This window comes from Diabrotica virgifera, chromosome 6 (assembly GCF_917563875.1).
Source record: "Diabrotica virgifera virgifera chromosome 6, PGI_DIABVI_V3a".
Lineage (NCBI taxonomy): Eukaryota > Metazoa > Arthropoda > Insecta > Coleoptera > Chrysomelidae > Diabrotica > Diabrotica virgifera.
The window spans coordinates 141,425,616-141,488,048 of record NC_065448.1 but is presented as its reverse complement, the minus strand read 5'-3'; the positions used below and the strand labels follow the sequence as shown (position 1 = coordinate 141,488,048).

The 62,433-nt window shown below is 34.7% G+C and overlaps 1 protein-coding gene across 4 annotated transcripts; it reads right to left on the bottom strand.

Annotated features, from left to right (window-relative positions):
- Positions 1 to 3,207: 3,207 nt before the first annotated feature.
- LOC114325314 (gastrula zinc finger protein xLCGF3.1) lies at positions 3,208 to 47,144 on the bottom strand. Of its 4 annotated transcripts, XR_007698567.1 has the most exons (3): positions 46,344 to 47,126; positions 11,747 to 13,071; positions 7,311 to 7,393 (listed from the first exon to the last, which is right to left on the bottom strand). XR_007698567.1 is itself a non-coding variant. In XM_050653227.1 (2 exons), exons 1-2 carry the CDS (start codon positions 46,549 to 46,551, stop codon positions 3,481 to 3,483), a joined length of 1,080 nt encoding a protein of 359 aa, XP_050509184.1. In that variant the 5' UTR covers positions 46,552 to 47,144; the 3' UTR covers positions 3,208 to 3,480. The 4 variants fall into 4 exon arrangements, 3 of the variants coding, with proteins under 3 accessions (XP_050509184.1, XP_028129152.2, XP_050509183.1); XM_050653227.1 differs by lacking the exons at positions 7,311 to 7,393; positions 11,747 to 13,071 and adding an exon at positions 3,208 to 4,352 and having other exon boundaries at positions 46,344 to 47,144; XM_028273351.2 differs by lacking the exon at positions 11,747 to 13,071 and having other exon boundaries at positions 7,317 to 8,388; positions 46,344 to 47,094.
- Positions 47,145 to 62,433: the final 15,289 nt, after the last annotated feature.

Here is a 62,433-nt window from a genome sequence, read left to right as displayed (position 1 = left end):
AAGAAACATAAAGACATGCTTGTTAGAGTACAGAGAAAACCTCTTATCAGGGTGTGCAGCGCGTACAAAACCGTATCAACTATTGCCTTACACGTGGTGGTTGGTTCTGTGCCGGTGCACATCTTGGAGAGAGAAAGAGACCGAATGTATTAGAGGAGCAACGGGGCAATTGGTTCAGGACCGCAAGAACGAAACAGAAGTTTAGAGATATGGCAGAGGGAATGGAAAGCCGATATATTAAGGTGGTATGAGTGCCGACACAGGCGCGTTAATTACTACTTTACACAGTTCTTGACGGGACATGGATCGTTCAGATCATATACCTATCGTATCAAGAAGACCGCGGACGATCTATTCCCCGAGTGGAATGGTGGATGACGCGCAACATTTTTTTTTTTTTTTTATTTAATGTTGTAATATTTACAATCTGTCCTCAACTGAGAACAATAGGTAAATTATTTGACAAAAATTGAAAATTTTGACCTGTAGAGGGAGATCCAGTGATCACCCTCTTTACATAAATTAAATTAAAACAAATTAAAATAAGTTTAGTTATCACAGATTATTCAAATCTTCTTGCTAGATCCACTACTTTGAATCTCTTCAGGCGTCGTACATCATTGTGGTCATCAGTAAGGTTGCTGGCTAACTCATTTGGATGAGATTCTAGTCTCTTGGAATATTTTTTGTAATATTCCGTTATTACTGTTTTTATGGATGGCACATTGAGGTCTTGCTCTATCACATAGTTTGGCACGTACCAAGGGGCATTCAGCATTGTTCTAAGGACTTTGTTCTGGAATCTCTGCAATATTTCTAGGTTAGTTTGACTGGCTGTCCCCCAAAGTTGGATACCATAGGTCCACACTGGTTTTAATATAGTTTTATATATCAGCAGTTTGTTTTCAAGTGATAGTTGAGATTTACGACCGATGATCCAGTACATTTCTCGAAATTTTATTCCTAGTTGTTTTCTTTTTGTAAAAATGTGTTTTTGCCAAGTTAATCTCCTATCAAGATGGATTCCTAGGTACTTGACAGTATCGGTTTGTGGGAGTTGAGTTTCATTTAGTGTTACAGATGGACATGTTTGTCTTCTCATGGTGAAGGTTACATGGATGGATTTACTCTCATTCGCCTTTATCTTCCATTTTTTAAGCCATATTTGTATATTATTAAGGTCTTTCTGAAGGGTTCTGGATGCTGTATTTGGATCATGGTGAGAGGCTAGTACAGCAGTGTCATCAGCAAAAGTTGCACACGTTGTTTTGTTACTTGTGGGTAGGTCAGCAGTGTAGAGCAAGTACAATATCGGTCCCAAGACACTTCCTTGTGGTACTCCGGCTTTTATTGGTCTTAGGCTTGTGTATTCATTATCCTGCTTGACTAGGAAATGTCGGTTGGAAATATAGCTTTTTAGGATTTGATAAAAAGGATGAGGAAGGTTTTTCTTTAGTTTAAAGAGCATACCAGCATGCCATACCTTGTCGAAGGCCTGACCAATGTCCAGGAATGCAGCAGAACAATACCTTTTATTTTCTAGATCACTTCTGATGTGTTTTACCAGTCTATGTACCTGTTCTATCGTTCCGTGTTGTGTTCTGAACCCAAATTGGTGTTGGGGAATTAGTTTCCTTTCTTCTATAACTGGGGATAATTGTTTAAGGAGAAGTTTTTCCAAAATTTTTGATAGAACAGGTAGCAGGCTTATTGGTCTGTGACGCGCAACATCAGCATTTTTTTATTCGTATGTCCGGCATATCATGTGGGGCGTACCGAGCTGCAGCTGGGTCTCCTCTAGGCGAGGCCCACGAGTTTATGGATAAAGCTATCAATAGCAAGAGTGACTTCGACCTGGTCATTGCCTTTGTTACCAAAACAATGAAGCACAAAGAGGAAAAAGAGAGGCGACTGCAAGCGGGACGACCCTTATTGTTTATTTTTTAACGTGTTTGTGTCGTAGAGGGCAGCCAGTGGGGAGAGAACCTTTTACATCCAACCTACACTGACTGCCTTTTTATCTTATTTTACTTTATTTAAACAAACATTTTATCGGTTTTAACTTTTAATTTTATATATTTATTATCGTAACGTGTGCATGTTGAAAGAGGCAGTCAGTAGAGGGAGGACGCTTTACATCCGATCCACGCTTACTGCCTTTGTACACATTTTAAATTATTTTGCTTTGGTTTTGTACTGTGGCAGTCAGTGAGGGAGGACCTTTACATCCAATCTACGCTGACTGCCCTTACCGTAGAGCTATTCGACGTATGTTTTAAACTTTTTATTTATATCCATATTTTATTCTTTTTTTTTTATTCAACTCATGTTAATGTCTATCGTTAATTTTATCCATACAAATTTTTTATATACGTTTTCCATTATTTCTTACCAAGAAAGTCTATTTACGTATTAATTTATGATGAATGAGCACGAGAGTGAGTGTGACTAGAGGAAAGTATGAATGCTTTGAGTTACTCGTAACTGCCGACTGATACTTTCTTGCTAGTTTCATGCTAGATGGGGGGCACCTCGGTTGACCCACCCGCACTTGGTTGACCGGTCTAGTGCGAGGTGTGTGCGGGACGGAGCAGCTATGTGGCCACTTGACCTACAGAACGCACGCGACAAGTGCCAGAGGGGAGTTGGGAGTAAGGTCGGCAGGTCAGCGTATATACTCGCTAAGAGTGCTCCCAGGCCCATCGGCTGGATAAAGAGGGGGTGAGTTTAATTGGTAGGCGATCAGGCACGGTGAAGCGTGGCGGATTGAATCCAACACACCTGGGACACCTTCCCAGACGGTCGTTGGAAGATTCTCACCTCAAAAAAAAAGACCTATACTTAAGCTGCAAAAGTTTTTTTTCGTTTCCCGAAAATTGAAAAAAGTCAGTTGAATTACGACGTGAACTTAAACTGCTGCACGTAACTTTACACAAGTCGGCATTGCAAAAAGTAGTGAGTGTTTTGTTTAGTAGTTCAGTCGGCCAGTATAAGTACCGATATTGCTAACGTTGTAATTCTTAACGTATAGTTCCGTTCGTTTACCATTTGTACCTATCAACAAAGTCAAATACCGATATCGTAAATTAAAATGCAGTTTTAACATAAGTTTAGTACCAGCATCATTTATCAACCCTTCAACTAGATTTTTCGAGACCCAGGACGTTCAGTAAATAAATACATATTATATTTATTTTCGTGTTTATTTATATATGTAATAGTTCCACCCAATTCCAAAAGATAAATATCTAAAACATAACGCGCTTAATACCTGACATGCCAACGTGACAAATACATTTTCATACGGATGTGTAAGAATGGTATCAGTTTTCACATTATATTCTGCTTGCAGTGTGTATTTTCATGTGTTCCTTAGGTTGATGCAGTTATTACATGCAAGGTTTTTTCCAGTATGTTTTGTTTGTGAACTTTGGGGTGACCATTTTATGAAAACCGTTTTGTACAACATATTTCACATTTCTATCCAGTGTGAATTCTCATATGTATTTTTAAATCAGAATTTCGAGAAAACCCTTTGGAGCAAATTTCGCATCCAAATGGTTTTTCACCAGTATGCACCATCATATTATGTACTTTTAAGTGAGCCCGTCTTGAAAACTTTTTGGTGCATATTTCACACTTAAATGGTTTTTCACCAGTATGCACCATCGTATGTCTTTTTAAGTCAGCACTTCGTGTAAACTGTTTTGTGCATATTTCACATTCAAATGTTTTTTCACCAGTATGCACTATCATATGTACTTTTAAGTCAGCCCGTCTTGAAAACTGTTTTGTGCATATTTCACATCCAAATGGTTTTTCACCAGTATGCACCACCATATGTTCTCTTAATTGAGCCCGTCTTGAAAATTGTTTTGTACATATTTTACATCCAAATAGTTTTTCTCCAGTGTGAATTCTCAAATGTATTTTTAAATCAGAACTTTGCGAAAACTCTGTGGTGCAATTTTCACATCGAAATGGTTTTTCACCAGTATGCACCACCATATGTCTTTTTAATTGAGCATTTGTTATAAACTGTTTTGTGCATACTTGACATCCAAATGGCTTTTCACCAATATGCGTTCTCATATGAACTTTTAAATTGGCAACTTGGGAAAAGTTTTTTGTGCATACTCCACATCCAAATGGTTTTTCACCAGTGTGTGTTCTCATATGAACTTTTAAGTCAAAACTTCGTGCAAACTGTTTTGTGCATATTTCACACCCAAATGGTTTTTCAACAGTATTCACTTTCCTACCGTCAGTTGTACATTGGTTAAATTGGTTATTTATAACCTGATTTTGTAATTCGTTGTTTTCATCAGTTAGTCGATCTTCACATTTGAAACCTAAAATTATAGTGATCTATTAGCAACGAAATGATTAACTCAAAAATAGTAATTTGGCAGAAGGTAAATATAGAAATTGTGATTTTTCCAGTAGTTTCCGATTTTTGGAAGAAATTAAAATTTTCCAGTTAAGATTTCGTCAAAAAAAAAGAAGTTTCTATGTCTTCCAGAACCGGAGATACTGCAAATTTTTCAACACACTCAATTTGTGGCGGATTCAATACCTCTTGTCTAGAAAGAAAACCTAAGGCTACAATTGAATTTTAATTTCAATATTTTATATATTCTAGACTACTCCACGGGGTGTTCCGAACTTTAAGAAAAAAAAACACAGTATGATTGTTACACCTGTTACCTGTCTAGCAACAATATCATTACATAGATTTTTTTTAAATAATAAGGCTATAACATACTAAAAAAATACTCAAATCGGACAACAGGTTTAGGAAATGCGAGACATCTAACATGTCCCATTTTTAAGGTGTTCCGTTAATTTTGCAGCTGTGTGTAGTATTTGAATACAAAGGCTCCGAAATAAGACCCCAGAAGACATTTAAATATCTAGGAATTACGGATACGGTGAAACATAATCCGTTAATAAAACTACTGAGAACAAAGAACATCGACACACGGGATATAAGAATAATAAAGAATAATAAACAGCAGGGAGATACTGGATTCCATCAAAATAAGAAAACTTCAATACTTGGGTCATATAACACGTGGTGACAGATATGAACTCCTAAAATTAATTATGCTGGGAAAGATTCAAGGAAGGCGCAGCATAGGTAGGAGAAAAATGTCCTGGCTGAGAAATCTCAGAGAATGGTTTATATACAGCTCAACTGAACTCTTTCGGGCTGTAGTGTCGAAAGTGAGAATAGCACTGATGATTGCCAACCTTCGTCGCGGAGATGGCACGTAAAGAAGAAGAACATTCGGACCACACGTGCAAGAGGCATGTCGGAAAGCGGAAGAAAGGTCCTCCACGCTAAGCAAGTTAATTCCAAATATAGAGTGTCCTGGATCTCATAAAAGAGCGGCGACGCTCAAGTCAATTTTATCAATCGCACTGTACGGGGCCCCAGTATGGCACGAGGTCCTGGAGAAGAAGAAACATAAAGACATGCTTCTAAGAGTACAGAGAAAACCTCTTATCAGGGTGTGTATCATGTAGAACCGTATCAACTATTGCCTTACACGTGGTGGTTGGTTCTGTGTCGGTGCACATCCTGGAGAGAGAAAGAGACCGAATGTATTAGAGGAGCAACGGGGCAATTGGTTCAGGACCGCAAGAACGAAACAGAAGTTTAGAGATATGGCAGAGGGAATGGACAGCCGATGTATTAAGGTGGTATGAGTGCAGACACAGGCGCGTCAATTACTACTTTACACAGTTCTTGACGGGACATGGATCGTTCAGATCATATACCTATCATATAAAATTGACCGCGGACGATCTATTCCCCGAGTGTGGAGTGGTGGATGACGCGCAACATCAGCATTTTTTATTCGTATGTCCAGCATATCATGTGGGGCGTACCGAGCTGCAGCTGGGTCTCCTCTAGGCGAGGCCCATGAGTTTATGGATAAAGCTATCAATAGCACGAGTGACTTCGACCTGGTCATTGCCTTTGTTACCAAAACAATGAAGCGAGGAAAAAGAGAGGTGACTGCAAGCGGGAGACCCTTATTGTTTATTTTTTAACGTGTTTGTGTCGTAGAGGGCAGCCAGTGGCGAGAGAACCTTTTACATCCAACCTACGCTGACTGCCTTTTTATCTTATTTTATTTAAGAAAACATGTTATCGGTTTTAACTTTTAATTTTATATATTTATTATAGTAACGTGTGTATGTTGAAAGAGGCAGTCAGTAGAGGGAGGACACTTTACATCCGATCCACGTTGACTGCCTTTGCACACATTTTAAATTATTTTGCTTTGGTTTTGTATTGGGACAGTCAGTGAGACAGGACCTTTACATCCAACCTACGCTGACTGCCCTTTTGCCCTTACCGTAGAGCTATTCGAGGTATGTTTTAAACTTTTTATTTATATCCATATTTTATTCTTTTTTTTTATTTAACTCATATTAATGTCTATCGTTAATTTTATCCATACAAATTTTTTATATACTTTACGTTTTCCATTATTTCTTATAAGAAAGTCTATTTACGTATTAATTAATGATGAATGAGCATGAGAGTGAGTGTGACTCGATGAAAGCATGAATGCTTGGAGTTACTCGTAACTGCCGACTGATATTTTCTTGCTAGTTTCATGCTAGATGGGGGGCATCTCGGTTGACCCACCCGCACTTGGTTGACCGGTCTAGTGCGAGGTGTGTGCGGGACAGAACAGCTATGTGGCCACTTGACCTACAGAACGCACGCGACAAGTGCCAGAGCGGGTTGGGAGTAAGGTCGACGGGTCAGCGTATATACTCGCTAAGAGTGGTCCCAGACCCATCAGCTGGATGAAGAGGGGGTGAGTTTAGTTGGTAGGCGATCAGGCACGATGAAGCGTGGCGGATTGAATCCAACACACCTCGGACACCTCCCAGACGGTTTTTGGAAGATTCTCACCTCAAAAAAAAAGACCTATACTTAAGCTGCAAAAGTTTTTTTCGTTTCCCGAAAGTTGAAAAAAGCGCACTTCAGTTGAATTACGAAGTGAACTTAAACTGCTGCACGTAACTTTACACAAGTCGGCATTGCAAAAAGTAGCGAGTGTTTTGTTTAGTAGTTCAGTCGGTCAGTATAAGTACCGATATTGCTAACTTTTTTATTCTTAACGTATAGTTCCGTTCGTGTACCATTTGTACCTATCAACAAAGTCAAATACCGATATTGTAAATTAAAATGCAGTTTTAACATAAGTTTAGTACCAGCATCATTTATCAACCCCTCAACCAGATTTTTCGAGAACCAGGACGTTCAGTAAATAAATACATATTATATTTATTTTCGTGTTTATTTATATATATAATAGTTCCACCCAATTCCAAAAGATAAATATCTAAAACATAACGCGCTTAATACCTGACATGCCAACGTGATAAATAAATTTTCATACGGATGTGTAAGAATGGTATCAGTTTTCACATTATATTCTGCTTGCAGTGTGTATTTTCATGTGTTCCTTAGCTTGATGCAGTTATTACATCCAAGGTTTTTTTCCAGTATGTTTTGTTTGTGAAATTTTGGGTGAACATTTTGTGAAAACCGTTTGGTACAACATATTTCACATTTCTATCCAGTGTGAATTCTCAAATGTATTTTTAAATCAGAATTTCGAGAAAACTCTTTGGAGCAAATTTCGCATCCAAATGGTTTTTCACCAGTATGCACCATCATATGTACTTTTAAGTGAGCCCGTCTTGAAAACTTTTTGGTGCATATTTCACACCCAAATGGTTTTTCACCAGTATGCACCATCGTATGTCTTTTTAAGTCAGCATTTCGTGTAAACTGTTTTGTGCATATTTCACATCCAAATGGTTTTTCACCAGTATGCACCACCATATGTTCTCTTAATTGAGCCCGTCTTGAAAATTGTTTTGTACATATTTTACATCCAAATAGTTTTTCTCCAGTGTGAATTCTCAAATGTATTTTTAAATCAGAACTTTGCGAAAACTCTGTGGTGCAATTTTCACATCGAAATGGTTTTTCACCAGTATGCACCACCATATGTCTTTTTAATTGAGCATTTGTTATAAACTGTTTTGTGCATACTTGACATCCAAATGGCTTTTCACCAATGTGCGTTCTCATATGAACTTTTAAATTAGCAACTTGGGAAAAATTTTTTGTGCACACTCCACATCCAAATGGTTTTTCAAGAGTGTGCGTTCTCATATGAACTTTTAAGTCAAAACTTCGTGCAAACTGTTTTGTGCATATTTCACACCCAAATGGTTTTTCAACAGTATTCACTTTCCTGCCGTCAGTTGTACATTGGTTCAAGTGGTTATTTATAACATGATTTTGTAATTCATTGTTTTCATCAGTTAGTCGATCTTCACATTTGAAACCTAAAATTATAGTTATCTATTAGCAACGAAATGATTAACTCAAAAATAGTAATTTGGCAGAAGGTAAATATAGAAATTGTGATTTTTCCAGTAGTTTCCGATTTTTGGAAGAAATTAAAATTTTCCAGTTAAGATTTCGTCAAAAAAAAAAGAAGTTTCTATGTCTTCCAGAACCGGAGATACTGCAAATTTTTCAACACACTCAATTTGTGGCGGATTCAATACCTCTTGTCTAGAAAGAAAACCTAAGGCTACAATTGAATTTTAATTTCAATATTTTATATATTCTAGACTACTCCACGGGGTGTTCCGAACTTTAAGGAAAAAAACACAGTATGATTGTTACACCCGATATAAAATGAAACTTACCTGTCTAGCAACAATATCATTACATATGTTTTTTTTTAAATAACAAGGCTATAACATACTAAAAAAATACTCAAATCGGACAACAGGTTTAGGAAATGCGAGACATCTAACATGTCCCATTTTTAAGGTGTTCTGTTAATTTTGCAGCTGTGTGTAGTATTTGAATACAAAGGCTCCGAAATAAGACCCCGGAAGACATTTAAATATCTAGGAATTACTTTTGACAACAAGCGGACATTCGGACCACACGTGCAAGAGGCATGTCGAAAAGCGGAAGAAAGGTCCTCCACGCTAAGCAAGTTAATTCCAAATATAGAGTGTCCTGGATCTCATAAAAGAGCGGCGACGCTTAAGTCAATTTTATCAATCGCACTGTACGGGGCCACAGTATGGCACGAGGTCCTGGAGAAGAAGAAACATAAAGACATGCTTCTAAGAGTACAGAGAAAACCTCTTATCAGGGTGTGTAGGTGCACATCCTGGAGAGAGAAAGAGACCGAATGTATTAGAGGAGCAACGGGGCAATTGGTTCAGGACCGCAAGCACGAAACAGAAGTTTAGAGATATGGCAGAGGGAATGGACAGCCGATATATTAAAGTGTTATGAGTGCAGATACAGGCGCGTCAATTACTACTTTACACAGTCCTTGACGGGACATGGATCGTTCAGATCATATACCTATCGTATAAAGAAGACCGCGGACGATCTATTCCCCGAGTGTGGAGTGGTGGATGACGCGCAACATCAGCATTTTTTATTCGTATGTCCGACATATCATGCGGGGCGCACCGAGCTGCAGCTGGGTCTCCTCTAGGCGAGGCCCACGAGTTTATGGATAAAGCTATCAATAGCAAGAGTGACTTCGACCTGGTCATTGCCTTTGTTACCAAAACAATGAAGCACAAAGAGGAAAAAGAGAGGTGACTGCAAGCGGGACGACCCTTATTGTTTATTTTTTAACGTGTTTGTGTCGTAGAGGGCAGCCAGTGGGGAGAGAACCTTTTAGATCCAACCTACGCTGACTGCCTTTTTATCTTATTTTATTTTATTTAAGAAAACATTTTATCGGTTTTACCTTTTAATTTTATATATTTATTATCGTAACGTGTGTATGTTGAAAGAGGCAGTCAGTAGAGGGAGGACACATCCAATCCACGCTGACTGCCTTTGTACACATTTTAAATTATTTTGCTTTGGTTTTGTACTGGGGCAGTCAGTGAGGGAGGACCTTTACATCCAACCTACGCTGACTGCCCTTTTGTCCTTACCGTAGAGCTATTCGAGGTATGTTTTAAACTTTTTATTTATACCCGTATTTTATTCTTTTTTTTTATTCAATAATGTCTATCGTTAATTTTATCCATAAAAATTTTATTCATTCATATCCATTCATATTAATGTCTATCGTTAATTTTATCCATACAAATTTTTTTATACACTTTACGTTTTCCATTATTTCTTATAAGGGAGTCTATTTACGCGTGACCCGTCAAAATAGCCCGGTCAAAACAGCCCCGTCAAAATAGCCCGAACACAAAATAGCCCGCAAACAAAATAGCCCCGACAAAAAAGATCGCACACAAAATAGCCCCGGTCAAAACAGCTCCGGCTAAAATAGCCCTGGCTAAAACTCCCTCTTATAAACAATTACATAATTATTTATACAAGGTGTCCAAAAACTTTTTTTTAATTTAAATTATTTGACAAAAAGGAAGAATGTATTTAATTTATTTAATTTAAAATTAATTTTACTGTTGCCCGAAAACAGAAAAAAAATGTTTATATCATAAATAAACATTGATTTTCGCTTAACTTAAATGTTCAAACTTCCAAGAGGCAGGGAAGACAAGACTCGAGTTCTCAGAAAAGACCATTTTTATTTAATGTGGTTAAGATAAACATCTGAATAGAGGATAATTACCATTTCCGAAAAAATGTATTTTGAAGGAATTATTTCATGATGAATTCTGAAGAGAGCTTTTTTGTCGGAGCTATTTTGTCGGTGGGCTATTATTCCGCGGCTATTTTGCCTGCAGGCTATTTTGTCGGAGCTATTTTGTGTGCGGGATATTATGTCGGGGCTATTTTGTCGGAGCTTTTTTGACGGGGTACCCTATTTACGTATTAACTTATGATGAATGAGCACGAGAGTGAGTGTGACTCGATGAAAGCATGAATGCTTGGAGTTACTCGTAACTGCCGACTGATATTTTCTTGCTAGTTTCATGCTAGATGGGGGGCATCCCGGTTGACCCACCCGCACTTGGTTGATCGGTCTAGTGCGAGGTGTGTGCGGGACGGAGAAGCTATGTGGCCACTTGACCTACAGAACGGACGCGACAAGTGCCAGAGGGGAGTTGGGAGTAATGTCGACGGATCAGCGTATATACTCGCTAAGAGTGGTCCCAGGCCCATCGGCTGGATGAAGAGGGGGTGAGTTTAATTGGTAGGCGATCAGGCACGGTGAAGCGTGGCGGATTAAATCCAACACACCTGGGACACCTTCCCAGACGGTCTTTGGAAGATTCTCACCTCCATAAAAAAGACCTATACTTAAGCTGCAAAAGTTTTTTTCGTTTCCCGAAAATTGAAAAAAGCGCACTTCAGTTGAATTACGACGTGAACTTAAACTGCTGCACGTAACTTTACACAAGTCGGCATTGCAAAAAGTAGCGAGTGTTTTGTTTAGTAGTTCAGTCGGTCACTATAAGTACCTATATTGCTAACGTTGTAATTCTTAACGTATAGTTCCGTTCGTTTACCATTTGTACCTATCAACAAAGTCAAATAACGATATCGTAAACTAAAATGCAGTTTTAACATAAGTTTAGTACCAGCACCATTTATCAACCCCTCAACCAGATTTTTCGAGAACCAGGACGTTCAGTAAATAAATACATATTATATTTATTTTCGTGTTTATTTATATATGTAATAGTTCCACCCAATTCCAAAAGATAAATATCTAAAACATAACGCGCTTAATACCTGACATGCCAACGTGATAAATACATTTTCATACGGATGTGTAAGAATGATATCAGTTTTCACATTATATTCTGCTTGCAGTGTGTATTTTCATGTGTTCCTTTGCCTGATGCAGTTATTACATGCAAGGTTTTTTTCCAGTATGTTTTGTTTGTGAACTTTTGGGTGAGCATTTTGTGAAAACCGTTTTGTACAACATATTTCACATTTCTATCCAGTGTGAATTCTCAAATGTATTTTTAAATCAGAATTTCGAGAAAACTCTTTGGAGCAAATTTAGCATCCAAATGGTTTTTCACCAGTATGCACCATCATATTATGTACTTTTAAGTGAGCCCGTCTTGAAAACTTTTTGGTGCATATTTCACACCCAAATGGTTTTTCACCAGTATGCACCATCGTATGCCTTTTTAAGTCAGCACTTCGTGTAAACTGTTTTGTGCATATTTCACATTCAAATGGTTTTTCACCAGTATGCACTATCATATGTACTTTTAAGTCAGCCCGTCTTGAAAACTGTTTTGTGCATATTTCACATCCAAATGGTCTTTCACCAGTATGCACCACCATATGCTCTCTTAATTGAACCCGTCTTGAAAATTGTTTTGTACATATTTCACATCCAAATAGTTTTTCTCCAGTGTGAATTCTCAAATGTATTTTTAAATCAGAACTTTGCGAAAACTCGGTGGTGCAATTTTCACATCGAAATGGTTTTTCACCAGTATGCACCACCATATGTCTTTTTAATTGAGCATTTGTTATAAACTGTTTTGTGCACACTTGACATCCAAATGGCTTTTCACCAATGTGCGTTCTCATATGAACTTTTAAATTAGCAACTTGGGAAAATTTTTTTGTGCATACTTCACATCCAAATGGTTTTTCACCAGTGTGCGTTCTCATATGAACTTTTAAGTAAGTACTTTGTGTAAATTGTCTTTTGCATATTTCACATCCAAATGGTTTTTCACCAGTATGCACTGCCATATGTTGTTTTAAATTGCGATTTGTTACGAGTTGTCTATTACAAATTTCACATATAAAATGTTTTTCAGAAGAGTGCATATTAGTGTAAACTTCGTGTTTTCTTTTTTTCGAGTAGGGTTCATATGTGAAAGATGTTTCTTTAGTGTGATGCTCCATCAAATGTCTTCTTAAACTCTGCTTTACTGCATACTTTTTAGAACAAATTTGACAAGCAAAGGATTTTTCAACAGTATTCACCTTCCTACCATCAGTTTTATATTGGTTCAATTGGTTATTTATAACATGATTTTGTAATTCGTTGTTTTCATCAGTCAGTCGATCTTCACATTTGAAACCTAAAATTATAGTTTTCTATTAATACAGCAACGAAACGATTAACGCAAAAAAAGTAATTTGGGAGAAGGTAAAGAGAGACATTTTTGATTTTTCCAGTATTTCGTGATTTTTGGGGAAAATTAACATTTTCCATTCAAGAATCCGTTGGTAAAAAAGATGAATGTTTCTACGTCTTCTAGAACCGGAGATTTTTTCAATACAGTCCAATCTCAAAATTTTGCGGACTTCATGCCTATTCTCCAAACAGTCCCCCTTGGCAGACTTCGCGTGAGTACCCTCACTTAAAGGGCTACTACTTATTTCACATATGTATGAATTGTCAATATGAGTCAGATAAAATTAATAATTATAAGAATTTTTGTATTACCTACTAAATATCAATACACGAGTTGTCTTACAAGTCTTGACAAGTCTTAGGACTTTGCACCTCCTTAAACCATCACAAGACCGCTGGGTACTCCCAACAATGATTAGGGGTGTGTAATTAATCTTTGATTGCACCCTTTTCGTGGTGGCCCTCTAATAAACAATCCTCAAGCCAAGCCGTGAGACACCGTGATGAAGGCTATGAGGCACTGGGGTGACGTTTCGCAAACGGTTCCTTTGGGCCAACAGGTCGCACCCCTAAGAGTATACAATAGCAATAGTTGCATATTGTCTAGGAAAAGGAATACAGCTCATTATAGGATGTGATGCCAATGCACACCACTTCATATCGGGCAGCACAAACATCAACGCAAGGGGTGAGTCTATTTTGAATTTCATCTTATCTGAGAGCTTGGTTACATCCAGCATACCAATAAACCAAGTTTTGTCACTAAGTGTTGGATTTAACACTGCACAAGCAAGATAAGTGATGTATTGACAAATTGGGGCGTGTCTGACGAACCCTTATGTTCGGATCACAGACAAATCCTAGAGATACAAACTGGGTAGGATATATGGATTCTCTCAGTAAAAATTTCGGGGAAATTATGACCTTGTTTAACGCGCAGAGGGTATAAATTAGGCGACAGAAACGGTAGGCGAAGCTATTGTGGCGAATTACCAGGAAAACTGTCCAGAAAAAACAAGGAAAAATAAGGGCTATTTAACAAAGTCAAAAGTAACCAAGACATGGATGCCTACAAGTATAAGCTAACGCTATACAATAAAGAAATTCGGAAAGCCAAAAGGAATTCATGGAGAGTTTTTAGGAGATTACATATTTGATATCCCGGTCTGTTCTCGAATCCATAAAGTCCTGGCAAAGGATGGTGCTACAACTAAAGAAGTAGGTGTCCTAAAGAAAGCTAAAGACAAATTTACGGACACCAACGAGGAAAGTCTTAGAAAACTGATAAACACGCTTTTTCATGGCTCAACAATTCTGAACGATGCAGTTAGGCAAACCAACATAGCCCTGACTAGGCCAAGGTCTATACATTGGGAAATAGCCACAGCAATCACAATACCAAGGCCAAGCCGTGAGACACCGTGATGAAGGCTATGAAGTACTGGGGTGACGTTTCGCAAACGGTTCCTTTGGGCCAACAGGTCGCACCCCAAAGTATTTAGACCTTACCCTCGAAAGCAGGGCCCTGCGAGGGGTTGACTGTCTCCCTAGCTACTCGTGGGACAAATATGGAAAGTGACAATCAAATAAAAGAAGTAAAAACTCAGGGCTAAAGGGTTCCCGAGGCCGAAGGGCCACTAGTTGCATATTGTCTAGGAAAAGGAATACAGCTCATTATAGGATGTGCTGCCAACGCACACCACTTCATATGGGGCAGCACAAACATCAACGCAAGGGGGTGAGTCTATTTTGAATTTCATCTTATCTGAGAGCTTGGTTACATCCAGCATACCAATAAACCAAGTTTTGTCACTAAGTGCTGGATTTAACACTGCACAAGCAAAATAAGTGATATATTAACAAATTGGGGCGTGTCTGATGAACCCTCATGTTCGGATCACAGACAAATCCTAGAGATACAAACTGGGTAGGATATATGGATTCTCTCAGTAAAAATTTCGGGGAAATTATGACCTTGTTTAATGCGCAGAGGGTACAAATTAGGCGACAGAAACGGTAAGCGAAGCTATTGTGGTAAATTATCAGGAAAACTGTCCAGAAAAAACAAGGAAAAATACGGGCTATTTAACAAAGTCAAAAGTAACCAAGACATGGATGCCTACAAGTATAAACTAACGCTATACAATACAGAAATTCGGAAAGCCAAAAGGAATTCATGGAGAGTTTTTAGGAGATTACAGATTTGATATCCCGGCCTGTTCTCGAATCCATAAAGTCCTGGCAAAGGATGGTGCTACAAACTAAAGAAGTAGGTGTCCTAAAGAAAGCTAAAGGTAAATTTACGGACACCAACGAGAAAAGTCTTAGAAAACTGATAAACACGCTTTTTTCTGGCTCAACAATTCTGAACGATGCAGTTAGGCAAACCAACATAGCCCTGACTAGGCCAAGGTCTATACATTGGGAGATAGCCACAGCAATCACAATACCAAGCAGAATTAAATGGGCTGTAAATAAATTTCGGCTATACAAGTTTCAGGGACAGATGGAACAAAACTTATGATAATAAATAAAGATGAGAAAAAAGAAAGGAATGCTAATTATGATAATAAATAAAGATGAGAAAAAAGAAAGGAATGCTAATATAATAGTAAGGGAACAAGTAATAGAAAACGTATCTACTTTTGAGTATTTGGGAAATATAATAATGGTAGGGGAGCCCAAGCGGGGATTTTTGCAGTTACTCGAGCGCGTCAGATTATTACATGGGGAGAAACCTTGTACCCTGAAAATGTACAGTTACGATCATTGAATAGTTTACAGGCTTACGTATCTAGGAGCCGATTTTTTTAAATTTTACCTCGTTTAAACGCACCTTTTACGTCAAAGTGACGTTACCAGTGGTGTACCTAGAATAGGTGGATTAAAATTAAAAAATCAAAATAATATAAATATATTTTATAAAATTAAACAAAAATGCCAAGGTCCATTAGTTGTCGAGGCATTAAGCTAAATAAAAAAAAATAACAAAAGGGAAAGCATACAAAGAAGATTTTTGGAGGAGTTTTTTTTAACACGCGAAATTTGACTTTTTGATATTTCTTTACTTTGACATTTATCAGATCCGTACGACACTGCAATTTTACAGTATTACAATATAAAAATTAAGGTGTAAACTATTCAGTGATCGTAACTGTACCTCTACCATATATTGGCTCTTAATGTCAGATTAAGATAACGTAAGTTAAGTACATACAAAACAGTGTATATTTAAAAAATCTGACGATTTGAGCTGGGCGTAAGGAAATGGGTGAGTCCCAAAGTTTCACAAGAAAAAAGCGAATATTTCGCGAAATGAATGACAGATCGAAAAACTAAAAAATACGTGCTCAATATTTTTCAAAAATCTATCGAATGATACCAAACACGACTTCCTACAGAGAGGGGTGGGGGTAAATTTAAAATTTTAAATACGAATCCCGCGATATTTCGCGAAATGAACATCAGATCGAAAAACTGAAAAATACACTTATTCAATATTTTTGAAAAATTTATCGAATGGCACCAAACACGACCCCTTACGGAGGTGGGGTAGGGGTTACTTTAAAATCTTAAATGGGAGCCCCATTTTTTATTGCAGATTTGGATTCCTTACGTAAAAATAAGTAACCTTTATTCGAGACATTTTTTCAAATTATGGATAGATGGTGCTATAATCTAAAAAAAAGATTGTTGGAAATGGAAATTTAAATTCAAAAATGGAAATTCCCCACTTACATGGAAAACTTTACTTAACTTTTTTTGGTTTTGAGACCTACTCTTCACAACCCAATAGGACGCTAGAGTGACTGCACATTTAGCACACTTTGCTCCCCTACAATAACAGATGATGGGAAAACGGACATGACAATAAGTAATAAACTGAAGTAGGCCACTAACGTGTATTAATACTCTCTAAATAATACAATCTTTGGAAAGTCAGAAATAGACAACAAAACTAAACTAAGAGTATACAACAGCATAGTAAATCCGATAGTGACATATGGGGCGGAAGCATGGATTGTGGAAAAGAAACATGAAGAATAGCTGGAGTTAAGAAGTTTAACAGATTTAGAAATGAAGATATAAGGAGAGAGCTGGAACAAAAACCGATAATGAGAAATATCGAAAACAAACAATTGAGCTGGTTTGGCCACGTACAACGAATGGAGCAAAAAACACTAACAAAGAAGGTACATGACGCCAAAATGGGAAACAAAAGAAAAAAGGGAAGACCGAGGAAGACATGGATGGTCCAGATCCAGGATATAGGGGAAAGGCGACACATGAGTATGAGAGATATGAAGAACCTGGCCACCAATACAAGCGCATGGAAGAAATGGATTGAAGAGGCGGAACCAGACGCTCTGAGGGGCACTAAGGATTATGAAAAAATGAAGAAGAGTGACAGATGGCATATATCCGATACTGTTACATATTGGATTAGAGGTATTGATAGCACACCTATGCAAGCTTCTCAAAGCCAGTTTGGCATAGAGGGTCATACCGGAAATATGGCAAAAGGTTAAAGTTATATACTTGCCTAAGGTAGGTAAAGTATCAGACCTAACACCAAAGTCACATAGACCAATGAGTCTATCTTCTTTTCTATTAAAACGATGGAAAGACTTATTGATAGGTACAGTTACGATCATTGAATAGTTTACAGGTTTACGTATCTAGGAGCCGATTTTTTTTTTAAATTTCACCTCGTTTAAACGCACCTTTTACGTCAAAGTGACGTTAGCAGTGGTGTACCTAGAATAGGTTGATTAAAATTAAAAAATCAAAATAATATAAATATATTTTATAAAATTTAACAAAAATGATAAGGTCCGTTAGTTGTCGAGGCATTAAGCTAAATAAAAAAAAAATTAACAAAATGGAAAGCATACAAAGAAGATTTTTGGAGGAGTTTGATATAGTTTTATTTTATTTTTTAAATTTTTGACAAGTATTGACTTTTTGATATTTTTTGACTTTGACATTTATCAGATCCGTACGACACTGCAATTTTACAGTATTACAATATAAAAATTAAGGTGTAAACTATTCAGTGATCGTAACTGTACATCAGAGACGAAGTGCTAAAAGATAATCCTCTTAGCAATCATTAATATGCATACCAACCCATATGACTCTGGATTGAATGATGTAAATAGGCTTATCTTAAAGTCAATGGAAGACAAAGAGATAACAATGCCGCTTTTTTAGATATTGAAGGGGCGTATAACAATGTTACTACCAGCTCTTTGATAGGGGCTGAGTAGACGAGGCGCACCTGCGGTAATATACTGATGGATAAGCGCATCTTTGGAGAATAGGATAGTAATATCCACTATGGGTAGAGCAACCATCAAAGCAAGAGTAGGTGGAGGCTGTCCACAAGGAGGAGTTCTGTCACCTCTACTTTGGGGAACCTTGGTAGATGATCTCCTCAGAAATCTGTCCACAGAAGACTTTTACTGTCTAGGATACGTTGACGATATAGCAATAGTTCACAGGGGCAGGTTTGCCCAGGTGGTGTCTGGGAGAATGCAAGCAGCCCTAAATATAGTTGACAACTGGTGTAAACAAGAGATACTGATAGTCAATGCGCAGAAAACACAAACCGTCAACTTCACCAAAAAGACAGCACTACAAAACCACCGGTGCTTGGCGGAACAGGTATTTCATTTTTTTGCCAAAGAAATAATATACCTTGGAGTTTATTTTGATCATAGGCTTACATGGAATACTCACATCCTGGAAACCACAAAGACAGCTCCTATGTGCTTGGGCAGATGTATAAGAATGCGCGGTAAAAATTGGCGGCTTAATCTCAAAATGACTCTATGGTTATACACAAGGGTTATTAGACCAATGATAACCTATGGGTCGGTGACGTGGTGGACAAAGACGCACCAAGTGGGACCATTAAGGCGGCTAGGTAATACACAAAGGCTAGCATGCATGTGTATTACGGGGGCAATAAAAACAACTCCTACAGCAGCATTGGAAGTCGTACTGCATCTACCACCACTTCATATGTTTATACAGTGCGAAACCAGATCAGCGATGCACAGATTAATACATAGTCAGCGACATATAATAAACCAGGTGCATGGTGCTGACAATAGAAAGCTAATGGAAGAGCTAAAAGCAGATAATATTGTGATGGGGCAGCCTATTGATGCAACAGCTACGAGGTATAGCTTTGACAATAAGTTCACAGTTAATATACCAGGCAGGGAAGACTGGAAGGAAGGTGTACCCATACATGCTGCTGCTACCTGGTACACTGATGGCTCAATACATCGGAAGGTGTGGGAGCCGGCATAGTAGGGTCAAGTCAAGGAATACATTTCCCTGTAAGTCTATCTAAGGATGTCACAGTTTTCCAGGCGGAAATAACGGCAATCCGTCACTGCGTGGAAGAAATAGAAAGGCAGGAAAGAACGTTCGGTTCAGTTGCTATCTTCATAGATAGTCAGGCAGCACTTAAGGCATTCAATTCTGTAGAAGTCAATTTTAAGCTACTATGGGATTGTGTGTGCGCCCTAACTAAACTGGGAGACCGTAGCAAGGTCACGGTAGCCTGGGTACCAGAGCACGAAGGTCATAAGAGCAATGAAATGGCCAAATAGGGCTCATAAATGCCATTCGTTGGACCGGAACCCTTCTTCGACGTTACTAACAAGAACGGCTAGAAGAAAGTGGGTAGCTCACAAATCTTTGGAATGGTAGAGGAATTCACTAGGACGAAGAGAGGAGAAACAGTTCATTACAGAACATTCGCCAAAATTTACGGCAGACCTAATAAGCAAAGACAGGAAAACAGTCAAAGCCATAGTAGATCTGTTAACAGGGCACTGTAAGCTGAATAGGAACTTGAAGCTTGAAGCTGTGTGGATTCTGTCACCTGGAAGAAGAAACAGCGGAGCACATTGTGTTCGTGTGAGAGTCTGGCAAATATGCGGTTCTTTGCATTAGGAGAAGAAATCTACCGGCAAACAGCTACATGAAAGGTTCAGTGTCGAAGCTATTAGACCTTTTTAAATGGGTCAGGCTAGAGAATGTAATCTGGGACTAGAGGACCACTACAGATCTGAAAAGGTCGCAGTGGAATAGGCCAAAAGGCTACCTCTTTAAATCTATCTATCTAAGTAACAAAACACGATTTGTATAATTTGTATTTTGAGAAGGATTTCCAAAGTCTTCTTCTTCTTCTTTTAATAGGACTATGTCCTGTTTCTTGTTACAGTCGCTGCTCCAATCCGGAGCTCCAGCTCTCGTACCATCGTTTTTTGGGTCTTCCTATGGGTCGCTTGGTGTTGGGCTTCTGTGTCTCCGCCCATTTCACCATACGTTCAGGGTCCATCCGATCTACGTGGTCTCTCCACATGCGTCGCCGTGCTCTTGTCCATCTCACTACGTCTTGAACGCCTAGCTCTCTCAATGTGTCTCCGTTTCATATTCTCTTATGGATCCTAGGGTTTTCATCTGTTGTTCTCATTATTTGTTTGGTCTTTTCTTGTCTCGGCCCTTGTCTCAGCTGCGTATGTCAGCACGGGTCTAACACATGTCTTATAAATGCGGACTTTGCTTTCGGTGCTCATATATTTATTCCGCCAGATTATATCCCTCAGGAAACCAGATATTCTAGCTGCTTTCGTTGCCTGCTGTTTTGTTTCTTGTCACAGATGCCTGTCGCTAGATATTTTCACACCCAAGTATCTATAATCCATTACCTGTTCGATTATATGGTCGTCCACTACTAATTTACATCTAATTGAGTTCTTGGATATTACCATCGATTGATTACCACTCTGTGGATAGTGTTAGGTTATACTTTTCGGCGGTTATTTTAAATTTTTGTAGTAGGCGCTAAAATCATCTTCGTTTTCGGCTATTAAGATTGCATCATCTGCGTAGCAAAGTATTCTCATGGTTCAGTTACTCATTTTGTATCCCTGATTCATTTTGTTAACACTACCTATAACTTCATGCATTATTAAATTAAATAGGCATGGACTGAGGCTGTCCCTTTGTCTAATGCCGACATTGATTTTGATTTCTTCCGTGAGCCCGTGTGTGGTTTTTATTCGTGTTTTGTTGGATCTATTGAGCCCTTTGATTATGTTTCTATATTTCTGACTTACGTTTTTCTTTCCAAGGATAGTGAGCACGTGCTTCAATCGTACTCTGTCGAATGCTTGTTTCAGATCTACAAAGCATGTGAACATGGGCTTGTCGAATTCCATTGATCTCTCAACTAATTGTCGCATGATGAAAATAGCGAATGGCAAAGTGAAAATCGAAACGTCAAAATAAAGGCTGATTTATCTTACGACGGGGACATGGACGACACGGCTGTCTTACGGGGCCCGTTAGAGCCCCGATACACGAATCGTCTGATATGAAAATCCTTGTCTAGTGTATCGTACAACGGAATGGGACGACAACGGGGACGTGCGCCGTCTATTGTTCTACGCACCGTGCCGTCCACGATCCGTTGTAAGATAAATTGGGCATAAAAGTTTTAAATTAAAATGGTAGTTAATTCCCAATAAAAATAGTAAATGCCATGCCACAAAGATATAGCTTGTTTAAACAAAATTTACCTCAGCTTCAACCATCCCAACCCAATTCAAAACATTAATTATTATATATATTATATATATATTATATATTATATATATTATATATATTATATATATTATATATATTATTATATATAACGTTAATTATTATATATGCCATTTTAAACAACCGTGGTATTATAAAAAGTACTTTTTTATGCTAGTGTAATTTTTGGAATTATAATCTAGACCTCGGAGGTAAACTACACTATGTAAATTTTCATAGATGTTTGGTAACACTTCGTCTAAAATTTTCATGTAATTAGCTCTAGCAGTTTCAGATTTTAGCAGTGTTATAATCTGTGACTTTTATGCTGTGACCTTTTTTGCGTTAAATATGCGTGCTCTGAGCTTTATAAGGTAGTGGATCGGAGTTTTCTTTGATTTATATGAGTTTAAAGTCGATTACAAAATTCTTTTATGACATAGAAATTGAAACAACAAAATAATTTTATATTGGGTCCTATAAATAATAAAAAAGTTTTATTATAAAAGTGTAATTATTTACTGTTTATTTGTTTCAGGCGAGGTTTTCCGCTAGAAAAGGCCTTGAATATGGTATATGATGATGATCACGGATAAAGACGCAGGTGAAGAAGATCATGGAGGTATTGTTGACAATCTTAACGGGCAACCGCTAACAGCCCCTGTTGAAGTACGATTTCATACAGAACAAAAGGAGTTTGAAGAGAATGGAAGGTACGAAATACTAGAACGACTAGGCAGAACCAAAGTAACTTGGATAAATGGAGATTTAGTTCCTCGTGCAAAACAATTTCCAAAACAAAATGATGCACGGCTCAAAAGCTTAAGGCACGTTTTCACGGTACACTTTAGATGATCATCCCGGATGAATCATCCAAAGTGAAAAATAAATGAATCGTGTAAACTATTAATCATCTAAAATGATCATCCAAAATGAATATTGAAAGAAGTTGAACCGAGTTCTACTTTTGTTCACTTTAGAGGATGCATCGTGGATGAATCATCCAAAGTGAACCATGTAAACATGCTTTTATTGCTGTGATTCATCGGCAGTGACTAGTGAAAGGCGGCAACAGGCAACAGGTCCACATGGATGTTTATTGTCGCGTTTAAAGTGCGTAGTTGTTGTGTTTGTACGTTTTTAGATGGTTTTTTAACATGTCTTGATCTTTTGTAGACCATTCCTTTAACAAACACGTTGTCGCTCCTATTTTGTAGCCTCGATTTATCCACGGCCTTACCCACCAACGTCGTTTTTTCTAATATTCTGTTTTCAACCACATGGCTAAGTTCATTTAAAAGACATTCACTTATTATGCCAATTCCAGCACGTACAACCTCAGTCGGCGCCATTTGTAAGTGAACAGACTATTCAGTCTTGGTGATCCATGTAAACGATAATTACTTTCATCGTCGCAATCACTTTGGATGATTCATCCGGGATAATCATCCAAAGTGTACCGTGAAAACGCGTCTTCAGGCACGTTTTCACGGTACACTTTGGATGATCATCCCGGATGAATCATCCAAAGTGAAAAATAAATGAATAGTGTAAACTATTAATTATCGAAAATGATCATTCAAAATGAATATTGAACGAAGTTGAACCGAGTTCTACTTTTGTTCACTTTAGAGGATGCATCGCGGATGAATCATCCAAAGTGAACCATGTAAACATGCTTTTATTGCTGTGAGTCATCGGCAGTGACTAGTGAAAGGCGGCAACAGGTCCACGTGAATGTTTATTGTCGTGTTTAAAGTGCGTAGTTGTTGTGTTTGTACGTTTTTAGATGGGTTTTTTTAACATGTCTTGATCTTCTGTAGACCATTCCTTTAACAAACACGTTGACGCCCCATTTTGTAGCGTCGATTTATCCACGGCCTTACCCACCAACGTCGTTTTTTTCTAATCTTCTGTTTTTCAAGTGCATGTCTAAGTTCATTTAAAAGACATTCACATATTATGCCAATTCCAGCACATACAACTTCAGTCGGCGCCATTTGTAAGTGAACAGACTAATTCAGTCTTGGTGATCCATGTAAACGATAATAACTTTCATCGCCGCAATCACTTTGGATGATTCATCCGGGATGATCATCCAAAGTGTACCGTCAAAACGCACCTTTATTACCTGTTGAAATTTATGAAAAATTTTTGGATAATATAATTGAGTTCATCGTTAATAAATCAAATAAGTATGCAATGTTCTTGAATGACCCAAGTTTTTCCATCACGCTGGATGAAATGAAATGTTGCTTTGCTATCCTCTTTTTATCAGGATATGTCGAATTATCTGGTCGATACTTTTACTGGGGCTCTCACGATGGCATGCGAAATCAAATGGTCAAATAGTCGTCTTCCGAATCTTCCAAATCTTCCAAAGTAATTACGACGATGAAAGTAATTATCGTTTACATGGATCACCAAGACTGAACTAGTCTGTTCACTTACAAATGGCGCCGACTGAAGTTGTACGTGCTGGAATTGGCATAATAAGTGAATATCTTTTAAATGAACTTAGACATGTACTTGAAAAACAGAAGATTAGAAAAAACCGACGTTGGTGGGTAAGGCCGTGGATAATTCGACGCTACAAAATGGGGGCGTCAACGTGTTTGTTAAAGGAATGGTCTACAGAAGATCAAGCCATGTTAAAAAACCATCTAAGAACAAAACACAACGTACAAACACAACAACTACGCACTTTAAACGCGACAATAAACAACCACGTGGACCTATTGCCGCCGTTCACTAGTCACTGCCGATGAATCACAGCAACAAATGCATGTTTACATGGTTCACTTTGGATGATTCATCCGCGATGCATCACCCAAAGTGAACAAAAGTAGAACTGGGTTCAACTTCGTTCAATATTCATTTTGGATGATCATTTTCGATGATTAATAGTTTACACGATTCATTTATTTTTCACTTTGGATGATTCATCCGGGATGATCATCCAAAGTGTACCGTGAAAACGCGCCTTTAGATGATAATCTTTCAAGACATAGGATACGTTTCAGACGTAAAAAGTGGTGGTCGGCAATCTTCACATGATTGGTACATATTTCTATGGTAAATTCATGGAATGTTTACAGGAAGGCGGAACCTATATCGCAACTAGATTTTAGGAGACAAGTAGTACAAGCATATATTACCAACTATGGGACTCCTACAAAAGGCGCTGGAAAACCAGCAATATCACATTCCAGTGTGACACTTACTTGTGCCTAATGAAAATAAGAAAAGAAGATGTGCTGGGAAGGGTGTTCATCTAATATACATATAAAATGTTTGAAATGTGAGGTTGGGCTATGTATAGCATGTAATGAAATATTCCATACAAAATAATTTTGTATTACGTATTAGGCTAGCGTTACCATATGGTAACAGTCCCATTTTTGTAAATAAACTGTGTTTCCATCATATATTTTTTTAATTTTCCGAAAATATATAGTCTTAATACATCGTTGAACAATCTTTCTTTCGCTAAAATAAAAGAATCAAATTTCGCTGTCAAAGGGTTAAGTAAAAAAAGGGTTAATTAAGTTGATTAAAGTTAAGTTATTGAGTACTTTTAGAACATTCTATTGCCATCTGTCAAGTTTTTACAATGCAATCAAAAAGTTTCAGATTTTTAACTTAATGATGTAGCAGAATTATTAAATAATTAAGTATTAAGCATATTAATGTGAGGTTAGTATAATCAAAACAAATAAAACTTGCTGCCCTATTTTTCCTATAATTTTTTAAGTTTGGAAAGCATATGAGTATTAAAGATAATTTTGTGTGTGTTATTTAATTCAGTTGGTGCTTTTTATATTCCATAAATAATACACCGCAAAAATCCCAGGATTACTAAAATATTTGAAGATTTAAGTTTGAGGTTATCCTTTATCATGGCTAATAATTGTAGTGCTTGTTCCCAAGATCTCGGTATAGATGAAAAGAAAATAATAGCTTGCGACAGTTGCCGTTCAAAAATACACCTCGCAGAAGATTGTTCTGGCTTGTCCACATCCGAGATACGGGCAATTATCTTGCAGAAACGTCTGCTCATGTACTTTTGCACTACCTGTCGTGATGCATTTAAGAGTGTGCCTATGTTTGTGCGAAGATTTGCCAAGCTGGAGGAAGAAATCACCAATCTTAAAGAAAAGATCACATCAATGGAAAATAGCAATTCACAAACAACAGCTAATTCTGTTTTATACGAAGTCCAACAACGTATGGATAAAGTTCAAAATCTCATGATATATAATATAATTCCAATATTCTTGCTGAACGTATTAGCCATGATAAAAATAAGGTTTTGGAGGTTTTTCGTATTCATGGTTTACACTGTAAACGTTTACAGCAACAGGATTCCATCATTGAACATGTTCTTCGAGTTGGAAAATCACAAGATCGATTAACTAATACTAATCGTGCTAGACCAGTTAAAGTAATCTGTAACCACAGCACTGTTAGACTAGCTCTTAAATCAGGCAGTAAGCTTAGAGAATCCAGTTTCAGCATTTCTAGAGACCAGACAAAGATGGAACTTGAGGCATATAAGGTGGCCAAACGAGAACTTGGAAGAAAGAAAGGCTGCTGGTGAAGTTAATTTAAGTAAAAAATATCTCAATGGTGTCCCTAAAATAATAGAAACCAAATAAAAAACTAGTCTCGTGCCCATTAACAGTATATTTTCAAAACGTTGGTGGCCTTCGAACCAAAATTTTTGATGTAATAAAAAGTGTTTCCTGCTATTCCTATGACATAATCATTTTTATTGAAAGTAACCTGAACGAAAACATAACTAACATTGAGATTAAATGTAACGGTTTTAGCGTCTATAGATGTGATAGATCTATGAGGACCAGTGCCAAGAAAAGTGGTGGTGGTGCTCTAGTTTTTGTCAACAACAAACTACAATCTCATTGTATCTCTATTACTGAAGACCGAGTTGAGCAATTATTTATCCTATGCCACCACAGTAAAAATAAATTTGTGATTGGAGGAGTGTATATCCCTCCACAATCTCCTCAAGAATTATATACAAGGCATTGTGAGACAGTTGAATACATCTGTCAGCAAAGTGCGTCAGAAAACTTGTATCTTTTCGGTGATTATAATTTGCCTAATGCCTTATGGTCAAACGACGAATTTGGAGTTGTGGTCCAATGTCCAATGGGTGATTCTGCGTTAAATGTGGCACAAACATTTGGATATCTTAGACTATTTCAGATTAATACTGTACCTAATGATAGGAATGTTTTCTTAGATTTAGCTTTTAGTAATAATAGAGATATTGTAATTACAAGGGCGTCAGATAAACTTTTTGACAGTAGTCTTCATCATATTGGATATGAGTGTTCTTTACCTATTAGCTCTTCTAAGAGCGATAATCTGGTTTATAATGAATATTATTATGATTTTAGAAATGCTAACTATAGAGAACTTAATAGTTTCTTGGCTTCTTTTGACTGGCAAATAATTCTTAACACAAATGATGTAAATTTATCCACTAATACATTTTATGAAATACTTGCTATAGGTATAGCTTATTTTGTTCCTTTGAAAAAGTATAGAACATCATCATTTTCAAAATAGTTTACAGTTGATTTGAGAAAATTAACCCTTAACTAACCTAATTGTAACTATAAAAAATTCTCAGATTTGCGTGCTGAATGCAAGCGTCGGTCAGAAGTTTGTTTTTCTAACTATATTGGGTGTTTTGATTTGAAGCTGAGAGATAATCCAAAATCGTTTTGGAAGTTTATTAACGATAAAAGATCAAATTATAGTCTTCCGAATTCTCTGTCTTATGGAAATAGGACTGCTTCTAATGGGCAAGATATAGCTAATCTATTTATGGAGTTTTTTCAGACGGTGTATGAATGCTTACATTTGAGTTTTTAATTTCGGAAATTGTAGGCAATTGAGAGTGATTGTTGTTAGGTATGTACACTGTCTGAAAGAAATTCATAAACAACTTGGCTATATCTAGACCATTACAAGCTGTATGTTCCTGGTAAAATAAGGAATTAGGTAAATGATGACCTGACCTTTTGTCATTAACATAGTTCCAAAAGGATTTAGGATTATTAATTAGGTCTGACTCAATCCCTCTAATATAGTTGTTAAAACATATTTCAGATAAACGTTTACATTCAGCTCGAAGACGTGAAAACTTCATATACTCAGTGTCAGAATGATTTTTAAGATAAAGAAGGTGCGCATACCTTTTTCCCTTGTTAATTTTCTTAGGTCTGAGGAGAACCATTTAGGAAAGGTAGATGTCCTATATTTTTTCAGAGGAATAAAGAGAGAAATCCCTGTTAAAAGGATATCATAGTAGTCCAGAGAAATAAGGTTTTTCTCGTGACACATCCGCCTCCAGGCCGAAACCAAATTTTTTGAGTAGTATGGACATCTATATTATTAACCTATATGTTTCCTGCAGCCGATTTTGATGATATACATAGTTATAAACAAATGAAGATCGAAAAACGGTAAATTATCGCTTTTTTCGTCTATTACCAAAAAGTTAAGCACTTTAAACAAATTTGAGAGTAAGAAACTCATAAATCGTATAAAAAACTTCAATATGGCATTCGCTGAATATGTCCAACCTTATTGGTTGCTTAGAAAATTGCAAAATAAATCATAAATATTGAGTTTTTATAAATATTCGTAACTTAGGTAAAAATTAACTTAGAATCTTCTTATTACGCGGAATGCCGAGACTTCTTGTACTTAAATTATACAGAGTGGGCCAAATAAAAGGAGCCACCCCGATATTTGGCAGTATTTATTGGATTTTAAGAAAATAAAAAACAGGTCAATTTTTGATCTAAGGGGGACACATTTTTACGGTACAAACATCTGTCATTTGTCAACTCCCTCCCTTCCACTTTCCCCACCCCTTATTTTTAAATAGGGAATAGGGGGCGTGTGCTAGCTCATTTGAAAGGTTATTCAATTCTCTATTCAGTAATATCAACATTGACATAAAAATTTATACAGGGTGTCCAAGAAAAATTATTTTAAATTAAATTAATTGACACAAAAAGAAGAATGTATGTAATTTATTTAACTCAGAATACATTCTACTGCTGATAAAAAACAGAAAAAAAATGTTTATTTGATAAATAAACACTGTTTGTTGCTTAAATTCAATATTCAACATACCAAGAGGCAGATGGGTGGAAGCTTGAACATTAAAATTAAGCAAAAAGCAGTGTCTATTTATCAAAAAATATTTTTTTCTGCTTTCTGTCAGCAGTAGAATGTGTTCTGAGTTAAATAAATTACATACATTCTTCTTTTTGTGTCAATTAATTTAATTCAAAATAATTTTTCTTGGACACCCTGTATACATTTTTAAGTCAATGTTGATATTACTGAATAGAGAATTTAATAACCTTTCAAATGAGCTAGCACACGACCCCTATTCCCTATTTAGAAATAAGGGGTGGGGGAAGTGGAAGGGAGGGAGTTGACAAATGACAGATGTTTGTATCGTAAAAATGTGTCCCCCTTAGATCAAAAATTGACCTGTTTTTTATTTCCTTAAAATCTAATAAATACTGCCAAATATCGGGATGGCTCCTTTTATTTGGCCCACTCTGTATTTTAAATTTCAAAGCAATTCGTCAAATAGTTTAAAAGTTATTTAATTTATTTTTCCCAAATTCATTTTTTTTGCAACACTATAAGTCAGAAAATTATGAGGTTACAATAATACTAAATCATCTTGGAGGAGATTACTAACTCAGTGAGCTTTATTAGTGGACTGTTTAGCATAGGGTGAATTTAAAATAGAATAAAAAAAATAACAGTAAAAAAACCAGACCTTAAAGTAAATTGTAATAAAAATATTTCCTACCTTGTCATTTCTCGTTGCACAAGCTGGAGCAGGCCTGCTATTTTTCGTACTGCTATTGCTGAGTAGTATAAAGTATAAATCACTCGCGAGGACTATATTGAGTTTCTATACACTTTTCGGAATGATTGTAAGTGACTGTTAACCAAGAGAGTTGGTTGGCGAATTGTCTTTTTAAAAATGAGGCGAGTAGGCAGGTAATTACATACAAAAAACTTTAAGGTTTTTACTTGAAAATAATGATAAAAATTAATACATACTCACTGAATTAGGTATTGGCCTACTCGTATATACGGGGTGTCCCATAATATTGAAAAGAAAATGAATTAAAATATTCTTTACAAAAACAAGAAAATTAAAAATTGTTATTCCTACTTATGTGGACGAACCACAACCGCCCACCACAATACGCAGTATTGTTACGGCTCAAAAGGCAAAGGACATAATTTTACTATAGAGCGTTTATATATACCACTATTAGTTTTCACTGTGGCCACTCTAACTATACCATCAGATCCAGGATGAACCTCAATTATACGGCCCAAAGGCCATTGTAGCGGGGGAATATTATTTTGGCGGATTACCACTAAGGTACCTAGTTGGACGTTTGGAGACGGAGAATTCCATTTAGCCCTTTGATGAAGAGTTTGGAGGTACTCCTTAGACCACCGTTCCCAAATCTGTTGGTGCAACTTATTTAATAATTGCCAACGATTCAACCGATTGTGCGGAACATCGAGCAACGTTTCTTCGGGCGAAGCACTCAAAGGCTCCATGGTCAAAAAATGTCCTGGAGTTAACGCACTAAGATCGTTTGGGTCTGAACTTAACGGGCATATTGGCCTCGAATTCATGATGGCCTCAATTTGAGAAAAAATAGTATATAACTCTTCAAAAGTTAGTACTTGTTCTCCAATTGTGCGAATTAAATGACCCTTTACCGTCTTAATATTAGATTCCCATAAACCTCCAAAGTGTGGAGAAGAAGGGGGAATGAGATGCCATTGAATAGATTCATGAGAAGCAGCTTGTGATGCCAATCTGTTAAGTTCTGCTCTGGCTCCAACAAAGTTAGTGCCATTGTCACTATAAACATGTTGACATCGGCCTCTACGACTGACAAATCGCTTAAACGCAGCTAAAAACGCGTCAGTGGATAAATCAGATACGAGCTCTAAATGAAGAGCTTTTGTTGAGAAACAAATAAAAAGCGACAAATACGCTTTAAGAGTTTGAGACTTTCGAAGTTTGGAAGCTCTTATAGGAAAAGGGCCCGCAAAATCAACTCCAACATTACTGAAAGGTTTTAGTTGAGATATTCGAGCTAGCGGTAGATTTCCCATTAACGGAACTGGGGACAAAGGATTCACCTTAAAACATTTAACACATTTAGACAGTACTCTACGAATGGCTCGTTTGGAAGATATAATCCAAAAACGCTGAGAAATTAGGTATTGAACAGTTTGAAGCCCGGCGTGTAGATATTGCAGATGAGTAGATTCAATAATCATATCAGTTAATTTACAACTGTTAGGAAGTAATGCCGGAAATTTGCGATCATACGAAATGGGCGCATTAGCTAGGCGACTACCTACACGTAGAATTCCCTTTGCATCGATAAAAGGTGAAAGCTTTCTTAAATTTTTTGGAAGCAGCTGTTTATCTTGGATAAAATTTATTAAAGTATTAAAAAAGATCTGCTGTGTTCGTTTAACAAAAACCAGTAAGGAGTTATGTTGCTCCAATAAACTTAAACAACCTATTTCCAGATTACCATATCGGTTTTTGGTTACATAATGGAAAAAACGAATAATGTAACACAAACATCGAACACACCTATTTAAAGACGAATGACGATCCAATAAAATATCTAAAAACTTATTGGGAATTTCAGCAATCAATGCGACAGTCCGCACTTCCAAATTTACATTAGTAGACTCCTTTGAATTAAGTTCAAAGAACGTTAGCGGATCAGATTGTAAGAAGGTTGGCCCCGCCCACCATTTGGAACAGTTAATTAACTCAGAGGGTAAGCAACCCCTTGAACCAATGTCAGCAGGATTTTCTTCAGAAGGAACATAGTGCCAACATGAAGAAGTTACTCGTTCCTGCACATAAGCTACTCTATTGCTCACAAAAGTTTTCCACTGATGAGGGGAAGATTGTAACCAACGTAATGTAACAGCAGAATCAGAATAACAGTATATTTCCTTGATTTCTACTTTATCTTTAATAACAGAAGAAACAAAGGAGACTAGTCGAGCCACTAAAACCGCAGCAGACAATTCTAATCTGGGAATAGTAAGTCCCTTATTAATGGGTGCGACCTTAGATTTAGCTATAACAAAAGAAACAAAAGGTTGGCCTGAAGGTGATAAGCATCGAAAGTACAAGACAGCGCAGTAACCTTTCTCGCTAGCGTCACCAAAACAGTGAACTTCTAAGCGTAAAATATCGTCAATTAATAAACGACGAGGTAAATTTAATTTACTCAAATATGCTACATCATCAATGTATTTTTTCCACAAACGGATAATTTCTTTTGATGGGGCATCATCCCAACCAATCTTTTGAGTCCATATTCTTTGAATAAGGTGTTTAATTAGAAATGTTATTGGAGATAAAAATCCAAGAGGATCAAATATTTTTGCTAAATTGGACAAAAGATGACGTTTTGTACAAGAAGAGTCTAAAACTTGAACTTTAAAAGCAAATGTATCCGAAGAAGCGTCCCATTCCAACCCTAATACTTTAAGTGTTTTGGACGAAATATCATCATTAAATGTAAGAGGTTTTATTGCTAAATCTGATACAGCTAATCCTTTCAATAAATCGGGTACATTACTGGACCATTTTTTCAACTCAAAACCTCCTTTGGCAAGTAAGGCAATAAGTTCGTCTCTTAGTGCTAAGGCATTTTCGAAACTAGGACAGGAAGAAATGATATCATCAACGTAGGTTCCAGTTTTAAGTGCCTCGGCTGCTAGAGGAAACGAATCCCCGTCATCATTAGCCAACTGATGTAGACATCTAATAGCAAGATAAGGAGAACAAGAGAGACCATAAACAACTCTGTTGATACGAAGATCTCGAACAGGTTCAGAATTATTAGAACGCCAAAGTACTCTTTGATAATCTGTTTGAGTAGGATTAATTAAAATTTGCCTATACATTTTAGAAATATCGGCCGTAATTACATAACCATGCAATCGAAAATTAATCAAAATTGTACAGATGTCAGTCTGAAGCTTAGGACCAGTGAATAATTTGTCATTGAGTGAGGGTTGATTTGGAAGATGCCCGGAACCATTAAAAACGACCCTTAATTTACTTGTTAGACTTTCAGGTCTTAAAACACAATGATGCGATAAATAGTAAACATAAGGTGAATCGAAGTTATTCAATGGGACAGGTTCCATGTGACCGAGCTCAACAAATTCCTTCATAAAGGTGCGGTATTGGTCATAAAGTTCAGGAGATTTTTGAAGCCTTCTTTCTAATGAATAAAACCTACTAAGAGCAAGTGATCTAATATTAGGAAAGACAGGATTTTCTTCCTTAAAAGGTAGATCTACTACAAAGCGTCCTGATTGTTCACGCTTATAAGTATTCATAAACATATTTTCCACTTTAGCGTCATCAGGAGCTAAGCAAAAAACTTCAGGGACTGCTTCTAATTCCCAGAATTTCTTTATTTGCTGATCCAAAGAAACCGTATCTTCAACTTGGCAAAATAAAGAAGTAAGAGTAGGTGCCTTTGAAATATTTACTTTTCCCATAAGCACATAGCCAAATATAGTATTAATTGCATCAGGTTGATCTTGATTGCCGTAAATACGTCCATCCAAAAGAATTGTAGAGAATACATCAGCTCCTAAAAGAATGTCGATGGATCCTCTACGAAAGAAGTTATCATCTGCTAACTTTAAATTAGCAATATGGGGCCAAGTATTAACTTCTAAATTACATAAAGGCTGATCCTCACATATTTTTGTCAAGACTAACGCATCGGTTGTCAAAATAGGAGAAGATTTACGTACTGGTTTAAAAGAAATGGTAACCCCACCTAAATTAGTGGTCGACTGCATAGAACCTAATCCTTGGATGTTAGCTGAAGTTTTCATGGGACGTAAACCTAAACGCCTAAGGGTCTTTTGACAGATGAAGGACGTCATGCTTCCCGAATCTAACAGACACCTAACAGGTTGGTAGTTACCGTGACAATCAAGCACCTCAATACATGCAGTGGAAAGCAAAGTACTTTTATCAGCGGAAGAAAAACACACAGAAACGGATGATCCAGTCGTTGAATTTAAAGTGGATGCCGCCGAATCTTGAACATTCTCTTCTTTCTTAGAAGAGGAGAAGCAAAGGAGTGTATGATGTTTTTTATGGCACGAGTGACAAGTCCATGTAGATTTGCATAGGCTAGAACGATGTGATCCAAGACAGTTAATACACATCTTGTTCTTTTTTATTAATTGAAATCGATCTACAGGAGATTTTGCCAAAAAAACGGAGCATTTATAAATGGCATGGGTATCATTAGTTTTACAGATAGAACATTTTGGTTCAGGTTCTGTTTGAGCAAGCAATGATGTAGATTTGGAAGAATTAGGTTTTTTAGAAAAGTTAGATTTTGGTTTAGTGTGAAAATCAATATTATCTAAAGCGAGACAACTTTGATTTAAAAAATCAATCAGTTTTTTATAGCTTGGGATGGTTGAATTATTATGAAAAAGCTCAAAACGTGTTACTAAAGAAACAGTTAATCGTTTTAAAATCATTTGAACAAGTATAAAATCCCAATGTACTGTGGGTAGTCCTAGCTTATTTAGAGATGCCACATTTTTCGAAAATGTATCTAACAACTTGCGTAGTTCTTTTGGATCTTCTGAAGTCAGTTGTGGTGAACTTTCAAGGTTATTCCATAAATTGGCAGCGATTACCCTAACATTATTAAACCTTTCACAAAGCAGATCATAGGCAATTGGATAATTGTTTGCTGTGATGTCAATATGATCCACAGCATCGCGCGCTGCACCCTTTAAACACGATAGTAACAAATTAAATTTGTCAATTGGTTGTAAGTAAGTAAGAGTATGAACGCGAGCATCAAACTGATCTATAAAACTTCTAAATTCAGTTATTTTTCCACTGAAAGATGGCAATTCCGGTTTCGGTAAATTAAAATAATTTATAGGTAAAGGATTTTGAGACTGTGAAGTTGATGTAGTTTGCTGACTTGATGTTGAAGATTTTCTAAAGGCTTGCACGTATGTTAATTTAATTTTATAATATAATTTGTCAAAATTACTACGGCAATCATCTTCGACTTTAAATAGCGCGTCCTCATTATCTTGCTCAGAAACTAACATAATTATTTTATTATGAAGATCATAAAAATTGTCACGAATTTTTTCCAATCCTTCATACATAACTTCCAAAACCGGGTAAAAATTCTTATCGTCAGCAGCTACCTTTAAAGCAACAGCATGAATTTCAGTCATTTGTTGCACTTCAACTTGTCTTAAAGATTGATATTTTTTAATTTTATCTGCCATTTTGTAAATTTAAATGTAGAATTAATAAATTTAGAAAAATATGAAATTAGCGTTAGGAAATAAAATAGGTTCACCACACGAAAATTAATAAAATACAACCGAACTTTGTGCTAATAAAATAGAAAACTATGTCCTCTGCTATTTGAATATTTATAGACAAAAAATAATTATAAAACATAAACCCTTTAAATAAAAATTACTGTGTAAAATAAACACACAGTTTCATCTATAATAGAGTCAACCTGTATAATAATTATTATAACAAAATTTGTCTATTGGCCGACGTTGACAATTTAATAATAATTACTTTTACATTAATGTGTTCCTTTTTTACTTAAAAAACAACATTAACTGAGGTATAGGTACCACTAACGATCGGCACAAACAAAAAACCAATGTACTAATTGATACGTGATTTTAATTTTGTAAAGAATATTTTATCGCCTTATGTTAAAGAATAACAAAAAATAAAGTCAAAGGAAATGCGGTTAAATAACCTGAATTTGATTCTGATCTTTGTAAATTAGCAAAGTATGACAATAAAATCAAACAATTCAGGTTTAAAAGAAACTTTCCCCGACTATATTACCCTCTTAGAAAAATGAAAAATGCAAGAAAAAAATATAGAAAATGGATCTATCAGGCTCGTAACGGATCAATAAATCATCTTGGAGGAGATTACTAACTCAGTGAGCTTTATTAGTGGACTGTTTAGCATAGGGTGAATTTAAAATAGAATAAAAAAAATAACAGTAAAAAAACCAGACCTTAAAGTAAATTGTAATAAAAATATTTCCTACCTTGTCATTTCTCGTTGCACAAGCTGGAGCAGGCCTGCTATTTTTCGTACTGCTATTGCTGAGTAGTATAAAGTATAAATCACTCGCGAGGACTATATTGAGTTTCTATACACTTTTCGGAATGATTGTAAGTGACTGTTAACCAAGAGAGTTGGTTGGCGAATTGTCTTTTTAAAAATGAGGCGAGTAGGCAGGTAATTACATACAAAAAACTTTAAGGTTTTTACTTGAAAATAATGATAAAAATTAATACATACTCACTGAATTAGGTATTGGCCTACTCGTATATACGGGGTGTCCCATAATATTGAAAAGAAAATGAATTAAAATATTCTTTACAAAAACAAGAAAATTAAAAATTGTTATTCCTACTTATGTGGACGAACCAAATACTTTGGACAGTTTATGAAAGAAGAACATTTATACTATTACCTTAATTAAAAATAAATGACAAAAAATAATTTTAAACAGTGCAAAATTATTTTGCAAAAACATGTCCATTTTTTGCTTACTTATAAACAATTAGAATAACTTTTTAACCGTTACCCGTAGAAAAATTATTTTTTCATATTTAGAAAGACTGAATTTTTATACACATTTAGAAAGAAAAACAACTGTTCTAGGACATTTAGGGACAAAGTTAGCCCCCCCATTTTTTTAATTCACATGTTTTTGCAAAATTATTTTGCAATATCTATAATTATTTTTTGTCATTTTTTTTTAAATTAAATTAATACTGTAAATTTTCTTCTTTCATAAACTATCCAAAATATTACTGTAACTTCATCATTTTCTGACTTACAGTGTTGCAAAAAAAATTAATTTTGGATAAACAAATTAAATAACTTTTAAACTATTTGACCAATTGCTTTGGAATTTAGGGTGTAATTTAAGCACCATAAGTCTCAGCATTCCATGTAATAAGAAGGTTCTAAGTTAATTTTTACATAAGTTATGAATATTTATAAAAACTCAAAATTTATGATTTATTTGGCAATTTTCTAAGTAACCAATAAGGATAGACATATTCAGTGAACGCCATATTGAAGTTTTTTATACGGTTTATGAGTTTATTACTCTCAAATTTGTTTAGAATGCCCAATTTTTTAGTAAGAGACGAAAAAAGCGAAAATTTACCGTTTTTTGATCTTCATTTGTTTATAACTATGTATATCATCAAAATCGGCTGCAGGAAACATATAGGTTATTATTATAGATGACCATATTACTCAAAAAATTTGGTTTCAGCCTGGAGGGGGATGTGTCACCAACACGATATTTTTTTTCCTTATTTCTCTGAACTATAGAAGAGACTTGTAGCATCATCAACGTTATTATCCAAACACCCATCCCAATTAATGAATGAAAGAAAGTTATTCAGTTCAAAATAATTACCGTTCCTAAAATCATAAAAAAAATCTTCATAAAACAATTTTGTAGTTTTAGAGAGCTATGGAACATTCATACCCTACATGGTGTAAACTTGGATCAATAAGTGGATCTCCCGCTTTGATGACATTCAGTTCCCTAACGTTAGAAAAAACTAAATCTAAAAATACATTACGATTGTTAAGGACATTGTTATTTTGGAAGAATTTCAAATAACCAAAAGCTTGTGGTACATCCACCGCAGGATCTCCACCAGGACAATTCACCAACACACCATACTCATCATTATCCCATGCTGCATTAGGCAAGTTGTAATCACCAAATACGAACATATTATAAGATGAGTACTGCAAAACTAAGCTCTCAGCAGTTTGACAATGCCTAGAGTAAGTTTCATGTGGAGACTGTGGGGGAATGTAAACACCACCAATCACAAACTCTGTGTTATCGCACTGGCATAATATGTATAATTGTTCAACTCGAACTTCATCAACCGAAATACGCTTAGACTGAATTCTGTTATTAATAAAGATTATTACTCCACCACCACTCTGCTTTGCACTAGTCATTTGGTTGCAATCACATCTGTAGATACTGAAACCCTTACAATTCACCTCACCATCAGCAATGCTAGCATCCAGATCGCTCTCGACCATAATAATAATGTCATAGGAACAGCATGAAATATTTTTAATAACATCTAACATTTTGCAACGTAGGCCACCAACATTTTGATAATAGACCATTAATGGGAGAGAAGCTAGTTTTTTGGTTTAACTTCCAACACTACAGGAACCCCATTTCTATACCTAATAACTAAGTTTTCTTCACCCGCAGATTTTCTTTCTTCTAAATTCTTTTTGGCAGCCAAAAAAAGTAAAATAATGATAAACAAATAAAAAAAAAACAAAAAAAAAATGAAAAAAAGGAATTAAAACTAATCAAAAGACTACATAAATAAAGCATTAAAAAAAAAACAAAAAATATAATTAAAAAAAATAATAAAAAAATATACATATAAAAAAAATGCACTAAACAGAAACACACATTTTACTAACATAATAACATTTATCCTAGGGCGTGAGAATTTGAACAATCAATTTATTTATATTGGATAAAAAAAATGCTCCTTTTATATTTCATAAATAAAAAATAAGTCTGGCAAATTGGTTTATGCCAAAGCCAATTATAAATAAATAAAAAAAAACTACCAACAGTAAAAGTAAATTTTTCTTGATGGACAGGTATACTTTTCAACAATTAATTCAAAATTTAAACCACTTGATTTACCAAAACTTGAAGCACATTACTGTTATCTTCTTGTTAGTTTTAACCTTCAAATACAACACTCTTTGCAGTCATTTACGAGAACTCTTTTGGAAATACTTTAATGTTATATTGCTATTATGTACCAGTTTACTAGTGATATAGTTGGTTCGCTAAACTCAGACACAACTGGCTAGTGATTTTAGTAGGTAATTTTTTTGTTTTTGGACGATTTTGCCAAAATTGACAAAATTACTAAATATTTAGTATTTATTAACTACCTATTTAGTAATGATCTTTTTGCCAATTTTACCAAATTGGCCAAATTACTTACTAAAATCATTAGCCAGTTGTGTCTGAGATTAGCGAAGCGAGTATAACTTATGTACCTAATGGATTTAATATTTAAGTAACTTTGGAATTTTTGTTAATTTTGTATATGTATATAATATTATACATGTTATGTACCCATATGAATCTTTTAAGTTTTTCCTAATAGGATGCTATTTAGACTAGTTTTGATATTACTCTAGGCTAATTAGCAAAATACAAGGAAAAGTTATTTACAAGCAATTTTATTGCTGGAATCGAATTATATGATTCTATATAATAATAATAAGGTATGCAAAGTCCGCAGATAGTGTGCTACTTTTTTTATAAACAAAATGGCGCCCGAAAATCGTGTTTTTTTTTTAATTTTTGCTCTATAACTCCAAAGATTTTAACTTTACACCAAAAACACCCAAATAAAAATTCACCGTAATTAAATTTTGCATAGAGACGTGTTTTTCCCGATTTACTTTGATAGAAACTTTCCATGGAAAATGCGGATTTTTCCAACAAAATCTTTAATTTTCAACTAAAATTTTAGATAAGTAATTGTTTATCAATAATTAAACAACTTGGTATTGTAAAAGTTCTTTCTATATAGATTATAATTCCAGAAGCCGATGGAAATTGAATGAACAGTTTAGCAACAAGTGAATTGTTAATTAAAAATTTACCGTCGCTATAATAACCACAATAATTACGATACATAAGAATCACTATAATTTTTGTATAAAAAGCCACTGTACCTATCTAATGTATTTTACAGAATTGAAATTGGACTATTTAAGCGGCCTCAGGAATATTTTAAAATTAAAAACAAATTTTTGGCTCATAAACAAATAGAATATCTCGGGAAATATTAAATTAAATTAAGTCATGAAAACGGTACTGGTAAAAAAACGGCAGGACGCTTCTATTAAAAGAAAAAACGTTTAATTCTGATCAGCGGTTCCTGAGATACAATCGGTCAAAGTTGACCGGCATTTACGACAAAGATATAAACAATAGGATCATAATTTTCAAACCGTCACCTTCTCATTTTTGTCCTCTTTCTCCACACCAATTTTCGTATCTTTAAAATACTGATAACATATATTATTATAATATAAATTATCGATATTACGAGTGAAAATTGCCAATAATAGGCAAATTCCAATCAAAAATTAGGTTGGAGAAAATGTAATCTGAAAGTTCAAAATTGGTATACGTAAAAAAAAGCATTTTCTCGGCTTCCCATTGAGCAATTTTCTTCATTCTTTTTTTGTTCCCAAGTAACTCGACTAGAGCCATATAAATAACGCGTTATTAAATGTCAAACTTGCTTTTTTTTGTTATAATAAATTAATTTATTTATAAGAAAAGAAAACTGCATATTTTTTCCAGTTGTAGACTTTTTTAGATAAATTTACTAAAAGTTTACCTTTTAACGTTAAAAACACAAATATTCTCATTTGAAAGCTGTAAAACTATTTAAACAATCCTTATTTAAACAAATTAAAATTTTTTGTCATAAATAAATTAATTTATAATAACAAAACAAAAGCAACTTTGACATTTAATAATGCGTTGGTTAGATGGCTCTACTCGAGTTACTTGGGAACAAAAAAAGAATGAAGAAAATTGCTCAATGGGAAGCCGAGAAAATGCATTTTTTTAACGTATACCGATTTTGAACTTTGAGATTACATTTTCTCCAACCTAATTTTTGATTGGAATTTTGCTATTTTTGGCAATTTGCAGTCGTAATATCGATAGTTTTTATTATAATAATATGTTATCAGTATTTTAAAGATATGAAAATTGGTGTCGAGAAAGAGGACAAAAATAAAAAAATGACGGTTTGAAAATTATGATCCTATTGTTTATACAGGGTGTCCCGAAAAAATTGGTCATAAATTATACCACACATTCTGGGGTTAAAAATAGTTCGATTGAACCCAACTTACCTTAGTACAAATGTGCTCATAAAAAAAGTTACAGCCCTTTGAAGTTACAAAATGAAAATCAATTGTTTTCAATATATCGAAAACTATTAAAGATTTTTTATTGAAAATGGACATGTATCATTCTTATGGCAGGAACATCTTAAAACAAAATTATAGTGAAATTTGTCCACCCCATAAAAAATTTATGAGGATTTTGTTCCCTTAAACCCCCCAAAACTTTTGTGTACGTTCCAATTAATGCATTATTGTGGTACCATTAGTTAAACACAACGCTTTTAAAACTTTTTTGCCTCCTAGTATTTTTTCGATAAGCCAGTTTTTATCGAGATGCGGCTTCTCTTTCAATATATTTACGTAAAAATTTTATGGGGGTTTTGTTCCTTTAAACCCCCCAAATGTTTGTGTACGTTCAAATGAAACTATTATTGTGGTACCATTAGTTAAACACAGTGTTTTTAAGACTTTTGCCTCTTAGTCTTTTTTTATAAGTCACCTTTTATCGAGATGTAGCTTCTTTTTCAAAACATACCTAAAAATGTAAATTACAAATAAATTTTCAGATTATTAACAGGTCTCTATAACCGTACTTAACCATATACAAATATGTGGTGGATTCATAGATATATAATACTCTAGATTGCGCCCTGCGATCTTAAAATGGGTGACGGTTGCGACAGAGATAAATGAGCCTATTTGGTCGGTAGTCTCTTTTTAATTTAAGGGGAATATCGACGACGTGAATATCCCACTTTATCGAGTAATATGTGTTGACAGTTGGAGCGGGTGGTGACGGGAAATGGTCTTTGGTCTTCGGACGTGGATAATCCTGGTTCGAATCCTATACCAACTTTACTTTTTTTATTTTTATTTAATCAATATTGCGTTTATTAGATATTTTTACATCTGAAAAATGGACCTAAGTAAATCTAGCAGATAATAAATGTATGTACAGTAAGTTAATATTGGAATACATAATTTGTGAACTGCATAGTAAAATAAAAGTCATTCGTTATTAATATAAATTCGTCCTAATTCGAATGATGTGAATGTTTGTTTCGCTTCTACTTTTTTAAAAAATTGTAACAATAGTTTCATAAATAAAAATAATGTCTAATTACTTATAATTGAATCGGTCATTTCAAAAACAGCAAAGTCCACAATTTTCAGAAACTAACTTTTTGAGAGGAATAGACTCCTTTAAGATAAACGTTGTGTGCAAAAACGACACCAGTCCAGTAAAACATTAGGAACAAAACTACAATATAACTCTGAATTTTGATGTCATCCATTTCATCCATCTTTCGACTATATAGTTAGTTTTCTTTGCTCTTCTGTAAAATTAGGAATATGTGACTCATGTTGTTTTTGAAATGACCGATTCAATTAATAAATCGATGGTACATTATGTTGATATTAATTATTGGTAATTTTTTACGAATATTTTTAACTATTACTTTATACTATTCTACAATTAACTTATTAAGAAAATAACATTGGCTTTTATATTTTTAAAAATCTATAGGTACCTACACAGTTTTTCTTATTTGTTATATATTTCTTTGCATAGATTTACTTTAGAGATGTAATAATATCTAATAAACGCAATATTGATTAAATAAAAAAAGTAAAGATTGGTATGGGATTCGAACCAGGATTATCCACGGCCGAAGACAAACGACCAGTTCTCGTCGCCATCCGCTCGAACTGTCAAACCATCTAAAATACTTGACGACAGAGTAGGATAGTGACGTCGTCGATACTCCCCTTGAATTAGAAAGAGACTACCGACCAAATAGGCTCATTTATCTCTGTCGCAACCGTCACCCATTTTAAGATCGTAAGGCGCAATCTAGAGTATTATAATATATCTATGGGTGGATTTGACAAATATTCAAAATATCTCGATAAACACTGACTTGTCAAAAAAGTACTAAGAAGCAAAAAAGTTTTAGAAATATTGTGTTTAACTAATGGTGCCACAAGAATAATTCAATTGGAACGTATACAAAAGTTTGGGGGGGTTTAAGGGAACAAAACCCCATAAAATTTTTATGGGGTGCACAAATTTGACTTTAATTTTTTTTTAAGATGTTGCTGCCATAAAAATGCCACATGTCCATTTTCAATAAAAAATCTCTGAGAGGTTTCGATATATGAAAAAAAATAGATTTTCATTTTGTAACTTCAAAGGGCTTTAACATTTTTTGTGTGCCTATTGTATATAGGTAAGTGATGTTCAATCAATCTATTTTTGACCCCAGTATCTGTGGTATAATTTATGACCATTCTTTTCGGAACACCCTGTATATTTGCCGTAAATGCCGGTCAACTTTGACCGGCTGTATCTCAGGAAACACTCATCAGAATTAAACGTTTTTTCTTTTAAAAGAAGCATCCTGCCGCTTTTTTACCAATAACGTTTTCATGATTTAATTTAATTTAATATTTCCCGAAATATTCTATTTGTTTATGAGCCGAAAAATTGTTTTTAATTTTAAAGTATTCCCGAGGCCGCTTAAATAGTCCAGTTTCAATTCTATAAAGTACATTAGATAGGGACAGTGTCTTTTTATATAAAAATCATAGTGGTTCTTATGTATCATAATTATTATGGTTATTATAGCGACCTTAAATTTTTAATTAACAATTCAATTGTTGCTAAACTGTTCATTTAATTTCCAACAGCTTCTGGAATTATAATCTATACGGAAAGAACTTTGACATTACCAAGTTATTTAATTATTGTTAAGCAATTACTTATCTAAAATTTTAATTTTTAGGGGAAAAGACTTTGAAAATTAAATTCTGAAAATTAAAGATTTTGTTGGAAAAACCCGCATTTTCCGGGTAAAGTTTTCATCGAAGTAAATCAGGAAAAACACGTCTCTATGCAAAATTTAATTACAGTGAATTTTTATTTGAGTGTTTTTGGTGTAAAGTTAAAGTCTTTGGAGTTATAGAGCAAAAATTGAAAAAAAAGACGATTTTCTGGCGCCATTTTGTTTATAAAAAAAGTAGCACACTATCTGCGGACTTTGCATAACTAAATTATTAATATATACACTCATAAGATTCGATTCCAGCATCCAGCAATAAAATTGCTGGTAAATAACTTTTCCCCAAAAAGGCCTATTCTCCGATAATCTGCCCAGACTATATAGCCTTTAATCAAAAATGTACTATTATTTTTTTGTAATGGGGGTTTCCTGTCTAATAAATAAATAAATAAACTCGTGCATGATATTAAAAAAATGGTGGTTCTTACATAATTCTTTTAACTTGAATAAAGAAAAAACTTTGAATATTAGTAATTAAAAAATAGTAAAGTATTGTTGAGAGCAGTTGAAAGTATTCGCGGTGTGCAAGTACTTGGAAGGGAAACGAGAAACGACAGTGCACGAGTCACGGAGAAATATTGCAACTATCTTAAATAATTCAAATTGTCAATTGAAATTGTCAAATTGACGTATATTTCATACCTTCTGTCATTGAAGCAGAAAAATTATATATTGCTCCACAATATTGATATATGCAATTATTATATAAAGGTAAATTTAATTAATTGTATTTTGAGTGCAGTACTGCATTTTAATAACTAATTTTATTTACTACATACAATTGTTCACGTTTTCATAACATAACCTGAATCTTATTTCTTCTTCTTACTATTTTTTTGGACTATGGCCTTGACAATTATCCAGTAACCAGGACTAATATAATTGGCCAATATAATTAAAAGTGCGAATAAAAGTACATAGCGTAGAAATAGGGGGCGCTTTGCCGAACTTGCACGGTCCCAATAACTACTGAATGAACTTTCTGTCATACTAATTGCGAAAGAATACACTGGATTGCTTTTAACTATAGAAACGTAAACACTGACACGTAGTATGTGATACTGCAAGAAAACTTTACGTCAACATAGTTTAAAGACTAAACCAAACTAAAACTGCAGCAGTTGAGAGCAGGTACAATTACACATCACTTGAAGGTATACAGATTGTGTTCAAGGAATCTTTTATAAAATAGATTTTACAGCAAAACATCCTTTCGGCATGGTATGGCATACCACATATCAGTGGTTAAGCACCATACTACCTAAATTTGGACCCAATAACAAAGGTGTATGCTGATTTTTACAAGACATAAATAATTAACAGGTAAAGCTTTTTTTAATCTTTTGAAAGGCAAAATTTTGAATAGTAGGTATTTCATATAATTTTCTGATAGCAAGTGAAAATTCATAACTTGCGTAAAAACTTTTTTTTAATAACTAAAAAGAATTTTTGCGAATAACTAAAACCAAATGGATGTTTCAGGATGTAGATTCAACATGCAGCATGTCATACCATTGCCTATTCTGCCATACTTAGCAAAAACGCCGTATCTGCAGAGACATCACATTTGAGTAAAATCGATTTTAGTTTAAGAATTCGTATACATTTACACAGGATATGGCATAAGAGCGGTGTGTTTAATGTGTTTTGGTTTAACTTACGTCATTTTTAGTAAGCAAATAAGATAGATATGTACATTTGGGTTAGAAAAAAGTAAAAATTTCATTTTTTCAGATTTTTGCAGATACAGCATTTTTGCTAAGCACGGCAGTATTCTCCTTTGTTTTCAATATGAATTTGTCTTATATCACTGTATTTGTTTTTTAAATCGACTACGGAATGATTCTTCACACTGCTGTACACTGCTCCAAATAAAATAAAGTTTATTTTTTCAAGAAAATGATAAACTCATGCATAATATTAAAAAAAGGTGGAGGTTCTTACAAAATACTTTATAAACTGAATTACAAAAAAAAAACGAGTAGTCTGGTAACTAAAAAATAGTAAAATAATGTTGAAAGCAGAACAACTGAATGAACTTGCTGCCATATGAATAGTGAAATATGACTGAATTAACTACAGTGGAACCTCGATAAGTCGGATTAATCGGGACGGCGGCCGATCCGGGTTATCGAAAATCCGGGTTAGCCGGAGAATATGGTAAAAATTAATAAAATACATATAAATAATAAACAAATACACATTATAATTACAAAAAACATGGAATACATATGCACAGTACATCTAAATTACCTACAGTTGTATGCAGTATTGTTTATTTCTTGGTAAAAAACTCAGTCAAAGTGAAAAAATGTTTGTTTTGTCTGATGAAAATCGGTTCGGGTTAACCGGACTTCCGGGTTATCGAAGGCCGACTTATCGGGGTTCAACTGTACTTTTAACTATAGAAACGTAAACACTGACATGCAGTTACTGCAGCAATTGGGAACAGGTACAATTACAGGACACTTGAAGGTATACAGGTGGTGTTCTAGGAATCTTTTATAAAACAAGTTTTACAAGAAAATATATTTTCGACATGGTATGGCATACCGCATCTCAGTGGTTAAGGGTTAAATTACAAAATTCATGTTTTTATTTACTTACTTTTATGTGTTTCTTGTACTTGAAGGAGACAAACTTTATCTTCATTGTATTCTACTTCTGTTTTTAAAGGATATGTCTTATCCTCCAAATCATCAAAAGTATCATCCAGCTCCCGTTCCTCCTTAATTCCAATTTTAAAGGTATGCAGAAGGGCATTTTCCACCTCATTATCTATTTCTATTTTACATGTATTTTCCATAAATTCCATTTGATTGGTATATTTTAAATTAATATAGCAAATATATTAATACTTAAAAAGAAGCCAAATTATTATTGCTCCATTGTTTTTTTCTTCTTAATTCATTGGGCATCATTTCATATTATCCACAGTATAATACTTTATAAGTTTTAAAGTTTTTATATTCTAAAATTTTATAAAAAGTTTATCTCTAAGAGATAAACAATAAACATAAACTAAACAAACAAATAAACAAACCACAAACAAACGATGAGATGAATTATTGAACTGTCAGGTGTCAGTGTCGGTCAATCCGTATAGGGCATTTCAAGACTTTGACGTTTATGTCACCGCTGGGAGGCAATTAATAAGTGTATTCGCAGAGACAGTCAGGGACTAGTCGACGACAAGTGGAGCATGCCATTACTAAAGGCTGTATGACACTATGCATTTTCTTGTATCATTTCTAATATCGTTTCTGATATCGTTTCTTGTATACATTTTCTTGTATCATTTCTTGTACGTACATGTGTGCCCTGTATGACACTATGCAAGTTCTTGTATCGAAAATTGTATGAAATTCGGCACGTGATTGGTCGAAATTTTGTTTGTCACCCGGTGTCACGTTATGGTAGTACTGCATCTACAGACACAGCTGATTTTAAATATTTTATAAAAATTATAAACTTTTATATAATTAACATTTTAATGTTAACCAGAATTTTACGTTGACTGAGGTTGATTATTTGTGTTTTTATTTTGTTTTGATATTTGTGCTAAAATATTTGCATTAGAATTATCTTCAGTTTGATCCAAATTAGGAACTATTGTATTTTCGTCTATTAAAAAATTATGCACCATGAAACCTAAATTTATAGTTTGGACTTTTACTAGGAGCTAAATATATGGTTATTAGTAGAACAGTAGTCCATACCAAACGGTATAGTAAGTATCAATAAAAGATTTATAAATAATACCTACAAAAACACAAATAAATTCCACAATACATTATGCCATTTTCATTTCAGCCACCATTCTGAGTAAGTAATTATACTGGAGACCGGCAAGTTCGTAATGGTTCGTAATCATTCGTAATGTCCGATTAGTTTGAATTGTTCGCGGTTGTAAGCTAAGTGTATTTTATATTTTATTTTTGACAGGAATCTCGACACTAATTTTTTTTCGAATACATTGAAGTATAATGTTATGTTGCTAATTGAATAATTTCATCACAGAATGCATATAAATCCCATTTAACTTTATCAAGAATTCAAATTCAACTTCCGGTCTCCAGTTACGTCATCATGCGCCAACTCGGACGTATTTGAGCTACAGGAAGATACTGTCTCGTTGTTCATAGTATCATGGTATTTTGCAAACATTTTGTTGTTGATTTTGTGTAGTTTTTAGTTGTAAAAGTACTTGAACGACATTATTTAGTTTTAAGCAGTGAATAAATAAAGATCAGTGAATATTTTCGAAAGTTATTGCCACACAGGTTTACAGATGTTACTAGTAAGCATGATATGTTTGACGCGGCAATTTTTTACATGACGCGGCGTTTTTACGTTTGACGTGTGGCGTTTTTACATGATAGTTTTGACGCGGCAATAGATTTAGCTGAAGCCATAAAAGAAGTTAAAGAGAGGGAGAACAAAAACCAAAATTTGTTCTGCATAATTGGACAACGTATGCCATGGGAGAACTACAGAAAGGCCCTGGAATGTTCCCTAAAGGATATGGGGACGACCATTACTGTGGTGGTCCCAAATCTAAAAGGAAAGACAGAATGGGGAAACATCTTAATAAAACGCGGCGCGCTGTGTCTAGGTACACGCTAACGTGTACGCAAATAAAAAAGTTAGGTACACGCTTAAACGTCATCAAGTCAGTGACGTCACTATATTTAGCGTGTACTCTGGGTTTTTTGGTACACGTTAGAATTTGTCTTGTCTAATTGTTAAACACTTTAATATTAATTAGTAACGAGTTTTCTTACTTTTATTTGTTCAGTGTTTTTCTTAAATTAACTATGGAATGTGGACAATTATTTAGTTCTTTTAAATGAGTTTAAAGGCTGTATGACACTATGCATTTTCTTGTATCATTTCTAATATCGTTTCTGATATCGTTTCTTGTATACATTTTCTTGTATCATTTTTTGTACGTACATTTGTGCCCTGTATGACACTATGCAAGTTCTTGTATAGAAAATTGTATGAAATTCGGCACGTGATTGGTCAAAATTTTGTTTGTCACCCTGTGTCACGTTATGGTAGTACTGCATCTACAGCTACAGCTGATTTTAAAGATTTTATAAAATTTATAAACATTTTAATATTAACCAGAATTTTACGTTGACTGTTTGAGGTTGATTATTTGTATTTTTATTTTGTTTTGATATTTGTGCTAAAATATTTTCATTAGAATTATCTTCAGTTTGATCCAAATTAGGGACTATTGTATTTTCGTCTATTAAAAAATTATGCACCATGAAACCTAAATTTATAGTTTGAACTTTACTAGGAGCTAAATATATGGTTATTAGTAGAACAGTAGTCCATACCATGATACTATAAATAACACTTACTTGATACTATAAATAACTTTATTTATCATATATATCATGGTCCATACCAAACGGTATATTAAGTAGGTATCAATAAAAGATTTATAAATAATACCTACAAAAACACAAATAAATTCATCAATACATTATCTCATTTTCATTTCAGCCGCCATTATGAGTAAGTAATTATGACATTTTAGATGTTTTACCAGCAGGTTTTACGTTTTTGCTCTTTGCGCAGAAATTGGCGCAGTTCTTGTACAAGAATCTGTGTCTGACTCAAATTCTTGTATCGTTTCTGATATCGTTTCTTGTATCTGTGTATGACACTATGCATTTTTTTGACATATCAGAAACGATATTAGAAATGATACAAGAAAATGTATAGTGTCATACAGCCTTAACAACATTCTAAAACAGTATGGAAAAAATAAGAGACAAAAATTCGTGATTAAGGGCATATTAAGGGTAGCAGAAGTATTAAGATAAAATATACAGGGCGATTGATTAGTGTGATAAAGCTCAGTAGATCCGCATAGTAATAGATAGCAATAAAAGTTAGTAACAAAAATTGTAGCAAATTTTGAGTTTCATATTACAAAATTTGTTAGAATGTTACAGGTCGTTCGATCATAGTGGCAGACCAAACTTATGTTTTTTAAATTGAACACCCTATATTTTATTTTATCTTCGAAATCTTCTTAACTTTCCCATCACAAAAATATAAAGTTTATTATGTTATACAGGGTATTTACAAAGTTATAACCAATTTTCTATGAAAATCGTAACAAGTTCAACTCCCTGTATAAATAAAAATAAACACAACATCATTGATTTATTAACTGGTATAATTAACTTACGTATAAAAATTTATTTCAACAGTGTTTTGTACATGTCATTCAACTAAATATTTATTTTGTCTACCTGAATAGGTATATACTTTTATATACACATTGATTTATTACATATAAGTTTGAAACATCTGAATAGTTCTGCTTCCGTTACCCTACCCCTAATAACAAATATTTTTCTATCAAACAAACACTAAACATATCAAAATAGCGTGTACCAAAATATGCAGTCACTGCGCACGCTAAATAATGACGTCACTGGCTTGATGAAGTTTAATTCGCGTGTACCTAACTTTTTTATTTGCGTACACGTTAGCGTGTACCTAGACACAGCGAACACCGCGACACAACATACGCACAACTTGTATAACAAGTAAGAAATAAAGTAGATGTTAAAAATTGTGGAGTAGAAATTAAAACTCGCTAAAGTAGGGACGGCGGTTTTTGACAAAACACCGGTTTTCGGTTATACCGTTTTTTTTTGCTTACGGTTTAACCTGGCGGTTATAACCGGCCAAAAAAAAAACGGTTTTTTCAAAAACTGGTTTTCGGTTTTTTTAATCCAATAGGTTACAATGTTACATTTACAATGCACTTTAGTTTGCGATACTCCAATCGACTCGATACTCGATATCAATATGATCAAAATTAGTATTATCGAAAGAACATCAATATCAATATAATTAAAACACAATTTTTAATAAAACCATTTTATTCTATTAATTATTATATTTATTTATTATTTTATTATTATTATATATTTATTGATTTTTATATAATATAGTGTAAGATTAATATATACATATTGAAATAATATACAATGTAACCCATTCATTTTAACTTATGCAATTTATCTTTTATTTTTACTACCATCAAAAAAAAATTATCATGTATTTCTTTTAACACGTTTGTATATTTGTATAATAGGTACATTTTAACTCATTTAATACTTCCTGTATGGGTGTATCGTTTTGAAAACGTAGGGAAATCCTTGGAGGTTCGTATTCGTAATCGGTAATTCGATATTCATAGTCAGAACATTATTTTTGGTAATCAGAAAAAGTCATTCACCCACTTTCAATGTCAAGAGTCAAGTGTGAAAAATAGATGATGTTTGCGTCTACTTGAACCAGATCACTTCTTATGTAAATATTATGATTACAAATACCTTTTCAACGAAATATTATAATAAAACTTAATTGTTTCTGGGTGATGTGAGTTTGCACTTTCAGTTTGCTTCTGTATTTATAAAATAAAATTTGAATTATAGTTTTGTTTGGAATAATTACTTGAGAATAATAATTATGATTGGCATCCAAAATAATACCTAACCTAATCCTAATCACCGTAAAAACCCAATAACCGGTTTTTACTTTAAAAAGAAAAAACCGGTTATAACCGGGACAAAAAAACAACCGGTAAAACCGGTTATTGCGAAGTAAAAAACCGGTTTTACGTTAAAACCGGTAGGTTTGTTCCATCCCTACTTTAAAGGAAACGGCGAAGGGAGATCTTAAATTGGAAATAAGAGGAGAAAGAAATAAAATACAAGACCTAACTAAAGAGATAGCGAGCAAAACGGGACTAGAAGATAATTCCAAACTCCCGGACAAAACGCTGATCATATATGACGTAGATAAAACTATGGTTGACGAAGAGGTCATTCGAGCATTGAAGGATGACGTGAGGCAGAGAGAAGTAGATACAGTAACAATTCTGGAGAGAAAGGCGGGATATAGCGGGGGTCAAACAGTAATAATTACGGCAAACACCAAAGCAGCCCAAACCTAAATAAATAAGAAGTGGGTCAGAATAGGGTTGGTCATAAGCAAAATTGTGGCGCCCAAATATAGGCCAAAGTACATGCAAAGAAAGAAAAGGGGGAGACAAATGCCTTAACTGCTGGTAAGAAGGGCACGATGCGAAAAACTGCCAAAACACACCTTACTGCGGAATATGTAACAGCAAACACAGAACGGACACAAACAACTGTCCGGAGTATAGTAAATTTTTCAATGAAGATAGAACAGCCACATCACAAAGTGGGGGGGGGGGTAGTCAGCCAATAAATTCAGTCCAACAATAGCATTTAAAGGGGTAGTAATACTACAAGCAAACCTGGGGAGATGTAGGTCGGCACATGACATACTCACGTCAAGAGGGGACGAAATGGGGGCGGATCTAGTAATAGTATCTGAACACGATTTTAGACAAGAAGAAAGACGTAGCAGTCTATATTAGAAAGAGAGAAATAGGAATAAGAACATGCATAAGGAAGGAGGGATTTGTGGTCCTGGACCTTGGAATGTTTGTCCTGGTGGCGACCTACATCTCTCCTAATATGACACTCAGGGAATACAAGAAAGTAGTGGACGACGTAGCTAGTCATGCAAGAGGGATAAAGAGACTGATTATTGCGGGTGACATAAATGCTAAATCTGTGCTATGGAGAGCACCACCAAATGATCACAGAGGAGATATGTGGAATGAGATAATACAAGCGATGAACTTATCGGCCCTTAATAACGGCAAACCAACCTTTGTTAGAGGAGAAAGTCAGACTCACATAGATGTCACGCTAGCGACTGCGACGATGAGGAGGAAAACGGCTGAATGGGATGTATTAGAAGGGGAAATATTTACCCACCATAGACACATCCTATTTAAGATAAGAGAGAACGCAAAGAAAACTAACGATGGTAGAGGAACGAAACACATCGATAAACAGAAGCTAAAAGAAGAAATCAGAGCAATGGAAGAATATCCCAACAATTATGAAGAGGGATACGAAAAAATCAAAGAGCTTGCCAGAAGGTGTTGCCCAGAAGGTGGAAGAATAAGCAGCCGCCCATATTGGTGGACAGACAACATAGAGGTAATAAGAAGGGGATATATCGAACTAAGAAGAAAAGTCACTAGAAATAAAAAGAAGAACCAACTGGTGGAGGAAGGGATAGAGCGATTAAAAACTTTAAAGAAAGAACTCTCAAAGGAAATCAACAATGAAAAGAAAAGGTGTTGGAAAGAAATGTGCGATAACCTCGAGAATGACATTTGGGGTGATGCATATAAGATAGTGACAAAAAATCTCAAAGGAAGTAGTATCCACAAAATCGAAGAAAGCCGGAGAAAAGAGGTAGCAGAAGAGCTATTCCCACAGAGAGAGATTAGGGAATTCACCTTGGCATGTAGAAACGCCGGCAGAAGATTTCACTATGGAGGAGTTGATGGAGGCAGGGAAAGCACTCAAGGACAGGAAAGCACCCGGACCCAACAGAGTTCTACCAGAAATTGTTAAGATAATCATAGAGGAAAAAGCTTCGTGGGTAAAAGATATCATGAATGACCTCCTCAGAAAGCAAAACTTCCCAGAGGCATGGGAAACGGCGAACCTCTTACTTATTCCCAAACCTGGGAAGGAACTTGGAGAACCGGGAGCTTTCAAACTGATATGCCTATTAAACACGATGGGCAAGGTCTTTGAGATACTTATAAAGACGAGATTAGAAAAAGAAGTAATGGAAAAAGGGGGCTTGTCTGAACGCCAATATGGGTTTAGGAAAGGGAAGTCCGCAATCGATGCAGTCAGTGGGATCACGCAATTAACTGCCATATGTAGGAGCAGGTGGTTGGGAACCTTCTTTCTGGACATAAAAAATGCCTTCAACTGTGCAAGCTGGAGAGTAATAACTGAAATACTGGAGAATTTGGAAATATCCCCATACCTACAAAATATAGTGAAGGAATACTTCAAAAGTAGAAATATTAACACAGCGAGGGGAGATCTTATGCAGACATCGGCGGGGGTGCCGCAGGGCTCGGTCTTAGGACCGCTGCTCTGGAACATCCTCTACAATGACATACTAGAAGAAGATCTAGGAGAGGGGACACAAGCTATAGCTTACTCGGATGATCTGGTCGTTCTAGTAGAGCAAAACGAAAACAGGCTCATAGTGAACATAGCAAATGCTGCACTGAAAAGGGTGAAAACGTGGCTGAATGATCGAGAGTTGACACTCGCTACGCACAAAACGGAAGCCTTGATATTAAAAGGATCTAGAGACAGAGAGCACATCTCCTTCACCCTCGAAGGAGAAAGAATAACTCCGGCCGAAAAGGTTAGATACTTGGGAGTTATGCTGGACAGTAAGTAGATATTTGGCGAACACGTCAAATATGCTGTACATAAGGCAGAATAGAGAGCAACATCACTGGCAATAATCATGCCTAATATAGGAGGCCCAGGTACAGGGAAAAGAAGGATCCTAATGGAAGTGATACATTCCACAATCCTATATGCGACACCGGTGTGGCATCAAATAATAAACAAGAAAAAGCACAAAAACATCTTAGAGAAAGCCCAAAGAAAAGCCCTATTAAGGGTTGTGTGCGCCTACAGAACGACCTCGACGGTAGCCCTACAAGCTATAGCTGGGGTACCACCAATACACCTGCAGGTAAAAGAGAGAGCCAAAACATACGGCAAGACTAACGAGGAGAAGGCAGAAGAAAGGAGAGAAACCATTACAAAGTGGCAAGAAGAGTGGGAAAGCGAGCAGAGGGCTGCATGGACAAGGACTCTGATCCCTGACGTGGAGGAGTGGGTGAAGTGCAAATATAAAAGTACGAACTACTTCTTCACGCAATTCCTTACAGGACACGGATCGTTTAGAGCATACCTTGAGAGGATAGGCAAGGGAATAGATGGTAGTTGCGTAGATTGCGGAGTAAGCGACACAGCAGAACATTGCGTGTTTGAATGCAGAAAGTTTAATGACGAAAGAGCGGAGCTACATGCAAAAGTAGGCATCTTAGGAGCAAACAATTTTATGGCCATAGTGGGGGAAAGGGAGTTTAAAGAAGTGATAGAGGCTGTGACAAAAATCATTAAAAGAAAACAGATTATAGAAAGACAGAGACAACAGAGGTAAACAAAAGCAATAAAAGCAACAGAGAGAAAAAAAAAGAGTAGAGAAAGGGAGGCTGCGCGCGCGAGAGAACGGTCTGGAAAGACGTGCCACGCGCGTAAGCCGAGAGTGGGTTTAGTTGGTTGGCATTGTAACACGGATGCATCCGGAGGCAAGGCTCCCAGAGGGGGAACTGCGTTCGGATGTACTCCGTTTACTCTGAATCTGAATCCAACACACGCCAGGTACGATTCGCCTGGTACGGTCTTTAGAAGATTCCCACTCTCACACAAAAAGAAAACTAGTAAGTTATCTATAAATAACGAGATAGTATCTACCCGTAGCTCAAATACGCCCGAGTTCACGCATGATGACGTAACTGGAGACCGGAAGTTGAATTTGAATTCTTGTTAAAATTAAATGGGATTTGTATGCACTCTGTGATAAAATTATTCAATTAGCAACATAACATTAAACTACAATGTATTCGAAAAAAATTTAGTGTCGAGATTCCTGTTAAAATAACTGACATAAATAAAATATAAAATAAACTTAGCTTACAACCGCGAACAATTCAAACTAATCGGACATTACGAATGATTACGAACCATTACGAACTTGCCGGTCTCCAGTTACGTCACGACTTCGGGATGTGCAATATAATATCTTGTTATTTATAGTGTCATGCTAGTAAGTACACTAGTTAGTTATGTATCATTTTACAGGACATTTAGCACCACTAACGGGGCGGAAGATTACAGCGAAATGGTAAAAGATTTGAAAAAAAATTTAAATCAATAGTTTGTAAGTTGATAAAAGCTACATTTTAAAATTATTTTGAAATATACAGGGTGTCCTAATAAATGGCGGCGTACCAAAGTTATATTTTTTCTTATGGAATACCCTGTATTTTATTGCATATATTAATTGTCCGCAAAAAATAATGTATAGTTTCATAAGACTTCCTTATACCTATGTACAGAGTGTTCTGAGTTATGTTGACTTTTCTTAAAATGTAAAGTTTTAAAAGAAGGCTTATTCTCAAGTTATTTAAGAAATTATAAAAATATTACTTTTACATATAAATAGCTGGATATTGGTTGAATGTATTCCATAATTAATTATTACACATTTTTCTACAGGGTGTTCAAAATTTAGTGTTTCATTATTGAAGTATTCAATGTGTCATATGATGCTTATTTTAAATGGAATACCACGTATATTAATAAATAATTATACTAAAAAAATTTACCTCTTTCGAATGGTATATGGATGTCCTATACCTAGGTCTAAAGGCTGTATGACACTATACATTTTCTTGTATCATTTCTAATATCGTTTCTGATATGTCAAAAAAATGCATAGTGTCATACACAGATACAAGAAACGATATCAGAAACGATACAAGAATTTGTGTCAGGCACAGATTATTGTACAAGAACTGCGCCAATTTCTGCGCAAAGAGCAAAAACGTAAAACCTGCTGGTAAAACATCTAAAATGTCAAAATTACTCACTCATAATGGCGGCTGAAATGAAAATGGGATAATGTATTGATGAATTTATTTGTGTTTTTGTTGGTATTATTTATAAATCTTTTATTGATACTTAATATACCGTTTGGTATGGACTACTGTTCTACTAATAACCATATATTTAGCTCCTAGTAAAGTTCAAACTATAAATTTAGGTTTCATGGTGCATAATTTTTTAATAGACGAAAATACAATAGTTCCTAATTTGGATCAAACTGAAGATAATTCTAATGCAAATATTTTAGCACAAATATCAAAACAAAATAAAAACACAAATAATCAACCTCAGTCAACGTAAAATTCTGGTTAACATTAAAATGTTAATTATATAAAAGTTTATAAATTTTATAAAATATTTAAAATCAGCTGTGTCTGTAGATGCAGTACTACCATAACGTGACACAGGGTGACAAACAATATTTCGACCAATCACGTGCCGAATTTCATACAATTTTCGATACAAGAACTTGCATAGTGTCATACAGGGCACAAATGTACGTACAAGAAATGATACAAGAACATGTATACAAGAAACGATATCAGAAACGATATTAGAAATGATACAAGAAAATGCACAGTGTCATACAGCCTTTATAGTTTTTGCGTAATTTACAATTATTTAAATTCTTAATCTCTAAATCGATTTTAAAACAAAAGATGAAGTTAATTAATGTCATTGTATGACATTTTCATTTTATCACAATACGGTCTGGTAATTATCTTATAATTAATGCATTCCATGATTAATTATTACACATTTATTTACAGGGTGTTCAAAATTTACAGTTATATTATTGGATTATTCAATGTAGCATAATATGATGGTTATTTTATTAGAACACCATGTATATTAATCAATGATTATATTAAACACAGGTTCCTCTTTCGAATGGTATATAGATGTTCTATAACTAGGAGTCATAGTTTTTGCGTAATTGGTACATCGATTTTAAAAATATTTATAGTCACTCTCGATTTTTAAACCCATCATCTTGGCATATATGTTACAGAGTGTAGATGTAAATAAATAAGTAGATATATTTTTATTTGCTGATTTGTAAAATAAATTTTTTCGTGATTGAAAATACAAAACGAAACATAAAGAATCTTAATAAAAAAATACATAAATAATGCAAAATGAACCACAACTTACTATAAGTAAAAAATTATCAGTTATGTAATACATGTTTAAAATGTTTATACAACAAGCGATTTTAAATGATTTGTTTACATTATGTAACACAGGTGGTGTTATAGACGCAAAAGCGTTCGAAATTCCTAATTTCATAAAAATATCATCTGAAGTAGTAGGGTAGGAAGTGTAGCATTTACAATATTTTTAATATAAGCCCATTTAAAAAAATCCATCTTGGCCAATTCTGGTGACCTAGGTGGCCAAATATATGGACCGAATCTATCTATCTATTTATTTCTAAATTTTATGTTGAGGTTGTTCTTAACATCACGTCAAAAATAAGCAGGAGCTCCGTCCAATTGGAGCCACAAGTTTGTTCGCACGCTAAGTGGAAGGTTTTAAGAAGGATCCAAAAATCTTGTTTTAAGAAATTTAAAAAAGTTGCTCCATTCAGATTTTTGTCAAAAAAATATGGGTCGATAACGTACTCGCTCAGAATACTGCCCCAAACATTAACACTTCATCGATGTTGGCGATCAACAGTAAAATGTTTGTTTACTGTATCATAATAAAATGAAAGCTATGTCTATTAACTAGACGATTATTATGAAAAGTAGGTAGATTCGTCTGTACACAATACATTCTTAAATCAGGATTTTCTCAGGATCTTAAATCTTAAAGCATCTCAAATCAGGGTCAACAGTAAAATGTTTGTTTACTGTATCATGATAAAATGAAAGCTATGTCTATTAACTAGACGATTATTATGAAAAGTAGGTAGATTCGTCTGTACACAATACATTCTAAAATCAGGATCTTCTCCAAATTCTAAAGTCTATAAACGAAAAGTTAAACGTTCCTGTTCTGTCTAATGCTGGTGTAGTTTTCTACGGATGATAGTAGTTTTTCTTATGTATTCTACATACACTCGTTTGACTGATTTCCAATTGACTCGAAATTTTTCACGTACTAGTATTTGGGTTTTCCGTAACAGAAAGCAGGACATCAAGTTCGTTGACGCCATCAAAAATAAATGGTTTATTTTTATTTAACTTTTCGTACCTATGCTCAGTAGCACGGAACCTATCGAGAAATCTCTCAAAAATGTCCTTTTTTGGGTGTCTTCTATCAGGATACTTTTAAGCGTAAATTTTAGAAGTTAAGAGACAATTTTAAAAATATTCCCCAATGCAAAGTAGCATGTCTACTCTTTCATAGATAGCGTGATTATTCATTTTTAGGAACAATTAAATTTGAATGTAATTGGCCCTGCCAAAGCCATTTTTAAGTAAAAAAAAAATTAAATATCATACACGGATGTTTATAGTTTTGATAATTACCAGACCGTACTGTCATAAACTGACAATGCCATACAATGACATTAAATAACTACGACACCCCATCGAACAAGGTTGTAACTCAAGTTACATCTTTTTCAGATTTCAACACAGGCGAATTCAGCAAAAAATTGCGCACACGTCAATATAAACGACATAGTTTAATTCTCAATAGTTTGGCTAATAAGAAGTTGTATTTTAAGTTACGTATGCCATTTTACTCCATTTTAGCTTGAAGAAGGCAGTAACACTGGATACTCCCTATGTAAAATATTTACTTCCTTTATACTTGACGATCAACAAGATTTGTAAATGAGTTACAACTTTGTTGCACGTATGTTTAATTTATAACGTATTCAAACATATGGTGCATCTCATAAGTCAAATTATCGAAATAAAAGTAGAAACGGATTTACGGAGTTTTTTTTCTTTTGGTAGTTGCGGTGGACAAAATAAGTATCGAATAGTGTTTGCTACGTACTTATATGTAGTGAAAAAGTTTAATATTAACATTACACATGTATTTTTAGAAATATCACATTCACAAAACGAGGGTGAATCAATGCATGCCTTTATAGAAAAACAGAAAAAACATTGAGTCGTATATGCTCCACACCAATGGTTAACCATGATACGTTATGCCAAAGCATCAGACAAGCCTAAATCCGTAAATGAAATAAATCAGAAGCAAATTCTAAATTTTGACCCATTTAAGGGCACACATGTTAATTTTGAAGTAGATATTAATAGTAATAGAGTAAAGTAATAACTAAAATGGTTTAAAATTAAATATTTACAGATACGCAATAAAAATTCGAAAAATTTGAGATATTTTATACCATGATTTTTTCATAGTGATAGAAGTTGTGTTGGATATTATTGTCATTGTAAAATTTATAATTTCCAATTAAAATTGTGTATACTGTGAGTTGATATTTTGTTTAAATATACCATAAAAACTTATTTTCTCCTAGCTATATTGCAAATAACTCAAAACATACAACCTTTTACTAGTTAAACGGGAAAATAATTAACACGGAGAGTGTAAAATGGTTGTTAGGCGAGTTACAACCTTTTCCTACGAATACTCATGTTTAATCTCAAGGTTGTATTTCAATCAAACTGAAGATTCTCAATAGCTAATAAAATTACAAAGCATACATCTCACAGTAATCCCTTATTATGTTATAAATATCATATCACATTAGTGTAAAAGGGTCTAATCATTTCGCTACAAATTTTTAAAAATTCTTGTTTTCGTTTTTTCCTCTCCTGTAAAATCGCTAAAAATGAGTTACAACCTTATTCGATGGGGGTGTCGACTACATCTTTTGTTTTAAAATCGATTTACAGATTAAGAATTTAAATAATTGTAAATTACGCAAAAACTATGACACCTAGGTATAGGACATCCATATACCATTCGAAAGAGGTAAATTTTGTTTAGTATAATTATTTATTAATATTCATGATGTTCCATTTAAAATCAGCATCATATGACACATTCAATACTCCAATAATGAAACTGCAAATTTTGAACACCCTGTAGACAAATGTGCATTAATTAATTATGGAATACATTCAACCAATATTCAGCTATTTAGATGTAAAAGTAATGTTTTTATAATTTCTTAAATAACTTGAGAATAAGCCTTCTTTTAAAACTTTACATTTTAAGAAAAGTCAACATAACTCAAAACACTCTGTACATAGGTATAGGGAAACCTTATGAAACTACATCTTATTTTTTGCGGACAATTAAAAACGCAATAAAATACAGGGTGTTCCATAAGAAAAAATAAAACTTTGATACGCCGCCATTTATTAGGACACCCTGTATATTTCAAAATAATTTTAAAATGTAGCTTTTAGCAACTTACAATCTATCCAATTTAAATTTTTTTCAAATCTTTTACCATTTCGCTGTAATCTTCCGTCCCGTTAGTGGTGACTCACCCTGTATTTACCCTTTGTTTTTGTCTCTCAGATCATAACTTATTTAGTTCAGTTGGTTTTATGCTTAAAATGTAGCACTGATGGTAACCGATAAAACTGATCTTTATCACGATTACTTCGCATTCCACACCTCAAAGCAGGGACCCGGACCGTACCTCTAAAAACACAAAACAGAACCGAAACCCATATTTTCTAGTCGACCGGAACCCAAACTGAACCCTTATTTGATATTAAATAATATAATTTTTTAAATCGAACCGTAATACCTAATTTTTCAAACGGTTTTATCAGTTAATTTCGGTTTTGTTGTTCTATTGTTACTTTTGTTTTTTTAATCAATAAAACATGCGAGGATGCGAGGTATGCAGATCTGCGGTACTGATTTTATCGACAGTACTTAAAAAATGTACTTAAGTACTTTTAAGTACTTTAGTACCTACTTTACTCTAATAGGTCTGGATCCCGCGTATGAAAAAAAGTTGATTAATAGCAAGCTGAAAATTTGTTAATAGCTTAAGGGTGTCTAGTCGGACAAACTTTGATATATGAGAACACTGGAACAGGGGCAGTTTTAATTGTGGAACAGGTTAAAAATTTGGAACGGTCAGACCACGAAAACGGCACATTTATTTTGTCCGACAGAACAGACTTAAACTCTCCGAACAGAGATTAAACTCTCTTGCAAAAAACTGCTATTTATCACCAAATGGGCGTTTTAATGAGTGGAACATGTAGAATATGTCAAATGACAGGAATTATGACAGGTAATAAATAGCAGCCTGATTTTTGCATGAGAGTTTAATCTCTGTTCGGAGAGTTTAAGTCTGTTCTGTCGGACAAAATAAATGTGCCGTTTTCGTGGTCTGACCGTTCCAAATTTTTAATCTGTTCCACAATTAAAACTGCCTCTGTTCCAGTATTACCATATATCAAAGTTTATCCGACTAGACAGCCTTAAGCTATTATCAAATTTTCAGCTTGCTATTAATCAACTTTTTTTTCATACGCGGGATCCAGACCTATAAATACTTCAAAAAATACGTGTACTGGTACTTGAACTTTTAAGTATTTCGAGAAGTAGCTGTACTTACTACTTAAATTTGTTTTCTCAAAAACATAATAAAAGTATATTCTCGAAATGCACTTAAGCACTGGGTGTCACAATAAGAATGACTGTCGGCCATATCTCAGGAACCGTTTATGGTACAGCTTTGAGAAAAAAATATTTATAACAAAAGTTGCCTCGAGAAAAGCCTGGAAATTATTTTCATAATTGTAGGTCCACCGCTAGAGGGCGTAATTGAATATCAGAAATTAAAAAATCAAAATTTAACAAAATTTACCTAATGAAAGGGCACTGGAAATCCAATCATCGTATTCTTCATAAAATTCTTGGCATATCTGATTTCACAAGTTTAAGTCTATCTTTGGAAATAAGAGGTGGGGTGAGTGGGAATTTCTTATGAAAAAATGGCTGTAAGTCCGGTTCTGCTAAATTGAATTTTGCATACTTGGTCTTATTGAAAACAGCTCTTTTTTGTCAATGTAAAAGTCTTATTTTCGAAATAGCCTAATAAGTAATATTCCAGCTAATAGGTGTTATTTAATTATTTTCGGAAATCT

Bases quoted from the DNA above. Each gene is read 5' to 3' on its own strand.
- LOC114325314 (XM_050653226.1), bottom strand. From the start codon at position 46,551: ATGGAATTTATGGAAAATACATGTAAAATAGAAATAGATAATGAGGTG. The intron at 13,072-46,343 runs GTAAGTAAATAA...CTATAATTTTAG, and splicing joins AGTACAAGAAACACATAAAA to GTTTCAAATGTGAAGATCGA.